Source organism: Arachis hypogaea, chromosome 16 (assembly GCF_003086295.3).
Source record: "Arachis hypogaea cultivar Tifrunner chromosome 16, arahy.Tifrunner.gnm2.J5K5, whole genome shotgun sequence".
Lineage (NCBI taxonomy): Eukaryota > Viridiplantae > Streptophyta > Magnoliopsida > Fabales > Fabaceae > Arachis > Arachis hypogaea.
This window is the reverse complement of record NC_092051.1, coordinates 21,567,579-21,639,667: the sequence shown is the minus strand read 5'-3', so window position 1 is coordinate 21,639,667 and position 72,089 is coordinate 21,567,579. Positions and strand designations below refer to the sequence as shown.

At 36.9% G+C, this 72,089-nt stretch overlaps 3 protein-coding genes, 2 long non-coding RNA genes and 2 pseudogenes across 5 annotated transcripts; 3 read left to right on the top strand and 4 right to left on the bottom strand.

The window, feature by feature from the left end:
* Nucleotides 1–964: 964 nt before the first annotated feature.
* LOC140179709 (uncharacterized) lies at nucleotides 965–2,219 on the bottom strand. Its single transcript, XR_011873518.1, has 2 exons — nucleotides 1,434–2,219; nucleotides 965–1,358 (listed from the first exon to the last, which is right to left on the bottom strand). It is a non-coding gene; the product is annotated as an uncharacterized lncRNA (long non-coding RNA).
* A 21,917-nt stretch (nucleotides 2,220–24,136) lies between these two features.
* LOC112756841 (ATP-dependent DNA helicase Q-like 4A) lies at nucleotides 24,137–30,353 on the top strand (annotated as a pseudogene).
* A 15-nt stretch (nucleotides 30,354–30,368) lies between these two features.
* Nucleotides 30,369–30,856, top strand: LOC140179920 (uncharacterized). Its single transcript, XR_011874016.1, has 2 exons — nucleotides 30,369–30,464; nucleotides 30,641–30,856. It is a non-coding gene; the product is annotated as an uncharacterized lncRNA (long non-coding RNA).
* A 4,236-nt stretch (nucleotides 30,857–35,092) lies between these two features.
* On the top strand, nucleotides 35,093–36,049 carry LOC112758402 (eukaryotic translation initiation factor 1A). Its single transcript, XM_025807072.3, has one exon. The coding sequence runs from the start codon at nucleotides 35,446–35,448 to the stop codon at nucleotides 35,881–35,883; it is 438 nt and encodes a 145-aa protein (XP_025662857.1). The 5' UTR covers nucleotides 35,093–35,445; the 3' UTR covers nucleotides 35,884–36,049.
* Nucleotides 36,050–37,029: 980 nt separating this feature from the next.
* Nucleotides 37,030–39,555, bottom strand: LOC112758401 (uncharacterized protein At5g41620). The gene is made up of 3 exons (XM_025807071.3): nucleotides 38,980–39,555; nucleotides 38,524–38,649; nucleotides 37,030–38,249 (listed from the first exon to the last, which is right to left on the bottom strand). Exons 1-3 carry the CDS (start codon nucleotides 39,283–39,285, stop codon nucleotides 37,164–37,166), a joined length of 1,518 nt encoding a protein of 505 aa, XP_025662856.1. The 5' UTR covers nucleotides 39,286–39,555; the 3' UTR covers nucleotides 37,030–37,163.
* A 12,317-nt stretch (nucleotides 39,556–51,872) lies between these two features.
* Nucleotides 51,873–53,193, bottom strand: LOC112756840 (uncharacterized). Its single transcript, XM_025805454.1, has 3 exons — nucleotides 52,737–53,193; nucleotides 52,553–52,652; nucleotides 51,873–52,341 (listed from the first exon to the last, which is right to left on the bottom strand). The coding sequence occupies exons 1-3, from the start codon at nucleotides 53,191–53,193 to the stop codon at nucleotides 51,873–51,875; spliced, it is 1,026 nt and encodes a 341-aa protein (XP_025661239.1).
* Nucleotides 53,194–59,217: 6,024 nt separating this feature from the next.
* Nucleotides 59,218–60,719, bottom strand: LOC112756839 (uncharacterized; annotated as a pseudogene).
* Between the last annotated feature and the right edge of the window lie 11,370 nt (nucleotides 60,720–72,089).

Sequence of the window (72,089 nt, the reverse complement as noted above, 5' to 3'; positions counted from 1 at the left end):
ATGTTTTGGGAGAAAACCATGGATGCAGTAGAAGAGGAGCTCACACAAGTTCACCCACACTCTAAAGTTGATGAAGAGGTAGCACATATCTCAATAACTGCTGTTTACAGTAACTTCACATGTAGTAATTAGATTTAATTTATTGTAGGCCAACATGAACATATCCGGTTCAACAAGTCATGGTGCTAGAAGGATAGCTGCTAGATCCAACCTTGCAAGGAGAGCACCAAGATCTACCAAAAGTGCTACAACAACTCCTAAAACTCCCTCCAATACTGTTGCTGCTGCTGCTGCATCTACTAGCAGGAAAAGAATCAGAGTAAAGATGCCTATTATGAGGCCCCCATTAGCCCAACCCCATCTGAGGCCCACAGCTATAGCTCCAGCAGCCCAACCCCATGTTAGGCCCAACAACCACTCCAAGGCCCAACCCACCATTTAGGCCCCCACAAATAAGACCCGTTGCACGTGCTTCAAATGCTGCTACTGGTTCAGGAGTTCCAGACTCCACAAGGACTCTAGTTGTGTCAAATGAAACTATGAATGGAGCATCTAAAACAATCACTTCTAGGTTCTCTAAGTTCATGCTAAATCTGTCAGCTTGAAGGAGACTTGGCTGTATAATTAGTTCATCTTTTGGGTTATAAGTTAATGTTTAGTTGCAATGGTTTTTTAACTTTTTGGGTTGTATGTTGATATTTAGTATGAATGGTTATTGCCCTTTGTTGGACAATTTGAGTGTTTTGGTGTCTGGTATTAAGACTGATTAGCCAGTATATAGTATTTTGGTTGGAACAATTTGTGCTAATGCTTAATGTTATGCAGACCAATTATTTTGGTTTTAATCTTGTGCTTTTAGCAAATTTGATTTCTTAAGTCTATTTAAACTTAGTTAACGTCTGAGTTACCTGTTTAGTTAGTTGCACTTCACTCCATTGATGCTTTTGTTAGTGATGCAATCGAATTCAAGACACAGATCCATTTCATTAACAAGTAAGTAAATAGCCACAACAATGTCAACATAACTTCTATGCAACAATAACACATAACATTCATCAATAAACCCTGTCCTGCATGCATCCTTTGTCCTATCTAACCAAATAAATTAAACTCATAATCAAACTCAGTACAAGTCCACCCAGAATGATACGTAGAAGCAATTCAACTCTCTTCATCTGCTCTATCATCATCTTTCGATCTCTGTGTATCGTCTCAGTCTCAACACTGGTAAATTTTCCTTTCAAGACTCCACATACATTGCATACTAGTGAGCCATTCTTAGAGCATTCCTCCACCCCAACTGATTCCTCATTAGTTTTGTCCATCCACTGAAAATAACGACACCCAGTGTTCTTCGTCTGCCCAGCACAAAAGCCATTCATCAAGCTCAATTGTCAATAGGGGGACAAATGAAGCAGAAAATTCATACATACCTTCCACAGAGGGCACCTGAAAAACCATCTTCCTGGGTTTCTCCTCGTCTTCGACTTCAACGCCACCACCTGAAGACGGCAGAAGCATATCCCATCATATGGCTTGCTTACATGTTCTTCGAGCCCTTCAGAGCTACTATTTTTCATAGACTGTGTCCTTCGATTATTATTGGACATGACTCTGCTTCCACCATGCATGGCAATGGTTAGGGTTTTGCTTTCTGGTGAAATTGGGAAAATGTTCTCTCTCAAATCTATATAAGGGAGAAAAGGGATTGAAGCCCTTAACGGATGTCACATTGGAATTCCGTTTGCCACATCACCAAGCTCAGTTTAACGGAGAAGGGTTCTCCTCACCGTTGGGCAGATTTGTAGCATTTTTAAAATTTTCGAAGGTACTACTAGAAATAGAATTTTTTCAGACGAAAATTTCAAACGAAATTTATTCCGTCTGAATGACTTTTTCATTTCGGACAAATTTGAGACAAATGTTGAACAATTTTTAGTGGAGATATTGGAATAATATATTCTGTCCTAAATTGTCTAAATTTTGTCCCAAATTTTGGCGCCAAATTTTTTTTAGATGGCGCCAAAATTTTCATACAGATTAGCAACACATTTTGGACAAAAACTATAATTCGTCCGTATTCCATCTGAATATGCGCATTAACTTCAGACGGATTTGAGACGCATTTTGAAAAATGTTAATTCTATCCCAAATTTGTCTATAATTAGTCTTAAATACTTTTATTATAACTAATCCTTCGAAGTGGACAATATTTTTTCTCACAAATTTGGGACGAAAATAGCATCATTTGTAAAATCAGTTTGAAAGTTCATCAATTTTCAAACAGATTTCAAATATTTATTGAAAACTTTTAAAATTTAGTATAAAAATATTATTTATATTTTAAATTAGTCTATGATTTGTCCCAAATATTTTTACTATTCCAAAATAAAGTTTTTTTTCCTAAAATAATCTTAATTATATATAACTTATAAAAAGGTACCATTTTTGTTTGCACCTTTCAATTCCAAAACCTCTTAATCAAAATATGAAATAATCATCATACCAATTAACATCTTATTTATTATTATACATATTTTTAAAAATTGGATTAATAGGTACATTAGAGCTTATTAATGCAGGTTTTTTTTTAAATAAATAAGTAAATAAAATATATTAATTCCCATAATACGCATGCAGAGAAAGCTTTACGAAAACCCGCAGGGCCATTGTTCGCAAAGCACCCGCGAAATGGATTTAGTCGTCATCTCAGGAGGGGCGCACACGAATTGAAACTTCTGGTGGGGAAAGCCATTGTGTGCTTGGCGCCAACGAAATGGGTACTTTTGGTGGGGCAACCATCAAATTTAGTTGGTTTATTTTTAAAATATATTTTTTAATATTTTAAAAAGGGTATAGTATACTTTTTGTCCCTGAACTTTGGCAAAAGTTTCAAAAATACCCTTAAGTTTTATTTTGTTTCAATTTTGTCCAAGAAATTTTCGATTTGCATCAAATATACCCCAACCGCTAAATTTTCAAAAAATTTAAGACCAATCTAACAATAATGCATGAAAATGATGCTTGATTTGCTTGTGTTAAGGGTTGTTCTTATGAAACTGTTGTTGAATTGGTCTTAAATTTTTTGAAAAATTAGCCGCCAAGGTATATTTGATGCAAATCGAAAACTTTTGGGACAAAATTGAAACAAAATAAAACTTAGGAGTATTTTTGAAACTTTTGTCAAACTTCAGGGACAAAAAGTATACTTTACCCTTTTAAAAAATAAAAAAATTATTTAATTTTTTATTAAGTTAATAATTATTTTTATATAATATCAAATATGAAATAAATTACAATCTTAAAATAATTAATTGAATCATTATAGATCAACCATTAAAATATAAAACTAGTAAATTAATCTATTATTCACCATAACTCTTTTAATTCAGGTAGTACGTACTCAGTACTAAATAAAAAAATTTAACAAATATACTTATCCAATCCTAAATTTTAGAACTAAATTGACTATATTTTTATTAGTTTTTTTATATCATTGTATATTATATTTTATTTTTTTTAGTTAAACTTGGAAGACTCTATCTTTTTATTTTTTTATATATTCTATCTTCTTATTTTTTTTATTCTTTTATTTTTATTATATTTAATATTAAATTTCTTATACAAATTTTTATATACCATCGTATATTTAATTTTGACTTTTTTAGTTACCTCATATTATTTTTTAATTTATTCTTTTAATTATTTACATTATAATAATTCAAAATTTAAATATTTTAAAATTATTATTAAATATAATTTTTTTAAAATATCTATCTTTTAAATATCAATATTCTATTCTATAACTTATTGAATATATTTTTGTTGTAATTTTATCCTTTTTAATTTGATATTAAAAATTAGATATAATTTTAATTTTAAAAAAATTGTTATACACAGTTATTTCAATGCCACTTATTATTTACTTTGCGCCAAAAATTAAAACTTTATCAAAATCGCCTTTTAGGTTCAGGAAATTTTAGTTTTTGAGTGCCTTCTCCCTCGTATCACAGCAACATACCTAGGTTAACTTGCCTTCTCCCGCCTTGTGCATGCAGCAACTCATTGACCAGCGGCAGACCCTTAAATGGAGCTCTGATCCGCGATGGATTAGTCCTTGACCTGTTGGGTTGGGGGATACCGTAGGCAACCAAAAAAAAAACTTGCCAAAAACCAAACCTTTTATCAGAACTGTCTTTTGGTTTCATCGTTTCGTGGTCAGTTCTTCATCTCCTTCTCCCTCCTTCTGCGTGCTCTGCCTCCGGTCTGTGGTTGCCGCTTGTGCTTCGCGCTCCTTCTGCGTGCTCTGCCTCTGTCTGTGCGTTGCCGCTCGTGCTTGGCCGCTCTTGCTCTGCCTCCTGTCTCTGGTCTCATACATCCACCACTCCAGCCTCTAATCTCACACCTCAGACCACCTCCACCATCGTCAATCGCAATCCCAGGTACCAGCCTTCACTTCTGAACAACCGCTCCGCCTCCTGCATGTGTTTGCCTCCGCCGGTCTCAGAACCCGCGCCCCTGCCAGCCTCAGACACTGCCCCTTTGCTAGATTGTTCGTGCCTCCTCTTCTCTTTGTGCATCCTCTGCAAGGTTCTAATTTTTGTGAACAGTATTTATTACTCAGCTTTGTTCTTTTTCCCTGTCTTTGCTTCAAGAACCCTAATCATCACCTCAGGTTCTCTCTTTGCTCTGCTTTCCAGTCTATTTTCTTTAATTAATTAGTTAGTTAAAATTTTCATATTGTTAGTGGATTTAAGTGGTTAAGATAGGTTAGGATTAGTTTATTAGATCTTTGTTAACTTGTAAATGTTGGATTATGGCTTTTATGAGTTGAATGCTGCTAAAAATTACTTGATTATGCTAAATTTCTGAATTGCACACCACATGTTTGATTGAATGCCTATGTGATGCTTTGTATTCGATTTATATGTTGTAGCTACTTAAAGATCAAATGGCTTGAACACTAATAAATTTCCTGAAATTTGCTGTAGTAGAAATCTAAGAATAATGGCTTAAAACCCCTTATATTTTCCGGTGTCATCACTCATCACCGAATCTCAATAACATAAGACCCATGAGGTTTCACTAGTAAAGAGCAAATCTCAATTTAGATGAGTGAATTATAAGTAACAAATTTATTTCCAGCAAAATATTATTATTCTCCCTTTTGACTAATAGTGAGTCTTAAACTTATTAATATGATGGAATTTGTTTTTCTATTAATATTTAATAGTAGATTACTAGATTTAGTTTGAGGTTTAAGAAATTTTATGTATTTATTATTAAGGCTTTTATTGTCTAATCTGCTGAATAAGTTCTGATGCTGCTACAAATTTTTCATAAGAACTTTTAACTTGAAATTCACATGTCTTTGACAAACATGGCTAATAGTTTCAATCTGTGTCACTGTTCTAAATCCTTCTTTGATTTGTGCTTGTATTATGTCCCTAACATTTTGAATTAATCAACATGATTATAGATAGAAAGAAAGAAAGAAATACTAACCATTACTAAGAAAAAAATTTGATTAATATTTTTCTCGTGCTAATTAACTTTTTAGAATGGAAATTTTGAATTACAAGTGGTTTATAAAGTCTTTCATTAATAGCCAATAGGACACAAATGCAGCAAATACAATTTTTCAATCTAAGTGGACCAGCAGCTCAATGCAAAAGTGGTGCTTGTGCTCAATTTCTATTTTTTATTAGGAAGAATAGAATGAGGATAATCGATTTTGATAAGTTATCTGCTTAATAATTAACTTCAATTTTAATAAAGTCATGTTGGTTACTTTACTAGTTGTGATTACATTTTGTTTTGCCAATTCTAATATTATGTTCTAAAACTGATCACATAATAAATAATTTGAATTTGGTTGGCTTTTCTCCAAAAATTTGAGGAGTTCAGAACTTAAGAATTTTTTCATGTTTACCAATACAAGCTAACAAAAACAGAGCGCTTGTTTTTCTTACCTAGGTTCAAAGTCCTTCAAAAATACAATTTTCAATGAGTCATTTAATCTATTTATTTGTGAATATAATTATATTGATTTGCTCTTAAAATTTGTTACTTATAATTCACTCATCTAATTCACTCAATCTATTCTCATATCTTTTGCTTATCTTTCAGTCCTCTTTTTAAAAATTTAATCAGTGACCTTTCTGCTTCAAACAAGACATTCCTTAGGGTGTGTATGCTTGTAAGTAAGATTTAAGAGAAGAGAGGGAAGAAGGCTTATACTTCCCCCAACAATTTCCATCTAATTACTTTTAGAGTTCACTCAAACTGGAGATTTCATAACCCAACATCAGTCTATTTTAAACTCCCAAATAAGTGCCATGTTAATTCCTAGTATAATTCATCTTACCCTTAACCTTACCTCTCCTTTCCTCATAACTCCCAAACACACTTCATGTCTTAATAATAACAGAGAAAAAGAATCATGCAATTTGTACTTACACTTATGAGAAAGTCATTGTATGTGAGGCTAGTTTGTTCTTCTTCTTTTGTCGTTTTCAAAAATAATTTTCACTATATGTTAGTATTTGTTCATGGCATATTTAGTTGTGATTAAAATTAATTGGTTTTGTAGAGCGAATTTAAAAAGCGAAAGACAGAACTTTCTCAAGTAGCTTTATCCTTGGATAATGAGGGAAATGTTGAGGCATCTAAGGAAGGCCTAGATATACCAGATGATTATACTATTTGGAATGAAGTTGTGACAAAGGAGAAAAAGAAAGCTGCTTTTGGTTTAGGTTCTTTTGGTTTAGATCTCTATTCAAAGTTGGATTCCAGAAATTGCTCAGAGACATCCAAAGACAATCTAAATATTGAGCAAGAACTTCACATATGGAAAGAAAAGGCAAAGGAGCAAGAAATGATCAATGAAGAGCAAAAGGTTAAGTTGAATAATGCTGAGCATAAGTTAAAGGATCAAGGACGTCAACTAAAAGTTCAACAGAAAAGAATTGGTTCTACTGAAAAGACACTTCATGCTTTGTATAAAAAGTTGAATCTCCCACTTCCTTCAACCATGTCTGTTCTTGCGGATGATGAGCTTGGGACAGGCTCTAGTGATGATGAGGATGATAGCATGAGTGATTGATGTCTGAAGTATATGTTTTTTCTGATTTAGATTAAGGAATTTTTAGGTGAATTAGTTAGTACATTTTATTTTATTCATGATATTTGACCATTTTAAAGGCTTTTTTTATTTGTTTTAGTTTAATTATTTTTTTATTTTAGTTTGATTACATTTATTTACAAGTATTTTAATAATAAATATTTTATTAATCTTTTATGGTAATTGGCTTTTTCATGACTTTATTATGTGTTTATAATTTCGATGACGTAATATGAAAAAATAATTATGATGGTCTTAATATAGAAAGCAAATCGAATACAATTTATTTTATAAAATATTTATATATTAAATAGCAAATTATTTTGTATAAAAATTATTTGAAATATTATATTAAATTTGTAGAAAATTTGTGCGAAAATAATTTTTTGTTTTGTATGAAATTTGTTTCAAATACGTAAATTCATGTAAATTAAATTTGTCTAAAATTTAATTGAAAAGAAATATTTGATTTGTCTAAAATTTGTTCGAAAAAAATTTGTTATATTTGACTAAATTCGTTAGAAATTTGTTTGAAATAAAGTATAATTTTTGTTTGAAATTTGTTTGAAATACGTTGTCTTTATGTTGGCTAATCTGTATGAAATTCGTCTAAAATACATCATAATAGTTAGAAATCTAGCAGATAACTACTAAAAATGGGGCTTTTTCGGACGAATTTTGAGACGAAATTGAAATAAATTTCGAACAAATTAGAGACAAATTTTTTTTCCAAACAAAATTGGGATGAATTTTTTTTGTCCCAAAATGCCTTGTTGCTAATTTACATTTTGTCTGAAATTTCGTCCGAAATTTTTTTCAGACGATTTTGTGACAAATTTTGAATAGGCATTTATCGGCTAGATTTCTAACTATTATGATGTATTTTAGACGAATTTCAGACAGATTAGCCAACATAAAGACAACTTATTTCAGACAAATTCTAAACAAAAAATATACTTTATTTCAGACAAATTTCTAACGAATTTAGTCAAATATAACAAATTTTTTTCGAACAAATTTTAACAAATCAAATATTTCTTTTCAATTAAATTTCAGAAAAAATTAATTTACATGAATTTACGTATTTGAAACAAATTTCATACAAAACAAAAAATTATTTTCGCACAAATTTTCTACAAATTTAATATAATATTTCAAATAATTTTCATACAAAATAATTTGCTATTTAATATATAAATATTTTATAAAATAAATTGTATTCGATTTGCTTTCTATATTAAGATCATCATAATCATTTTTTCATATTACATCATCGAAATTATAAACACATAATAAAGTCATGAAAAACCCAATTACCATAAAAAGATTAAAAAATATTTATTATTAAAATACTTGTAAATAAATGTAATCAAACTAAAATAAAAAAAATAATTAAACTAAAACAAATAAAAAAAGCCTTTAAAATGGTCAAATATCATGAATAAAATAAAATGTACTAACTAATTCACCTAAAAATTCCTTAATCTAAATCAGCAAAAACATATACTTCAAACATCAATCACTCATGTTATCATCCTCATCATCACTAGAGCCTGTCCCAAGCTCATCATCCGCAAGAACAGACATGGTTGAAGGAAGTGGGAGATTTAACTTTTTATACAAAGCATGAAGTGTCTTTTCAGTAGAACCAATTCTTTTCTGTTGAGCTTTTAATTGACGTCCTTCATCCTTTAACTTATGCTCAGCATCATTCAACTTAACCTTTTGCTCTTCATTGATCATTTCTTGTTCTTTTGCCTTTTCTTTCCACATGTGAAGTTCTTGCTCAATATTTAGATTGTCTTTGGATGTCTCTGAGCAATTTCTGGAATCCAACTTTGAATAGAAATCTAAACCAAAAGAACCTAAACCAAAAGCAGCTTTCTTTTTCTCCTTTGTTACAACTTCATTCCAAATAGTGTAATCATCTGGTATATCTAGGCCTTCCTTAGATGCCTCAACATCTCCCTCATTATCCAAGGATAAAGCTACTTGAGAAAGTTTTGTCTTTCGCTTTTTAAATTCGCCCTACAAAACTAATTAATTTTAATCACAACTAAATATTCCATGAACAAATACTAACATATAGTGAAAATTGTTTTTGAAAACGACAAAAGAAGAAGAACAAACTAGCATCACATACAATGACTTTCTTAGAAGTGTAAGTACAAATTGCATGATTCTTTTTCTCTGTTATTATTAAGACATGAAGTGTGTTTGGGAGTTATGAGGAAAGGAGAGGTAAGGTTAAGGGTAAGATGAATTATACTAGGGATTAACATGGTACTTGTTTGGGAGTTTAAAATAGACTGATGTTGGGTTATGAAATCTCCACTTTGAGTGAACTCTAAAAGTAATTAGATGGAAATTGTTGGGGGAAGTATAAACCTTCTTCCCTCTCTTCTCTTAAATCTTACTTACAAGCATACACACCCTAAGAAATGTCTTGTCTGAAGCAGAAAGGCCACTGATTGAATTTTTAAAAAGAGAACTGAAAGATTAGCAAAAGATATGAGACTAGATTGAGTGAATTATAATTAACAAATTTTAAGAGCAAATCAATAAAATTATATTCACAAATAAATAGATTGAATGACTCATTGAAAATTGTATTTTTGAAGGACTTTGAACCTAGGTAAGAAAAACAAGCGCTTTGTTTTTGTTAGCTTGTATTAGTAAACATGAAAAAATTCTTAAGTTCTGAACTCCTCAAATTTTTGGAGAAAAACAAAATGTAATCACAACTAGTAAAGTAACCAACATGACTTTATTAAAATTGAAGTTAATCATTAAGCAGATAACTTATCAAAATCGGTTATCCTCATTCCATTCTTCCTAATAAAAATTAGAAATTGAGCACAAGCACCACTTTTTCATTGAGCTGCTGGTCCACTTAGATTGAAAAATTGTATTTGCTGCATTTGTGTCCTATTGGCTATTAATAAAAGACTTTATAAACCACTTGTAATTCAAAATTTCCATTCTAAAAAGCTAATTAGCACGAGAAAATATTGATCAAATTTTTTTCTTAGCAATGGTTAGTATTTCTTTCTTTCTTTCTTTCTATAATCATGTTGATTAATTCAAAATGTTAGGGACATAATACAAGCACAAATCAAAGAAGGATTTAGAACAGTGACACAGATTGAAACTATTAGCCATGTTTGTCAAAGACATGTGAATTTCAAGTTAAAAGTTCTTATGAAAAATTTGTAGCAGCATCAAAACTTGTTCAGCAGATTGGCCAATAAAAGCCTTAATAATAAATACATAACATTTCTTAAACCTCAACTAAATCTAGTAATCTACTATTAAATATTAATAGAAAAACAAATTTCATCATATTAATAAGTTTAAGACTCACTATTAGTCAAAAAGGAGAATAATAATATTTTGCTGGGAATAAATTTGTTACTTATAATTCACTCATCTAAATTGAGATTTGCTCTTTACTAGTGAAACCTCATGGGTCTTATGTTATTGAGATTCGGTGTTGAGTGATGACACCGGAAAATACGAGGGGTTTTAAGCCATTATTCTTAGATTTCTACTACAGCAAATTTCAGGAAATTTATTAGTATTCAAACCATTTAATCTTTAAGTAGCTACAACATATAAATCGAATACAAAGCATCACATAGGTATTCAATCAAACATGTGGTATGCAATTCAGAAATTTAGCATAATTAAGCAATTTTCAGCAGCATTCAACTTATAAAAGCCATAATCCAATATTTACAAGTTAACAAAGATCTAATAAACTAATCCTAACCTATCTTAACCACTTAAATTCACTAACAACATGAAAATTCTATCTAACTAACTAATTAAAGAAAATAGACTGGAAAGCAGAGCAAAGAGAGAACCTGAGGTGATGACTAGGGTTCTTGAAGCAAAGACAAGGAAAAAGAACAAAGCTGAGTAACAAATACTGTTCACAAAAATTAGAACCTTGCAGAGGACGCACAAAGAGAAGAGGAGGCACGAACAATCTAGCAAAGGGGTAGTGTCTGAGGCTGGCAGGGGCGCGGGTTCTAAGACCGGCGGAGGCGAACACATGCAGGAGGTAGGCGGAGCGATTGTTCAGAAGTGAAGGCTGGTACCTGGGATTGCGATTGACGATGATGGAGGTGGTCTGAGGTGCGAGATTGGAGGCTGGAGTGGTGGATGTCTGAGACCAGAGACAGGAGGCAGAGCAAGAGCGGCCAAGCACGAGTAGCAACGCATAGACAGAGGCAGAGCACGCAGAAGGAGCGCGAAGCACAAGCGGCAACCACAGACTGGAGGCAGAGCACGCAGAAGGAGGGAGAAAGAGATGAAGAACTGACCACGAAACGGTGAAATCAAAAGACAGTTTTGATAAAAGGTTTGGTTTTTGACAAGTTAATCTAGGTATGTTGCTGTGATACGAGGGAGAAGGCACTCAAAAACTAAAATTTTCTGAACCTAAAAGGCGATTTTGATAAAGTTTTGATTTTTGGCGCAAAGTAAATAATGAGTGGCACTGAAATAACTGTGTATAGCAAATTTTTTAAAATTAAAATTATATCTAATTTTTAATATCAAATTAAAAAGGATAAAATTACAACAAAAATATATTCAATAAGTTATAGAATAGAATATTAATATTTAAAAGATAGATATTTTAAAAAAATTATATTTAATAATAATTTTAAAATATTTAAATTTTGAATTATTATAATGTAAATAATTAAAAGAATAAATTAAAAAATAATATGAGGTAACTAAAAAAATCAAAATTAAATATAAGATGGTATATAAAAATCTGTATAAGAAATTTAATATTAAATAAAATATAATAAAAATAAAAGAATAAAAAAAATAAGAAGATAGAATATATAAAAAAAAATAAAAAGATAGAGTCTTCCAAGTTTAACTAAAAAAAAATATATAATATAATATATAATGATATAAAAAAAACTAATAAAAATATAGTCAATTTAGTTCTAAAATTTAGGATTGGATAAGTATATTTGTTAAATTTTTTTATTTAGTACTGAGTACGTACTACCTGAATTAAAAGAGTTATGGTGAATAATGGATTAATTTACTAGTCTTATATTTTAATGTTGATCTATAATGATTTAATTAATTATTTTAAGATTGTAATTTATTTCATATTTGATATTATATAAAAATAATTATTAACTTAATAAAAATTAAATAATTTTTTATTTTTTAAAATATCAAAAAATATATTTTAAAAATAAACCAACTAAATTTGATGGTAGCCCACCAAAAGTACCCATTTCGTTGGCGCCAAGCACACAATGGCTTTCCCCACCAGAAGTTTCAATTCGTGTGCGCCCCTCCTGAGATGACGACTAAATCCATTTTGCGGGTGCTTTGCCAACAATGCCCTGCGCGTTTTCGTAAAGCTTTCTCTGCATGCGTATTATGGGAATTAATATATTGTATCTACTTATTTATTTAAAAAAAGCCTGCATAAATAAGTTCTAACGTACCTGTTAATCCAATTTTTAAAAATATGTATAATAATAAATAAGATGTTAATTGGTATGATGATTATTTCATATTTTGATTAAGAGGTTTTGGAATTGAAAGGTGCAAACGAAAATTGTACCTTTTTATAAGTTATATATAATTAAGGTTATTTTAGAAAAAAGAAACTTTATTTTGGAATAGTAAAAATATTTGGGACAAATCATAGACTAATTTAAAATATAAATAGTATTTTGATACTAAATTTTAAAAGTTTTCAATAAATATTTGAAATCTGTTTGAAAATTGATGAATTTTCAAACTGATTTTACAAATGATGCTATTTTCGTCCCAAATTTGTGAGAAAAAATTTTGTCCACTTTGAAGGGTTAGTTATAGTAAAAGCACTTAAGACTAATTATAGACAAATTTGGGATAGAATTAATATTTTTCAAAATGCGTCCCAAATCCGTCTGAAGTTATTGAGCATATTCAGATGGAATACGGACGAATTATAGTTTTTGTCCCAAATGTGTTACTAATCTGTATGAAAATTTTGGTGCCATCTAAAAAAAATTTGGCGCCAAAATTTGGGACAAAATTTAGACAAATTTAGGACAGAATATATTATTCCAATATCTCCACTATAAATTGTTCAACATTTGTCTCAAATTTGTCCGAAATGAAAAAGTCATTCAGACGGAATAAATTTCGTTTGAAATTTTCGTCCGAAAAAACCCTATTTCTAGTTGTTCGATAGGTCGGGTACCGGACTGATCGGGTTAATATCCTGATCAACAAAAGGGGAGGTCGTCTGGTCGTACGTCTCCAGGTTGGAGTAGGCGAGGTCCCGAGCTCTTCAGATGTGAAAGGGGGGTGTCACCTGCAAAGACACTCCGACGCGCAAGTCAATGAAGTGTGCAGGCGAAAAAGGGGGTAGAGTCATGTAACGTACTTTGGGGGAAGGGTAAAAACCTTCCCCTTATATACTGTATCAGAGGTGGGCTCTGCAAGGACAGGCCCACTTTCTCTGAGGCGTTCTCCTCACAGCTGTAGGTGAGCTGTCGGGGACACGCGTTCGGGTCAGCTGTGGATCGCCTTACCCTCGACCGTTAGGGTCGAGTGGCGCTTGGGTCGGGCCAACCCGTAGAGGGTTTGGGCCAGGCCGCAACAGTGCCCCCCACGCGCCAGTAATAGTCGTGAGAGCTATCAGTGGCGTGTTATTTCCTGTTCCATGCGTCGTCGTCAGGTCGGCCACCCGTGGGAAAGACGTGCCCCCTACGCGCGTGTCTCTTGGTTGTTGGGGCAATCGTTCATCGCTTCGTTCATCGTGCTGAGCATTAAATGCTCATAATGGGTTGCAAAACCCTGTACGCAAAGACTATTTTGCCCCCAAGTCTTTCGCGCCTCCTGAGTGGCAATTTTAAACAGTTTGTTTCAATTTTTCCTTTTTCCACTCTCGCTCCTGCCATCTCATTCTTCCTCACCCAGAAAATCCCAGAGCATCCCAGAGCTTCATCCTAGCATCTCCGTGCATTTTTCCTTCTTCCCTCTCCATTTTCACAACCGTTTCAGGTAACCTTTGGTCCTCTCTCTTTTCTGCTTCGTTGTTGTACGCTTATTGTTTGTATTTGCTTTGCGTTCTTGCTGTCTTGTTTGATTTTTGTTGCTAGATGACTTTTTAGTGCTAAGTAGATGTGTTAGGGGAGGGGTACCATTCCATGGTAGGTTTTTAGATGGCTTGCGTGATAGGTATAGCTTTAGCCATGCTTGATCTTAACTGTTGAATAGGATGGACATAGTTTCTGGGTTTTTCCCGGACTCCCGACCTCATAGACTAATGGAGTGGTACCCCACTGTAGGTATGCCTCGCGTCGTCTCCCGGGCTTCTGTTTCCGCCGCGAACTATGACCCCTACGCTTGGGTGACCTCAGATGTGAAGGACTCGCCGAATCAGATGGATCTGGAGGAGTTGATGGAGTTTCGGCAAGCCAGGTATCTGTGCGGGGGGACAGACGAGGAGGCCAATTACGAGACCTTCGTTCCTGCCCCTAATGAGCGGTTGTATGAGATTAATTTTCGCTCTCCCCGGGTTGCCGACTGGATTTGGTTTTACAAAGTCATGTTTACCCAGGTTGGCGTTCGCATACCGTTTTCCGATTTTCAGATGTCGCTTCTTAATCGAATATCCGTGTCGCCGTCGCAGCTCCATCCGAACAGTTGGGCTTCTATCCGCTGTTTCGAGATGGTTTGTGAATATCTCGAGCTGCCGGTGTCGGTGGATGCCTTCCTCTTCTTCTTCAACCTTACCAACCCCTCCAGACAAGGGAAGGCAAGGAAATGGTTCTTGTCCTTCCGGTCTGCCCAAGGTAGGAGGGTATTCGGCCTGTTCGAGGACTCCTATCATGGGTTCAAAGACAAATTCTTCAAAGTTCGCCCCGTTAAAGGTCGCCATCCCTTTTGGTTGTCGTTAGAGGGGGAACGCCTCATCCCGACGTATTGGAGCTTCGGAGCGGGGTCTAATTCTTTCATTAAGGTGACCTACAAGGGAATGTCCCCTGTAAATAAGAGGATTGCCGATGTGTTATTTGCTCTTTTTGGAAAGAACCCCGTGAAACCCCACCTCCTTATGGGTGAACGGGAGTCCGCCAGGAGTTATATTTGTGAGCTTTTTTGTCTTGTACTTTTGCATTGTTTGTTATTTAGTTTGCTCTTCCCGACTTCACGGCTAACGTATTTGTTTCTCTTGTAATGGAGATGTCTGCTTCGGTAACCGGGCTCGAAAATTTAGTCAAGACCTTCTTGGAGGATAGTGATGAGGAGAAGGCTGACGAGAAGGATACCGGGAAGCCGGAAGGCCCTTCCAGGGAGAAGGAGAATCAAGCTGTACCTTCCCCCCGGGACGTTGAGATGTCTAACAAGAATTCTGCCGGGAAGCAGGCTTCTCCCGTTCCCGATGAGACGGCCGGTATTGGGCAGTTGTCCTCTACTCATCGGGAGTATGACGATTTTAAGCTTGTCCCTACTCCCAAGAGACAAAGGGCATCCTCCAGCCCGGAAGGAGCTCTCACCGTGATGGAGAGGAACTTCGATGCTGGGGCCTTTATTGATAGTCAGCTGATTCCCGGTACGGAGGATCACTTCCTTAGTACCAAGCTCGCGGGGCAGGCAAGGTGGATGTACCGCACCCTTCTCCGCGGAGCGGTGATAGCCCGGAAGGCTGAGTTTGAGTTGTCGGGCATGCAGGCGTTGTGAAGGAAGCTCGATACTGCTGCCCAGGCCAATAACGAATTCAAGGTCCAGGTTGAAAAGCTTCAGGAACAACTGGCCATGGCGGAGAGGGGGCGCAAGGATGCCGAGGAGAAGGCTGCGTCCTTTGAGGAAAAAATGAATGCCTCCGACGCCACCGTCTCCCGTCTAACCGAGCGGGAGATGACTCTAGAGAGCTAGCTTAACGCCGCGCAAGGTCGGGTGGTCGCTGTGGAGAAGGAGCGTGACGCGGCCGTCTCGTCGGCTGAGGCTGCGCGAGCCGAGGCGGAAGAGTTGAAAAGGAAATATAAGGCGGTCATGGAGCAGAGAAAGAACGCGATCTTTATGACCGAAGAGGCTCTCAAGGCCCAGGTGAAGATCGTGGTCCCAGAATTCGATACGTCGGCTATTGGAGTCTTCAAAACAATCCAGGATGGCAAAATTGTCGACATGCCTCGGAAGTGAACTCTTGTAACTTGCGCTTTTTATGTTTCCTTGTAGAATACTTGTTGAAACGTTAACTTTTGTACTTTAGTGGTCGCCTGGTCAGCTTTATGATTATCGCCTTTATCTTGTTTGGTAGCATTTTATTTCGTTACCATTTTTTCGGCGTGGACTTATCGCTTGTGTCCGTTTTGCCGTTTGTGTTGGTAACTTGGTTGAAACCGTCTTGGTCTTATTATCGCGGCCGTTTGTTATGGCTATGATTCGGTTGGCTCCCGGGGTGATCAGTCCCGGGTTGCTGTTGAAGAACGCGATGGTGTGGGATACATATTGGAGAATAATAGATAGGAGAATTTAGACAAGTAAAAAGTAGTCATTAGCTAGACAGTTCTATGAACACGGTAGGCATTTAATGAAAGTAAATCATTGAAAATTAACATTTGGTAAAATTAAACACCTATTTATCTCGCCGGGCCGTTTTGGCTAGTGTGCCCAAGCTACGAGTAGAATCTTCTTAGGTTACCTGCATTCCATGTTCTCGGGATTTCTTTGCCGTCGAGTCTTTCCAGCTTGTAGGTGCCTTTGCCAAGCACTTCTTTGACTCTGTAGGGGCCTTCTCAGTTTGCTGCCAGCTTTCCTTCTCCCGGGGACGGTGGTCCGATGTCGTTTTGTCGCAGGACGAGGTCTATTTCCTCAAATTCCCTTCTGAGGACATTGGTGTTGTATCGTAGGGCTATCCTCTGTTTCAGCGCTACCTCTGACAAGTGGGCCATCTCTCTGATCTCGTCTACCAGGTCTTTGTCCACTGCTTCTTCTACTCCTGCAAGGAGTAGCCGCGGACTTGGCTCTCTGATCTCCACGGGTATCATTGCTTCGACCCCGTATGTTAAGCGGAAGGGGGTTTCCCCAGTGGAGCTTTGCTCGGTTGTTCGATAGGACCAGAGAACCGAGGCAAGCTCGTCGGCCCACGCGCTTTTTTTGCTATCTAAACGCTTTTTAAGACCCAGTAAGATGATCTTATTTGCAGATTCTACTTGCCCGTTTGTTTGGGGGTGTTCAACTGAGGAGAACTTCTGTTTTATCCCCAAGCCGGTGAGAAACTCTGCAAACTTCTTGTCAGTGAATTGCGTCCCGTTATCCGAGATGACGATCTCCGGGATGCCGAAATGGGTTATCACCTGCCTCCACATGTACTTCCTACAATTGGATGAGGATATGCTGGCGAGCGATTCAGCCTCTATCCATTTGGTGTAGTAGTCGATGGCTACTATGAGATATTTGACCTGCCCCAGGCCAACTGGGAAGGGTCCCAAGAGGTCAACTCCCCACTGTGCGAAAGGTCGAGTGGGCGTTAGTAAACTCAGCTCGGAGGCTGGCAGTCTGTGGAAGTTGGCGTTTTGTTGACACTTTGCACATTTCCTTACAAACTCCTTGGAGTCATTCATCATTGTCGGCCAGTAGTATCCAGCTCGGATGAGTTTCCTTGCTAGGGCCTTACCCCCGATATAGTGGCCGCAGCACCCCTCATGGACTTCTCTGAGAACGTAGTCTGTCTGGTCGGGGTGTAGACACTTCAGCAAAGGTTGGCTGAGTCCCTTTTTGAATAGCTGATCCTGTATGATCGTATATTTGGCGGCCTCCCTTCTTACCGCTTTGGCTTCCTTTTCGTCCTGGGGGGGTTTGCCGTTTCGCAAGAAGTCAGCGATGGAGTCCATCCAAGAAGGGGCTAATTTGGTCAGGTGGAGGGCAACTGCTGGCTCTTTCGTGATGCCTTGGATGAGGGAGCGATTGCCGGTTCCGGGTTTTGTGCTCGCCAGCTTGGATAGGAGGTCTGCCCGTGTGTTCCTCTCCCTTGGAACGTGTTGGACCGTGACCTCTTCAAATTGTTTGATTGTTTGCTCAACTCTTTGACCCTCTCTAAGTATTTCTGTAGTAATGAGTCTCTGGCTTGGTAGCTTCCATTCACTTGCGAAGTACGACTTGCGAGTCACTGCATACTTCCAATCTCTTGGCCCTGACTTCCTGAGCTAGAACCAAACCCCCTAGGAGGGCTTCGTATTCTGCTTGGTTGTTCGATACGGGAATCTCAAACTTAACTGATTGTTCATAGATGACTCCGGCCGGACTTTCTAAAATGATCCCGGCGCCCCCCAGACGTCTGGTTGGAGGCTCCGTCTACATGGAGCTTCCACCGTGTGTCCGTGTCCTCGGTTGGATTCCCAGTTACTTCCACCAGGAAGTCTGCCATTGCTTGCGCCTTAATCGCGTGTCGGGGCTTGTAGCCTAGGTCGTATTGGGATAGTTCGATGGCCCAGGTCATCATTCTTCCCGCTAGATCGGGCTTTTGGAGCACCTGACAAATCCCCTGGTCCATTCTCACGCCACCTGGTGACTCTGGAAGTATTGTCGCAATCGGCGGGAGGAGACCAGAAGTGCCAGTGCCAGCTTCTCCAACTTGCTGTATCTGAGTTCTGCCCCTTGCAGTGCTCTACTCACAAAGTAGATCGGTTGCTGGGCCTTCCCTTATTCCCGTACCAACACCCCTGCGAGCGCCCTCTCTGTGATGGCTAGGTATAGATAGAGTGGCTCTCCGGCTTTCGGCTTCCCGAGCACTGGGGGTGCTGCTAGAATCTCTTTGAAGTGGTTGAAGGCTTCTTCGCACGCGGAGGTCCACTCAAATGCTACTCCCTTCTTCATCAAAGCGAAAAAGGGTAGGGCCTTTGCTGCCGACCACCGAGGAATCGGGACAACGCTGTGAGCCTTCCCGTCAGTCACTGAACGTCTTTGATGCAGCCCGGACTCCTCATCTGGAGTATTGCTTGGCACTTTTCAGGGTTGGCCTCCACTCCCCTCTGGGTTATCATGAATCCCAGGAACTTTTCGGCCTCCATGGCAAAGGCGCACTTAAGCGGGTTGAGCCTCATGCCATGTTGTCGGAGGGACGCGAACACGTTCTCCAGGTCGCTTATGAGATCATCAGGGTGGGTGGTTTTTGCGAGGATATCATCCACGTAAACTTCCACCGTCTTACCGATGAGGTTGCTGAATATTTTGTTCATCAGTCTCTGGTACGTTGCCCCCGTGTTCTTTAGGCCAAACGGCATCACTCTGTAGCAGTAGGTCCCCCTGGCGTTATGAACGCCGTTTTATCCTCGTCTGGCCGGTGCATTGGTATCTGATTGTAGCCGGAGTAGGCATCCATGAAACTTAGATACCGGTATCCCGCAGCCGCGTCGACGAGTGCGTCGATATTGGGAAGGGGGTAGCAGTCCTTAGGGCATGCTTTATTGAGATCGGAGTAGTCCACACACATTCTCCATTTCCCATTGTGCTTTTTTACCAGGACCACGTTTGATAGCCAGGTCGAATAGTCCAGCTCCCGGATGAATCCCACTTCGAGGAGGCCGGCCGTCTGTCTGGCCACTTCCTCTGCTCTTTCCTGAGACATTTTTCTCCTTCTTTGGGCCACTGGTTTGGCTTCCGGTCTGACGGCTAGGTGGTGCGACATGAGACTGGAGTTTATGCCCGGCATGTCGGCGGGTGTCCAGGCAAACAAATTGCCATTAGCTCTGATGATTTCCATCAAAGGTTCTTCTTTTAACTCATGGGGGAGGTTCCTATTCACGAACGTGAATTTTTCCTCAGAGTTCCCGACCCTAAACTTCTCCAGGTCCCCTTCGGGTTCGGGTCTCGGTTTGTCGTCGACTCTGGCGTCCAGGTCGGCGAGAAATATTCCCGATGCTTCTTTAGACTTTTTCCTTAACGAGAGACTGGCGTTGTCGCAAGCGACTGCCGTTTCCAGGTCTCCTCTCACAGATCCTACTGACCCTTCTTCAGTTATGAACTTCATTACTAACATCCTCGTGTTGATGACTCCTCCTAGGTCGTTGATTGTCTTTCTCCCCAGGATGATGTTGTAGGCCGTGGAGTCCCGTAGGATCACAAATTCGGCCATTACCGTTCTCCTCCATTGTCCTTGTTCCAGTGAGATCGGCAGGGTGATTATGCCATCTGGCTTGATGAAATGGTCGCCAAGCCCTACGACACCGTGCTGGTGCGTCTGTAGGTCGGCGTCCCTTAGGCCCAATGCATTGAACACATTGTGGAACATGATGTTCGAATCCGCCCCCGTATCTACAAGGATTCGCTTGACGAGACCGGTTCCTACTCTGGCCGTTATGACCATGGGAGGACTCTCTCCGATCTCGTCGAACCACTGATCTTCCGAGCCAAACGAAATTGGTGGGAGCTTCCTAGTGCTTCGCGTAGAGGGTGTGGAGACCGCCAGGACTTTGGCGTCTTTCTTGTGTGCCGACTTTGACCTAGGTGCTACATTCCTAGCTGTTACCACATTCACTATGGTAAGGCCCTGGTCGTCGTCCTCCGGTTCTTGGCGTCGCTTCGGTGCCCGAGTCCTATCCTCACCGTCGTGGTCGCGATTCCGTCGCCTCGGCTCCCTTATGAGGTGGGAAAATGCGGCTAGCTTTCCATCCCTGATGGCCTGCTCCAGTACGTCCTTTAGATCGAAACAGTCTTGGGTTTTATGCCCATAGCCCTTGTGATAGTCACAGTAGAGGCTTCGGTTTCCCCCTGTTCGTTCCTTCAGTGGTCGGGGCTTCGACAAGATCCCCTTTTCGGCAATTTGTTGATAAACTTCCATGATCGGCGCGGTGAGGGGGGTGTAGTTGGTGAACTTCCCGACACGAGGAAAAGGTCTGGGAGCCTTGCTCGGGCCGCCGTCTCTGGCGTGTTCCTTTTGTCCTTCTCCGCTTCCGCGGTGCCGGTCTTGGTTGTGAGAGGGCTGCCGTTTGTTGGCAGCCACGACTCGGCTCACTTCTTCGTCGTTGATGTACTCCTTGGCCACACATTGGATTTCCTGCATACTCCACAGTCCACACTGGTTTCGTGGTAAGGTGCTTTCTGAAGTCCTCGTTCAAGAGTCCGTTCGTCAGGCACAAACTCGCGACTGAGTCCGTCAGCCCGTCGATTTCCAGGCACTCATCGTTGAATCTGTCTAAGTATTTCCTAGTCGACTCGTCGGGTCGCTGGGTCACCCCGAGCAGGTTGATTGGGTGCTTCGCCTTTGCAATCCTGGTCGTGAATTGGGCTAAGAAGGCGTGGCTGATGTCTGTGAAGCCGATCACCGAGCCCTGCGGGAGGTTATTGAACCACCGTATTGCAGGCCCCGCCAGGGTGACCGGGAAGGCGCGGCACCTTACCTCGTCTCCCACTCCCTCAAGGTTCATTCTGGCCTCAAAGGCCGTGAGGTGTTCCAGCGGGTCTTGCGTTCCGTCGTACCTCATGTCCGTTGGCTTGTCAAAGTGTTTTGGCAGCTGGACCTCGAGTATGGAACGATGAAATGGGGTCGCCCCCATTATCACGGGTCCCCGTGTTCTCCTCGTTCTTCCTTCGTCGTCCTCCTGGCGAGCGTCTTCGGTTCCCCGACCTGTAGTGTGCCGCCCTTCTTGTCTGGCATAGATGACAGGGTCATGGCGTCTTCTAGCGCGTCCTCTTTCCCCAGCGCTCTCTGATTCGGCCTGGGGGCTGGGAGTGCGTCTGGAGTGGCTCCTAGAGTGAGAACGGGAGTGGCTTTGCTCTGGGTTGTGCTGGTCGTGTTCCCTGTCTGCCAGCCGGCGTTCTAGGTCTTGCATCCTGTGGCGCAGTTCTTGCATTATTCTGGCGTGGTTGTCGCCAGTTCCCCCGAAGGGGCGTCCTTCGCGAGATTGTGTTAGGTGTCTTGGAGGAGATCTTGTGCGCTGCTGGGAAGTAGTCACGGTAGCGTCCCCTCCGGGCTCGGCCTCGCGGCCTGTTCCACTTTGGACCAGTACGAAGTCCATGGACCGTCCCCACAGACGGCGCCAATGTTCGATAGGTCGGGTACCGGATTGATCGGGTTAATATTCTGATCAACAAAAGGGGAGGTCATCTGGTCGTATGTCTCCGGGTTGGAGTAGGCAAGGTCCCAAGCTCTTCAGATGTGAAAGGGGGGGTGTCACCTGCAAAGACACTCCGACGCGCAAGTCAATGAAGTGTGCAGGCGAAAAAGGGGGTAGAGTCATGTAACGTACCTTGGGGGAAGGGTAAAAACCTTCCCCTTATATACTGTGTCAGAGGTGGTCCCTGCAAGGACAGTCCCACTTTCTCTGAGGCGTTCTCCTCACAGCTGTAGGTGAGCTGTCGGGGACACGCGTCCGGGTCGGCTGTGGAGCGCCTTACCCTCGACCGTTAGGGTCGGGTGGCGCTTGGGTCGGGCCAACCCGTAGAGGGTTTGGGCCAGGCCGCAACACTAGTAGTATATAATTATCGTTAACAAATATTAGGGTTATTATTGTCAGTGTTTTACAAATTTGGGGGCATAATTGGTAATTTACTCGTAAGTATACATGAATATTGTCATTTGTCATGTATATTTTACTCTCTTTTTTTTTATCTTCAAATATTTAAATTGCATTTTTACCTAAATGTGTGTAGGTGAGTTAAAACTCATTTTGACTTCTGAAATTTTAACTCAACCTCAATTATTGAATTACTCACATTTGTCTCGAAGTGATCTCTGTTAACAGAATGGCATATTAAGTTGACAAAGTATATTTCTACGTGGGTTTTAAATTGTTATAGAAGATACATGATGTGGCCAAATTTCAGATAATCCAAATGAACCTCCGAAAAAGAGAGTTAAAATCCTAAATTACAGTATCATTTTCGACCTTGTTAAAAAGATGATGGATTCACGCAGCCAAGTTTCAGGAACCTCTGCGAGCGTATTCCCTGTAAAAAAAACTGATGAACTTGATAAAATTACAACAACTCGCTGTACAAAAAAAATAACATATAAGAATTATTTGTGCAGAGAACTAACCAAGAAAGAAATAGAAACTGATTTTTCTTATGTAAACATAGAAGGAAGAAAGTGTAAGACACAAGTTTATGAGAGACAAGAGTATTTTTTGCTATATAAACAGAGACATTTATACTGCAATGATGCAGCTGTTCAACTAATACATAACTAACACATTAATAGAAATTTTAACTTTGACGGGTCATAATTTGACTTCCAAACTCCCAAATCTTGTGAAACTTGTTTTGAACAAAAATTGGATCCGTCGAGTTTGCAACGTTCAAAAAACAATTTTTAACGAAAGCGTTATGCGCATTTGAAGTTTGGGTTTAAAAATAGAATTTTGCAGAAAACCATAAATTCTGGTATGTGAGCCCACGCACACTATCGTATGCACGCACAGGCCAGAGTATGTGGTCAAACTCGTAAATACGCATGAGGGTGTGTGTACGCACTCTCTGGAAGTTTTGCAAGTTGTGTGTACGCACACTAATGTGCGTACTAGGTGCGTACGCACACGCTGAGAAAGTTGTCTGGTGCGTGTGTATGCACAGTATGATGCGTATGCACGATACCCTCTTTTGCACTAAAACTCTATTTTTAATTGTTTGACTTTTCCAACAAGTTTGTAAACCTTCGTAACCACTGTTTTATTGAAAAATCACAATTTTTGAATTATTGACTATTCCTCTGGCTTTCCAAACCCCTATAACACCTGTTTAAGGAACGATAGCTAGTGTTTAGACTTTGGGACAAGTGAGAGTGTACTAGTAAAATAAAAAAGGTAGTTTTGTTTTGTATTTAGAGACGGTGACTTAGGATTATAGAGTACTGTGGGTAGATTAACTAGAGTGATTCTGTGGAGTGTACTGAGTAAATTAAAGAAAACATGTTGGAGTATAGTGGAGATAAGTTTGAAGAACTATATTCTATTATAAATACAATGTTGGGTGCGATTTCATTATAAATGTGATTATTTTATCTCTAGAACTATTTTTCGAAAGTGTAACCCCAGAGAGATGGCGGAAGGTGAGGATCCCCTTCCTTGTTCCTCCTGCTATTGTAAAATTGCTTCTAGCGAGATGGTGGGAGGTTAGGATCCCCTCATTTGTTCCTCCTGGACATATGAGAACGTACCTCCTAGGTACACGCAAGGGTGTGGTTCACCCCACTTGCTCCAACTTGGTTAGTTAAGGCTCTCCGAGTAGATGCAAGAGTGTGGTTCGCCCCACTTGCTCCAGGTTGAGATGGTTTGAGCTTCTTGAGCAAATGCAAGGGTATGGTTTGTCCCACTTGCTCCAAGTTAAGATGATTTTAAGCTTCTTGGATAGATACAGTGGTTGCCCCATTTGCTCCAAGTTAGTATTTATGATTGATCTTAGTCTCTCTAAACAAACACGGTGACTCACCCCACTAGTTTCAGGTTGAGATTTGAGATTCCCTTTGACCCAGATGTGCGATGGATGATTGAATATTTATATACATGCATATGCTTTGAGCTTCACGCCGCTAGGACTGTCCAAGGTTTGCTACTGGACATGTCGGATTTGGCTAGATAACCGGCAGATGATATCATCGGCCATAGGACAGACATGCATCATGTGCATTTGTATGATTTGTTTGAGTATGCATACTTTGTTTTGCCTAATTGTTTATATATGTCTATATGTTACATGACTTAAATGTTGTTTTTGTTTCTTTAATTGTGTATTCTTTGTATGTGTTTGACCTTGAGAGATCCCTCAAATAGTGGAGGTGTGATGAGGGTTGTTCCACATGATGATTTGGAGGCTTGAAGGAGACAGAAGGTGAAGCCTTAGATTAGAATTAGAATTCTCTTAGATAGATTACCGATATTTCTGGATTAGAATAATTTTTAAGATTAATCTGAGTGTCGGAGTTCTAAGAATGTCTCTTACTTTTTCGGGACCTTATATATTATCTATGTGGGCACCTTTACCATGCTGAGAACCTCTGATTCTCATTCTATACATATTCTACTATTTTTCAGATGTAGGTCAAGAGCACCTCACTGAGCATTCTGTAGACCTTCTGGAAGCGAAGAACTATACTCTTAGTGCTTAGTATTTTGTTTCTAGTTGTATATATGTATATTTAGTCTCCGCCCTGTATAATTGTGTAAGTCCCTCCTAGAGATTGACAATGGAAAAACAAGTATTTATATTGTAGTTTGGGTTATACTTTTGGTGTGTGTGTGTGTGTGTTTATACTTTGGCCAGCCTTAGCTTCGCAAGTCGAGTCTGGAATTTGATATTTGTATATTTTGGAAGTCTGATATTTATATATAGTTTATCCTTCTTTTCGGTCCTGTTTATCTGTTTTATGTTTACCCGGACGAGTGTGATGCGATTTTCTATTACACTTTTGTTTAGTTTCTTCTTCAAGGCTCCTAGTCATAATTTTATTCAACTATATTTATATACGTCTTTTTCTTTAGAGGTCGTAATACCTCTCTACCTCTGTTATACAACTTAAACATAAAGCTCTGTGTGGTACACTACAAAAAAAAAGAGTTTAAAATGGAATTTATATTATGACAGCTTTAAAGAACTGCCATAATATTCAGATATTATGGCATTTTATGATGTTGTCATAATTAATTTTTCTAAAATGGTATTTTTTGGTGATTTTGGCGGTTTTCAACTGCCATTATCAAAGCTAGTATTTAAAAAAAAAAGGCCAAAAGCCCAAAACCAAGAAAAACCCTAACACTTATCTTATCTGGTGTGGTGAAAGTGAAACTCGAAAAAGTGAAGCTGCTCCAGCCATCTTCTCAACGGCACTCTCCAGCGACTGCTCCAACGACTGCTTCGATGACGATCTTCTTAGCGGCATTCTCCGACGATCTTCTCAGCAACATTCTCCAAAACGAAGGTATGACTTCTTGTGTTCTTCGATGATCTCCTCCGATGACATCTCCTCCAGCGGCGATCTCTTTCTGCATTCGCCTCCTGTGACGATCTTCTCCGCGACATCTCCTCCAGCGACGATCTTCTCCGGCAACACCTCCTCCAGCGGCAATCTCCTTCGGCAACATCTCTTCCAGTCGCGATCTTTTCCGGCGATGCCTCCTCCAGCTTCCTCCTTGCCATCTTCTATGTCTTCTCCACTAAAATCCTCAGTGCCTCCCTTTCGTCCTAGATCGGCAGGTCAATTTTCTATCTTTTTATATTCTAGGGTTCAAAAGTGCGATTCTCTGCTTTTTGATACTATGATGAGTCTCTTCTTTAATACGAATATAGTTAAATTGAACAAGAAGTACATTATTTAGATTTTCTTTATTTAAGAAAAATAAATGTATTCTCGTTGCGTGTGAATGAATACTTATGTTGTGTTTGATAAATGTGATGTAAATTTTGATAATGACAGTGTTTGATGATGGAAACCAAGCGCAGAAGAATAGCTTCATATATGTGAGTGCTATTTCTTCTTTTTCCAGCTTCAGTTTGTAAATTATAGCTTAAATCTTTCAAATTACTGCATGATTAGTTATACTCTGCTTTTGCTTTTGCTCGATAGGTAGGAATTTTGTTTTTCTTTTATTTCAAAATTAATTCAGTATCATTTTAAAAATTGATTACGTATTTTAAACAATAATTCAAAAGATAAGGTAAAATCACATGAGTATTGAGTGTTTGATCCTAATATATCGAATTTGACTTGCTTTTCTATGGTTGATTCTGATTTTGGGTGATTTTTTTCTTTTTGGTTATTATTATTATTATTATTATTATTATTATTATTATTATTATTATTATTATTAGAAGCTTGATTGCCACACTGTTAATCTGCTCCCATTGAAGCTGCAGTTTTAAATTTTTGTAGATATTGTTAAAATTAGACATTAAATTTCATGTTTTAAAAGTTTGATAAATAGGAGTAGTTTTGTTGGAGATAAAAATGAGAGGGATAGTTACTATACTGAATGTATTTATGGACTTGAGAAAAGATTTAATACAATTAATAGATACCAAAAGATAGTTATTGAACCCAATTCTCTTTCTTATATGTAATATCTTTAGAGAACTTAATTCCAAATATTGTAATTATAAGTTATTGTATGTAACACCAGAAAAGATTGCCAAGTGAGTGCCATTATGCTCTCCCACCCTCTTAAATTTATTTATTTTTTCTTGATAAGCAAATATTGCTTTTTAATTGAAAGTATGAATCCTTACTCATTTTGAATGTTGCAGGTATTCTGTCCTTCCCAAGACCAAAAAGTGTTTGGAAGATGTTGACAAATTCATTAGGGAAAACCATTTTGATGAGTGTGGCATTATATATTACCTTTCTCGAATGGACTGTGAAAAGGTTGCTGAAAAGTTGCAGGTTGGTCATCTGACTGCACCTGTATTGTTGCTTCTCTTCCATTTTTCTTCTGTCATGCTTATTGTTTGTTTATTATTCTTTCTGGATGATGATGGTATGGCTACATGATAAACCATAATTGGACTCTTGTTTTATATTTTCTATAAACAAAGTAAAACTAGAAGTCAACATCTAGTTGAATTGTTTGCAAATACACTATCTAGTTATGTTCATTGTCCAGGAGTTTGGACATAAGTCTGCATTTTATCATGGTAACATGGATCCTGCTCAACGTGCCTTTGTTCAAAAGCAGTGGAGTAAAGATGAGATCAATATAATTTGTGCTACTGTGGCATTTGGAATGGGTAAATGTATGCTTTTCAGATACTATTTATTGCATTGATTTGCTTGAGTAGAATCATAATTTAAATTTAAAATTCCAGGTATTAACAAGCCTGATGTTCGCTTCTTAATCCATCATTCCCTTCCAAAATCTATTGAAGGTTATCATCAGGTATAGCAGATAGCGCAGACAACTAAAATATTATTTTGGCATAGTTTCTGAACTTCTGTTTCTGTTTACTAACATGTTCAATTAAAATATTATTTTGGCATAGTTTCTGAACATTTGTTTCTGTTTGCTAACATGTCTTCTTACTTTTCATTATCTTTCAAGGAATGTGGACGAGCTGGTAGAGATGGTCTACGTTCTTCCTGTATATTATATTACAGCTACAGTGATTATGTTAGTATCAGATAATTGAATAGTAAATTGTATGGAATTGGAAGATCATTCAAAATTTATATTAGTGGCAAGTTATTTGAAATAAGTAATAATTGATATCCAGATCTCCCCATTTTGTTGGTGTTTTCACTGCTGATATCTAGCTGTATATAATTTTTTATAGATTCAAGTTAAGCATATGATAAGTCAAGGAGCAATAGAGCAAAGTTCAATGACATATGGATACAGTCACTCAAATATGACAAATTCAGGATGGATATTGGAAACAAACACTGAAAACCTTTTGCGAATGGTAATTCTTTCTTAAATGGGATAACAAAGGGCTGGTTGAAGTTTCTATATTGGCTGTTGCTATATTGTCACCCTTTTTATTGTTGATTTTACAATATGTTTTCCTTCAACTGTCTCAGGTCAGTTATTGTGAAAATGACGTTGATTGTAGGCGTCTTCTGCAGCTTGCTCATTTTGGGGAGAAGTTTGATTCTTCAACATGTCAGAAAACATGTGATAATTGTTTGAAGAACACAAGTTTTATTGAGAAAGATGTCACTGAGATTGCAAAGCAATTGGTTTGAAAGCATCTTCTTTCTATAAAATTTACTGTTTTCATCCTTCCAGTTTAAGGAATTATGTTAGTTTCAAACTTCCAATATTTGAGATAGAGACTTTAGTTCACTATTTCTCAGTTCGTTTGATTGCCTCTTTTTAGGTTGAACTGGTTAAGCTAACTGGGTAGAAGGTCTCATCATCACATATATTAGAAGTCTATCGTGGATCCTTAAGACAGTTGGTATGCCACTGAGATAACTTGTTTTATTTCTCCTCTCTTCACTGTTACAAATATTTTCTTGCCCTATTTAGCCATTAAATATGTCCTCTAGTTATGTACTTTTAATGTTAAAATCAGGTCAAGAAACACCGTCATGATACTTTGAGCCTTCATGGTGCTGGGAAGCATCTAGCTAAGGGTGAGGCTTCTTCCCGAGTATTGTATCATCTTGTTGTAGAGGATTTTCTTGTGGAGGAGGTTAAAAAAAGTGATTTTATGGATCAGTATCATCAATATTGAAGGTATTGAAAGAAATAGTCTATGTTTGAATCCTGCAATTTATTTTCAAAAGTTTCTTATGTGCTTGTTGTGCTTCTATAGCTGTTGTTGCAACCTTCATAGTTAGACTTTAAATAATAGTAAGCTGTCTAACGGGTTGAATTGTTTTGCAGGTAAATGACCCCAAGGTCCGCAACCTGTTGCTGGGGGGCCAGAGGATTAAACTGAGGTTTGTCGATCTCATGAAGCTATTTCTTGATTGAATCTGTCAGTCAGAATTTTAGGGGTCCAATTCTGTTAGCGCTCAGATATTGTTAGATTGATACGTCAAAGTTACTTTGAATTCTTGTCTCAACCTTCTCTAGCCTCATTTTTAACATCTACAACACACTCTTTCTCAGTATTATATTCCTACTTAATAGCAGCCTGAAATGTTGTAGGTTCCCATCGTCCATAAAAGCATCAAAATTAGCGAAGTACGAGTTCATTCCAGCTAAAGGATCTTTGACATCTGAAAAACAAAATAGTCATCAAATTGATACTCCTGCTCAGCCCCAAACTCAAGTTGACATGGTATATAATGGGTTTCTTTACGGTTCTTTTTGTTCAATTTTCTAATATGTCTTGAATTGTCTTTGATAGAACTTTATTTCAGAATCTTTCAGCAAAGTTATACTCAGCACTGCGGTTGCTGCGGGCAACTATTCTTGGTGAATCTGGAGACAATGTCTTGGCTCACCACGTATTCTGGTTAGTTACACAAGTTCTCTGTATAGAGCTCATTTAATCTTGTGCAGTAATGGATTATGAATAGTTTAATTCAATTGAAATTGTCTTTGAATGCTAAGCATCTGATGAGCTGCTGTTTCTGTTATATAGTAATTCTCTGTTGCAGCTGATGAGCAAGAAAGTACCAAGAACAAAGGAAGAACTCATTGAACTCAATGGTGTGAGCAAATAAGTTCATTCTACGAATTAATCAAATGTACTGGAAACCATTGAAAATACTATTAACACAGATGTTTCTGTTTAGCACAGGGCCAAGGTAAGCAATTATAGTGATCAGATACTGGAAACTATTGAAAATACTATTAATGAGTATTACAAGTTGAATAAAAACAACAATGGCAGTGTTGATTCTGCAAAAAAGGAGACGAGATGCAAATGGAGGCCTAGATAGAAATCTTGAGGATGATGATGAGTTGACTAAAAAAATCAAAATGTGCATACAAGAATAATTTTCTTACCTTTAGAATATATATATATATAATGAATAAATTTTTTAATATCTAGTCCCTCTTGTGAGACTGTTGGTTTAGTTTTTAATTCTTTAAAATGCTGGTAGTTTGCTATTTATTTGAGCAACTATTTATTTCAACGTTCAATTTTCTTTTGCAGGTAATATTTATTTACACGGACATGAACAATGAAAATGTTGGAATGATCTGTAGCAAATTTGTTGAGCATCTCTAGGAAAACTCCCAATGTAATAGAACTAACAATATTTCTTAGTTTGATACTTTGTATAGGAGTTATTATTTTTTATTTGTAATACTAAAAAATCATATATTATGTTTAATACTTTGAGTTATATAATATTTTGTCTATGGATTATGATTTTGTTATTGTGAAATTTTAATAAAAAAAATCATTTATTTAGCAAGATAAAAATAATAGTAAAAACTGTATTTTTAAAAGATAAAAAAATCATTTTTATCCGGTAAAAACGGCAGTTAAAAAATGCCATTTTAAACGAAAAGGATGCCATTAAACCCTGGTAAAAATGGCGTTTAGAAATGGCATTTTAAACGAAAAGGATGCCATTAAATACAGGTAAAAACGGCGGTTATAAACGCCATTTTTAACGAGAAGGATGCCATTAAACCCAGGTAAAAACGACAGTTACAAACCGCCATTTTAAACAAGGAGGATGCCATTAAACCCAGGTAAAAATGGCGGTTACAAACCGCCATTTTAAACAACAACAAAATCGCCGTTTTATTTGGTTAAAATAGCGGTTAAAAATCGCAATTTTAACCGCCAAAAAACCGCCGTAATAACCAGAATGGCACCCAGAATTCCGGCGTTTCTTGGAAGCGCCATTTTCGACAATAATGGCAGTTATAACCGCTGTAATTACCTTAAAAAACTGCCATTTTAACCTTTTTTTTTGTAGTGGTAGAGTGTTACAGATTGAACGAAAATGAGTTTTATTGAAATGATATGAATTAAAGAGTTACGATTTAAGGATTTTAATGAATTTTAAAGAAATGAGAATTGGTTGTCGCTCCCTTAAATTTTAGAGACTCTGCCGTAGAATTTAATTTAATAAATCTTGATTTAAGGTAATTTAATCTAATTTAATAACTTATTTTGGCTTGGATTGATTTTAAGAAAAGAATTATGTTTTCGGACCTTGGGGAAAGGCTTTGAAAGTTTTTAGTAATTTTCAAAAGCAATTGAATTCAAATGTTTAAGCTTGAGATAGATTATTGAAGTTAATTTGAGACTTTTGATTTGGCGAAAAATATGAATTTTTGAAAGAGATATACAGGGTACTCAACCCTGTGAGGTGTATATGGCACTCACCCGCGAGTATACAGGCAATTTTGCCTGCGAGGTGCACAGGGCACTCAACCCTGCGAGATGCACAGGGCGCTCAATCCTGCGAAGGTCTCTCTGATGACGAGGTGTACAAGGCACTCACCCTGCGAGTATACGGGAAGTTCTGCCTGCGAGGCATACAAGACACTCACCCGCGAGACATATAGTGTATATATATGTGAGAAACCTCAGAGGAAAAATGTCCGGGTTAGTTACCGAATGTGTCTGGTTCTGGCAATGTAACTAACGCGTGAGCTCACGACCAATAGGACAGGCATGCATCATACTGCATTTGTTTGCTATTGTTTGGGTGTGTTTAAATATTTTAGTTTGCTTATCTGATGAATCCTATTTAACTGTTAATTATGGTACTTGTTGTAACTATTTTCTGATTGTGTTTGTCTTGTATTGTTTGTTCCTATGACTGATTCTGTTTTGAGATCGAGTGGAGATTTATTTGTATGTTGGGCCAAAGGTCGAAATTTATCCATATGTTGGGTCGGAGGTTGAGAGTCGTTTATAAGTTGGGCCGGAGGCCGTAACTTGATTATGTATTGGGATATTATTTGAGCTTTGAAATCCTTATATTAAAGAAGAGAACTTTGAATTTTGGATAATTAATTGTTGTGGTTTTGAAAAGGTTCATAAGATGAATGATGATATTTGCTTTTGAAATTCATTCTTCTTTTATACGTATCCTCTTATGACAATTCTTAAACCCTCTACTGAGAACCTACGAGAACGATGTTCTCACCCCTTTACAGACTTCTCTTTTCAGGACGGACGAGGAAATTGATGACGTTTTTGCTAAGTCCTTAGCCGTGTTGTTTTTATTTGTATATATATTAGTCAAAATTTTTCTCTCACATTTGTCATTATAATTGTGTAAGAGGGATATGAGTTGTATGTTTTGTATGTATATAATATTTATATGTTATTTGTATAAGAATTTTTACAAGAATTTTTGTATATATATATGTTTGTTTTCAAGTAAAAAGAATTTTCGGTTTCTCAAAGAAAACAACGATCCGGTATTCAAGTTAAAAACTCTTATTAAGTATATAAAAGTCGTCGTCCTTACTATTAGAGTGGTGCATGCAAAAGTGTGACATTCTAATAGTAAAGATGTTACGTAGTGCAATGATAATATTAACTTAAGGCCACATGATTTATTGAATTTGATAGGTTAGGGCAAATTTGAAAAATTTTAGTTAACAGTATATTTAAAAAATATTATATTTTAAACATTCCAACAATCATAGAATATTCATCGACACGTATATCCGACAACATTTTGCAATAAAACATAGAAGAAAAAATAAAAAGAAAGAGTAAAGTAATATTTTTTTGTGGATTTTTTATTTTGATATTGAAGAATGAATAAAATTTTACGTTAATGTTACAAAAATGGGATTTTACAATGTTCTGAGGACGCTATTCTGTGTAAGCACAATACGCAGAATACGTATTGCATTGACAATACGCAGTCTGTGTATTATAATTTAATATTAAAATAATACAATATGCCGTTTATATATTATAATTTAATATTAAAATAATACAATACACAGTTTGTGTATTGTCTTTATAAATTAAAAAAAAATTCATTTGACAATCCGCATTTTACGAATTCTACAGCTCTTAGAATTTTTGTAAAACACTGTAGCTTCTAATATTAAAAGATTACACCAATTTTTATCCAATATCTAAAAAGATAAACTTTTTTTTGTCTCTCTATCTCTTTTTTCTTTATGTTAAAGTTTAGAGTAAAAGATAGTAATCGAGAAAAGATAATAAGTTTGGTAAGAGTCTTCAAGTAGTTTTATTATTCTTTTTAATTAGCAGATAAACAAAATTAAAAGCTAAAATAATTATATTTTTAAATCATTTAGTTGTTCATCTCTTTATACATTAAGTACGCTCTCATACATCCTTGTTAAATTAGTGTTAAGACACTGCAAGAAAATCAACAAAATGCTTGTGCACCTTCAAGAAATACTTTTAATCATAATTGTTGTTTTATTTCCATTTTTATGTTTTGGGAGAACATAGATAAAATAATTATTTTTTAAAAAAAAATATTCAAACTATTATATTTTAGTGATGAATTAAATTTTAATATTTCTTTTATTAAAAATAATAGAATAGATGTGTTGTTTAATTTTTTTTAGTTATGAGTATTACAAGGATTTTTTAAGCAAATAACAATATATTATTTCATAAGTTTTAAAATAAAATAGGAATTTCAGCAACAAATATCCTTTTAGGAAAAATTATTCTAAAGGACTGTTAGAAAGATTTAATTATTAAAAAGGACCTTAAATACCAAAATTATTAAGAAGGACTAAATTTTTTTATAATATTTAAGAAGAAGAACTAAATCTTTTTATAAAGAGATAAATATATCTTTAACTATTTTTTATAATCTTTAATATATATTGTTTGATTCTCAAAGTTATATAGATGTGTATGAATATTCACTTGGAATTAATTAGTTAATTAATTTAAAAAAATTACTCTAAAAGATCGTTAGGGAGATTTAATTATTAAAATATTAATTTTTAACTATTTATTTATTTATTTTTTATAATTTTTATATTAATAATTTTTATTTTTTCTAAAATTTTAGTAATTTTTATTATTTATTTATTTTTTATTTTTATGATCTTTTGTCTTTTTTTTCGTTAGCTAAAGATCACAAAAATAAAAATAAATTAATAATTAATAAAATTACTAAAATTTTAAGAAAAATAAAATTTATCAACATAAAAATTATAAAAAATAAATTAAAAAATTAAAAATATATTTATCTCTTTATAAAAAGATTTAGTTCGTTTTTTTAAATATTATAAAAAAACTTGGTCATTCTTAATAATTTTAGTATTAAAAGTCATTTTTAATAATTAAATCTTCCTAACGATCTTTTAGAATAATTTTTCCTATCTTTTATTTGATCGTTGTACATATCTTTTGTTAATATAGTATAAATTAGAGAATAACAATATTTATTCTTTAACATTAAACTTTTAAGAAATTTATTCATTTTACATTAAAGATAATAAATTTAAATCATCTAAAACAAAAAATTAATAAAATAATAAAATAAAAAATTAATTATAACTAAATTTATAATTTTTTAAATATATATCCTACTATTTTAATTTAAAAATAATTAATTTATCATTTTACTACTTTATCCTTTTTTTTCCCGTTAAAGAATAGAGAATCACCTAATCACGTTGAAAAAAGTTAGTATCTTATTTTAATTTTTAAATTAAAGAATCAACGTTTTTTTTAAAAAAAAATAAAAGATAGATTGCCTTATCTTTTTTATCTTGGTGCCCAGGAATAAAAGAAACCGACCTCACCTATGGAGTTAGCCGCCTTGAAGGAGTTATATAAAGGGCAGCAGCTGCATCACAGTTCCTCCAACGCAAACTCAATTACCGAGCAAGAGAGAAAAGAGGGAAAAGCTACCAATCCTAGGGTTTTAAATTACCGCAGAATTTTTTAGCAAGCTTCAAATAGACAAAGAACCCGATTGATTGAAACCTAATCTGCAACTGTAAGAGAGGGAAAGAAAGAAGAAGAAGAAGAAGATGCCGAAGAACAAGGGAAAGGGAGGGAAGAACAGGAAGAGGGGGAAGAACGAAGCGGACGACGATAAGAGAGAGCTGGTTTTCAAGGAGGACGGACAGGAATACGCGCAGGTCCTCCGTATGCTCGGTAACGGCCGCTGTGAAGCAATGTGCATCGACGGCATCAAGAGGCTCTGTCATATCAGAGGCAAGATGCACAAAAAGGTGTGGATCGCCACCGGTGACATCATCCTCGTCGGCCTCCGCGACTTCCAGAACGACAAGGCTGACGTTATCCTCAAGTACATGGCTGACGAGGCCAGACTTCTCAAGGCCTATGGCGAGCTCCCTGACACCACACGCCTCAACGAGACCGTCGGTGGTGGCCTCGAGGACGACGATGACCAGATTGGCGACGACTACGTCGAGTTCGAGGATGAGGATATCGATAAAATCTAATTCCTAGTTATCTTTTTGTCAGTCTTGTATTTTCGGTTTCATTGTTTTTCCAAGAGAGTTATTAACATTTTTCTGATGACGAGTTTACGGTGCTTACTGGATTGAGATGTTTATTTTTTTCGTCTTTCTATGGTTTCATCTTTTAAAGGATTTTAAGATATGGTCATCTATCCTTGTTATCTAGCTTGTGTATTTGTTAAATATAGATGCTAAACATAGGTTAACATAATTTGGTGATATAATTTCATAAATGACAATAAGCTAAGTAAAACTAGAGCACCTTTGAAAGAATGATGGTTTTACATTGAAAAAGAAGGCACTATGGAATGGTAATTACCCTTGAGGCATTGGAGGTTATGTATTTGGCATGTTTTCAATGGCATCTTGTGTGTCGCTTCCTTTTGAAATTGTCATCCAAAAGTAGTCATCATGTCGTCGTCTTTTAAGACATCAATTGGCACCGAAACTTGATTAGTGAAACCTGTTGCTTGCTGTCTGTTACAAACTAGACAAAGAAACCTAGTTGTTATGACGTTAATTAAATCAATTAGTTCGCCTAAGTAGATTATGGTTAGCTGATAAATCAACGTACCTAATGCATAGATACACGAAGCTAATGGTTCGGTGGCGCTCCCTTCACTCCAATACCAAAAAGATTAAAGGCAATTGACCTTATCACCAAATTCATGCAAACCTCTGACTTCTCTTGTGCATGGCACCCCAACAGAAGGAGGCAGAGGTATCCATGAAGTAGCCGCTAAGGTCTGTTATCACCTCCTTTCGGACTTGGAGCGAAGAGAGCTCCAACACAAACACCACAACTACCCAGTGGCTATTCTCAATGGAACTGCGGTTATGGGCTTCTCACTTGGAGCTTGACTTTATATAATAAATTAAGAATTGTCAAACGTTGAATCCATTTTCAACATTATTGCCGGCTTTGATCCTTTCCTTTTAACATATCCGATGCAGATAGACTCAATTGCGAATATTATATTTTATTTAGTGACGTGTGCTTGTGCGTACGGTGCAAGCATCTCCGTTTAATTGGCAGATTTAATTAATAATTAACAATTAAATCCACACAATGTTGACAAATTTGGAGTCAACTTTGCACCGGAAAGCAAAGTTGGCATTGCTGATCAATTGCTCAAATGAGTATATCATATTGTCGAATTGTTTTAATTCTAGAAAGAAGGTTATGATTTATAACAAATACTCTGTACATTCCTAAAAGCTTTAAAATCTATTGTTTTCTGAAAAAGCATTGTATGTAAAGTTCACATTGAAGGTTTGTGGGGCTGTAATCTTGCTTCAAGCAGTTTTGCCATCAGCGAGTTCTCATTAACTCCCTTTGGCAATTTGGAAGAAGAACAAGACTCAGACATGTCACTCAGCTTAGGCCTACAATTCCCTGTAACCACTGAACCCTCCCCGAAAATGTTCTCTGTCTCTGGATAAACCTTATCACCTTCTGATGATATAGAACTGCTCCCAACATGCTTTTCAATCGTTTCCTTTTGAGCTTGTGTTGCCAATTCACATTCTTCTGACTGAACCTGTTTCCTCATTGCTGCATTATCCAGTGAATGCAGGCATGGGTGAATCTCTTTTGGGGTGTGGCTACTGCATCTGCCTGAATCAACCGACCTTTTCGCTTGAAGAAATGTTTCAATATCAACACCTAACTTGTCAACAACAGAATCTCTTCCTCCTGATTGGACTTGCTTCGTTTGCCTGCGCTCATCAAGCCAAGCCTCTGAAATATGAAGCATTAGCCTATCAAGGTTATTTTCACCTTTAACCTGACCCGTCTCAGCGCCATTATTCTGTGTTAGAGAACGTGCTTCTCGTTCATAGTCTCTTATTCCTTTGGCAAAGTCGTCACACAGATTCTCCAATAGGATCCGACCTTTTTGCTCTCTTTCAAGATCTCTGAGACAACTTGACAGTGAAGACTTCATCTCCGAAAGCTCCCTTGTGAGCTTTCGACAAACGCTTTCCGAATGCTGTCTCAACCTCCTTTCTTCTTCTATCTCTTCATTCATTGATTGAACTGTAGCTTTAACTTTTTCATGTTCATTGTTCTTCCTCACAAGCTTGTCCTCTTCTATTTGCCTCATTAGGATCTCCATTTCCTGCTTACTCATTCGCTTTTCTTGTAGTAACTCTCTGACCTGTACCTGAGAAAGATCTAGCTCCATTTTCAAGGCTTTTATCACTGACATACTCGATGCATTCTGTTCTTCAAGGCTCGAGATGCGGCTCAGTACTTTGAGTAACTCTCTTGATGTTTTAGGGTCGCCACATTTACCCCTTAACTCCGCAGAACTTGTTGGATTTACTGAAAGATTGTACGGTGCCACCTATTTTAAGCAAACAAAAAAAATTCAAACTTAATATATACCATAATGATAATGGCTTATAAATTGAGGATTGAAGTTAGCTCAAATCAACAAAGTCAGTTATAAATCTATTTCTCTTTTTAACATATAATGTTCCCTATAACTCAAGTAAACCACTAATGAGATACCACTGATATAAAAGAGAACAGAACATGTAGAATATAAAGGAAAAATTAAACACAGATATATAATACTTACTTCCAATGTAAAATTAAACATAGATAATAATACTTACTTTCACGGAGTTACAGTAACTTGCAGGGGACACTGGCTGAGGAGCACAACCCTTACTTTCAACTGATCTACGGTGCTTGAGAGGTGATGCTTGGACATGTCTTTTCGAATTACGTTCTAATTTGGGCTTCATTGAGGAACATAAGAATAATACAATTACTTGTCTAAAAATGCATCAACAAATTCCACTAAAGCTGATTGAATTATAAATTTACGAATTCAGTTCACCCAGTCAATTGTTATAAATAACCAAAACTAAGTTTCCAATTTCAAAAGTGAAACTAAAATTTCCAATTATAGTTATAAGAAAAGAATGACACAAAAGGATGCGAAGAAACTAGCATACTCACTAAGCAGCAAATCATGCACCAAGAGTAGAAAAAGAAACTAGCAAACTCCCTAAGAATCAAAACATGCACAAGACTAGAAAAAGAAACTCGCGTAGTCGGGATTATACCTGGTGATAGGGGCTATCAGGAGGGTCAGCAAAGTGTTTAGGAAGCTTAAGAAGTGTGTTGCCCTTGCGGCGGCAGCGGGGAAGTAGTGCCATGTGGTAGGGCTGAGTCTCCCAGAGTTGTGCACAGAGCTCTCTGGCAGAGAGTGACGATGATGTGGGGCAGTTGAGGAATTCTTGAATGTTGATTCTGGAGTGGTGAGATGGAAGCTGAAGCCTCCATAAGGGTGGAGGAGTAGAAGAACCACCCCTTTTGTCCACAAACACCATTATTCCTTCTTCCCTTTTCTCCTCTCTACCTCTTTCCATCTCTCTCTTTCTCTCTCTCTCTCTCTCTCAACTAATTTTGTTTTGGCTTTTGGTGTGTACTTGTTTTGAAATACTTCACAGTGCACCAAGAAAGCAGCATGAACAAGTTAAGTAAGCTTGAGTGAGGGAGTAAGTTACAAAGGCAGCTTCTATTGTTTGAGTGCAGGCAGCCACCTCAGCACGTGCCCTCAATGTTGGGGCCGGCCCCCCATCCCAACACCTTAATTTTGTCTCCCTTTTGTCTTGTTTCCTCCTGCCTAAAATAATTGTTTCTCACTTTCATTTGTAATTGACAATTTGTAGACTAAATTCCCACGGTGGATTTTTAGATTCACTAATTTTTCAGATTTAAAATTTACTGTACAGCTCCTCGAAATCTAATTCTATGCATTATATTGATTTCTAAATGTTTTTCAACTTTAAATCAACCAATAAAATAGTAAATTAGTTCTGACTTATCACGTTAAACACATAATTAAATAACATCTTTTTATTTTAGTCCTTAAATAAGATAAAAGAAGGTAGTTTTAGAGAATAAAAAAAAATATAATGATTTGTATATCATATAATTTTTTTTTTGTTTTTGTCTTATTTAAATGTCAAAACGAAACGACGCTGTTTAGCCATATGTCCAGCATGATAAGTTAGAGTGAATTCAACACTTAGTTCGCTAATTTTGTATTAGAAAGGGTCTAGAGACTAATATGGTGTCCAAAAAAAATCTCAAAGACCAGTATAAATAATTTTAAATTTGAGGGACTAAAATGATAAAAATTATGAATATGAGAAACTACTTTAAAAATTTAGTCACAACTTATAATTCTCTGCTATTATATATATAATGGTATATAATGGTGGGTTCTGTTATGATTATGGATGTAATACCTATGGTGGCCACATAATCAAAAGTTAGCCTGTAGTCTAGATTTGTTTGTAGTTAGCGAATATTGAATTTAGTTTTAAAATAATCTAAGGTAAATGATTCATGAATAGTGTAGGATTATGTTAATAATTTTTATTGTAATTCATGACTAAAAAAGATGAATTTTAAAATTGGGAATGACAGACATAGACAGTGTCATGGTTGATTTTTTTATGTGTTTAGCTACAGTGATGGCAGAAATAAATGTGATTCGATATGTAGTTCTTTACGTTGGTTTTTTATGAGGAGGTATATTTCGGTTCTATTTTTTTCGTTGTGGAACCTAAAGTAATTTGCGTGGTACTATCTTAAAGTGGTATCATTTTGTTTGTCAATTTCAATCCTAACAGATATAATGTAAAGTCGGTCTAATTATGATTCGTAACATTTTGTATTGAATATTTAGATGCAACAATAATAGCGTACCAACTAAATACAGTTTTGGCCCACCGCAGACCACACATAGTTTAGGACGACACAACTTCTTCAACTCCAAAATAAAACCCTCTCCCTTCCTCAACAAGCTTTTTTCAATAGGAGTTTTCGTGAAAAAAAAAATTAAAAGATTCTGTCTTTATTGAATATAATTTCTATCAATCACATACATATGTAATGCTATCCCTGATAATTAGCTATAAGACATTCTATTATTAGACTTGGTAATACAAGATATTTACATAAAGTTCATCAAATCACTTAATAATTTCAAGGAATTTATTTTCTAATATGCAGCCATGACAAATAGAATTTGATCTCCAATAGATTTGATTTATATTAGATATCATTAATGGATAAGCACACAATTTTATTTTTTTTTTAGAAAGGGTAAAATATTATTCTGGTCCCAACGTTTGGACCATATTTTAATTTGATTCCTAATGTTTTAAATGTTTTATTTTAGTTCCGAAAAGTTTCAAATGGGTTCAATGTTGTCTCGCAGTTAAATTTGACATGAACAATTAGCATATTTAAGAGCTAATATAACGTTCGATTTCGTATTTAAATAAAATCCACCTACCAATGATCACTAATGTAAAAAAATTTTCGTCAATTATTCGAGTCAAATTTAACGATAGGACAATATTGAATCTATTTAAAACTTTTTAGGACTAAAAGAAGACGTTTGAAACATTATGGACTAAATTATGATTTAGCTTAAATGTTAAGGATCAAAATAATACTTTACTATTTCAGAAATAATTTCAATGTACAATTATAATAATAATCTTGAATTAATTAAAAGGACTTAAACTATTAAACCCTTTGCGTCTTAAAAGTAGCTCATTAATAAAACTAAACATGTCTTTTACACGACCAAACTTTGATAGAAAGCATCATGTGTCAGCTCTCTCTCTCTCTCTCTCTCTCTCTCTCTCTCTCTCTCTCTATTAGGACATAAAAGTATATTTTTTCTAAGACTAAAATTGTAAAAAAAATAAGACAAATCATTTTCAAATCTCAAATCATTTTCCAAACTTAAATTATTTCCAATGTCAACTTAGTTTTAATATCCAATCATTTTCAATATTAAACCATTTTCGAATATCAATTCACTTCCAATATCAAATTAACTCCAAAAATCAAGAAAACTAATTCAACAAAGTCAACGAACAAATCAGAATACCTAACCTTCTCAAATAGTCAATAAATCAACCAGGCAAATAATTACATTCATCTAAAGCAACTCAATTCAATTTATAAAACTTGCACAAATCACAAAAATATATTTTTCGTATCCAGTTATAATAATTATTGTAAATAAACTGAGTTTAAGAAAAAATTCTACCTCGAATAATCGAAATTTGAAAACTATAAAACGCGTCAAAAACTCTTTTTCTACCGGCCCACCATAGCTACAATTTTCCGCTATTACATCTATAATAATTTGCAGAACCAAATGTTATAGTGTAACATTTCATATATATATATATATAGCAAAGGTTCTGCTATGGTTATGGATGTGATGCCTATGGTGGCCACATGGTTAAAAGTTAGACTGTGGTCTAAATTTGCTTATAGTTAAGGTTCTGCTATGGTTATGGATGTGATGCCTTTGGTGGCCACATGGTCAAAAGTTAGATTGTGGTCTAAATTTGCTTATAGTTAATGAATATTAAGCTTAGTTTTAAAATAATCTAAGGTAAATGATTTATGAATAGTACAGGGTTATATTGATAATTTTCATTATAATTCATGACTAGAAGAGATGAATATTAAAATTAGAGATGACAAACATAGGCGGTGTCATGGATAATTTTTTTGATGTGTTTGACTATGATGATGGTTAGGGGTGTGCAAAAAAACTGGTTTCACTAAACTGAATTGAAACTGAACTGAAACTGTTTTAAATAAACCAATTTTTTTAAATAAAAAACTAAACTGAAACCATAGTTTTTATGAAAAATCAGTTTATTAAAAACCAGTTTTTATGGTTCAGTTTAGTTTTAAACCAAATTAAAACTGGTTTTATTTAAACTCTAAAATTAATTTTACATACTCTTTCTTTCTCTTTCTTCCTTCTCTCTCTCTCCCCTTTCTCTCTCTCTCTCTCTCTCTCTCTCTCTCTCTCCTCTCCCTCTCTCTCTCTCACCCCCTTCCTTTTTCTCCCTCTCCCTCTTTTTCCTCTCTCTCTCCCCCTCTACCTCTCCTTCCCCTTCCTTCTTCTCTCTCCTCCCCTCTCCCCCCTTTTTTTCTCTCTCTCCCTCCCCTCTTTCTTCCTCTCTCTCTTCTTCTCCTCTTTCTCCCCTCATCTCTCCCTTCTCTCTCTCTCTCTCTCTCTCTCTCTTCCCCTTTCTTCCTTCTCTCCCTTCTCTATCTCTCTCTCTCTTTCTCTCTCTCCCCCTCCTCTTTGTCTCCCTCTTTTTCTCTCTCCTCTTCTCCTTCTCTCTCTCTCTCTCTCTCTCCTTTTTCTCCTCTCCCTCTCCCTTCCTTTCCCTCTCTCTTCCTCTCTTCTCTTCCTCCTCTCTCCCCTCCCCTCTTTCTTCTCTCTCTCTCTTTCCCCCTCCTCTTTCTCCCTCTCCCTCCATTCCCCCTCTCTCTCCCCCTCTTATCTCTTTCTCTCTCTCCCCCTCTCCCTCCCCCTTCCTTCTTCTCTCTCTTCCTCTCTCTCTCTCTCTCCCTTTTTTTCTCTCCCTCCTCTCCCTCCTCTCTCTTTCTCTCTCCTCCTCCCCTCTTTCTTCCTCTCTCTCTCTCTCCTTCTCCTCTTTCTCCCCCTCCTCTCTCTCTCTCTCTCTCTCTCTCTCTCCCTCCCTTCCCCTTCTCTCTCTCTCTTTCTCTTTTCCCTCTTTCCCTTTTGTTTCTCTCCTCTCCGCCCTCTCTCCACCTCCCCTCTCTCTTCCTCTTTCTCTCTCTCTCTCTCATTTTTTCTCTTTTTTCTTTCTCTCTCCTATTCTTCTCTCTCTCCTTTCCTTCTTTCTTTCTCCTTTTCTCTCTCTTTTTCTCATTTATCTCTCTCTTTATTCTCTTTCTCTCCTTCCTTTTCTCTTTCTATTTCTCTCTCATCCTTTTTTCACTCTATATCCCTCTCTCTTTCTCTTCCTCTTTTCCAAAATAAGAGAGAGAAGGAGGAGAGAGAGAGAGAAGAGAGAGAAGAGGAGAGAGAGAAGAGAGGGAAAAAAGAGCGCAAGAAAGAGAGAAGGAGGAAGAGAGAGAGGAGAAAAATTGAGAGAGACAGAGAGAAAGAGAGAGGGAGAAAGAGAGAGAGAGAGAGAGAGAGAGAGAAATGGGAGAGAGAGGGAGTGAGAGACAGAGAGAGAGGGATATGGAGAGAGAGAAATGAGAGAAAGGGATAGAGAGGAGAAAAGGAGAGAGAAAGAAAGGGAAAGGGAAGAAAGAAGGGCAGGGGAGAGAGAGAGAGAGAGAGAGAGAGAGAGAGAGAGAGAAGGGAGAGAGAGATGGAGATGGAGATAGGGAGAGAGAGGGGAAGAGAGAGAAAAGAAAAGGTGGAGAGAGAGGGGAAGACAAAGAAAGGGAGGGGGAGAAAGAAGGGGAGTTAGAGAGAAGAGGAAGAGAGTGGAGGGAGAGAGAGAGAGAGAGAGAGGAGGGAGAGAAGGAGAGAGGGAGAAAAGGGAGAGAGAAAGAGAGAGGGAGAGAGAAGAGGGAGAGATGGAGAGAGAGAGAGAGAGGAAGACAAAGAGAGGGGAGGGGAGAAAGAGGGGAAGGAGGAGAGAGAGGGAAAAGGAAAATAGAGAGGAGGGAGAGAGAGAAAGGAGGAGAGAGAGGGAGAGAAAGAAAGAGAGAAAGGAGAGAGAAGGAGAGAAGAAGAGAGAGAAAAAAGAGAGAAAGGAGAGAGAGGGAGGGAAGAAGAGAGAGAGAGAGAGAGCGAAAGAGGGAAATGAGAGAGAGAGAGAGAGAAAGAGAGAGGAAGAGAGAGGGGGAGGGAGGGAGAGAGAGGAAGAGAGAGAGAGAGGGGGAGGAGGGAGGGGGAGAGAGAGGGAGAGAGAGGGAGAGGAGAGAGAGTGAGAGGGGAGAGAGAGAGTGGGGAGAGAGAGAGAAAGAAAGATGGAGAGTGTGAAAACTAGTTTTAGCCTATAAACCAGTTTAAACTGGTTTTTTTAATTAAAACCAGTTTTATTTTTATGAACTGGTTTAAACTGGTGCACTGTATTATAAACTGGTTTAGAACTAGTTTCATATGTGACAAAGCAGTTTGGTTTAGTTTCTAAACCATTTAAAATGGTTTAGTGCAGTTTCAGTTCAGTTTATAGAAAAACTGAACCATGCACACCCCTAATGATGGTGGAGGTAAATGTGATTCGATATGTAGTTCTTCACATTGGCTTTTGATGGGGAGGTATATTTCGGCCCTATTTTTTTCGATGTAAAATCCTAAGTAATTTGCGTGGCACTATCTCAAAATGGTATCGTCTTTCTTGTCAATTTCAATCTCAACAAATACAATGTAAGGTTAGTCTTATTATGATTCGTGGCATTTTGTGTTGGATATTTAAGTGCAGTAATAATAGCATACCAATTAAATAAAGGTTTGGCCCATCGCAGACCACACATAGCTTACGACGACACAACTTCTTCAACTTTGAAATAAAACCTGCCCTCTTCCTCAACAAGCTTTTTCCAATGGAAACTTTCGTGAAAAAAGATTTTAAAATGTTCCATCTTTATTGAATATAATTTCTATCAATCACATACATGATGCTATCCCTGATAATTAGCTATAGAATTTTTTATTATTGGACTTGATAATACAAGATATTGACATAAAGTTCATCAAATCACTTAATAATTTCGAGGAATTTATTTCTTAATATGTAGCCATGACAGATAGAATTTGATCTGCAATAGATTTGATTTATATCAGATCTCATTAATGGATAAGCACACAATTTTATTTTTTAAAAATAATTTTGATGTACAATTACAATAATAACCTCGAATTAATTATAAGGACTTAAGCTATTAAACTCTTTGCGTCTTAAAAGTTGCTCATTAATAAAACTAAACATGTCTTTCACACAGTCAAACTTTGATAAAAAATATCACGCCTTTTCTACATACTTCAATAATATAGACATCCATAGCCATGACTCTCAAAATCACGGCAGACGTCACCTCTCTCTCTCTTCTCTCTTCTCTCTTCTCTCTCTTAATTAGGACATAAAAGTATATCTTTTCTAAGATTAACATTATAAAAAAATAATAAGACAAAAAAAACCCTAAATTTAAGAAATAAAAATTTAAATTTGTCGTTTTACTTCACATCATTGCGGGCTGTTTTTTATTTAAATAAATATCAAAAAACGATTTATTTCCATAATACGACACAGCTAATTTTTTTTTATTTGCACAACTCTATTTCACAATCCCATCAACAAAATAAATTTGCGCTACATCTCAAGACAGATGCCTACAAAATGGTCATTTCAGGTCTAGCACACGCGAAGGGGGCATATCTAAGAAGCCAAACGCAAAATGGCACGCTTTTTATTTTTAATATGGAGGAGAGGTTGGTGTGTTGAAACGTTATGGAGAGCACAGGAGCTTTACCTGCATGTGGTGTTAGGGGAGCACAACTCGGACCGAGGGAGTTGGAGACAAGAACACGGACAGTCCGATTAGAGGGAGCAACTCGGACCGTCTGATTTGTGATAGGCCAGACACGTGGCGCGCATTCGTTGCTCCCCAGGACGGTGCCCCTTATACCAACATGCTTCCTCACACCTAACTCACTCCATCCGATCTCTTTCATACAACCCCACCAGCAATCCCTTTTCTCTCTTCTTCTTCTTCTTCAGCTTCCATAACTCCATTTTTCTTCATGCAAGCTTGAAGCAAAAATTTACAATGCCTAAGAAACAAAAATATAAAGATGTTGATCGTTCTAAACTTCATATTATATATTATCTCAGCCATCCTGATTATGTAAGTTTAGTTTTTAATTTTTTTTTTATATTTCAGATTTATTATTATTGTTAAAAATTTAGGAATATATATTTAAATGAAATAAATATTATATGTTATAGAGTTAATATTATTTTTGTTAGGAAGTGAATTTAGGAACATATAGGTTAAAATTGTGATTATCATTAGAACTTAGGAATTTATAGTTGAGTCTATATATGTGTATATGAATAGTTGTAGTTGATTAGTGAACTTTTTAATTAATAATAATATTTAAATTGATGTAATCTCATAAATTAGTAAAAATAATATATGTTTAAAATTTTTTGTAATAATTTTAGAAATTATAATTAATTATTATGTTTAAGTTGGATAACTTTTGAAAATGGTTTGAGAAATTTTGAGTAAATTAGGCAGAATTTTTTTAATAAATTTTTATTTGTTGTTATATTTTTAATTGAAATAAATATGTTAGTGTAGTTGAGGGCATTGTTATTAAAACCGGATCGGATCGGACCGGCCGGTTCAAGAAAAGAACCGGTGAATCATACCAAAAATTGATCCGATCCGATGATGTCACTGCATTAGTCAATGAAGCGGTCAAAGTCGATAAGACCGGTTCGACCGAACCGTCTGAGTTTCAAAATTTTTTCAAAATGTGGAAGATGGGGTTCGAACCCCCCTTTTCAAGGAGAAAAATGATATATATATATATATATATATATATATATATCAGCAAATAACTTACTTTTTAAGAAAAAACTACCATTTGTACCCATGAATTTTGCGAACGTTGACAAAAGTACCCATCAAACAAGAAAGTTAACGTTGTACCCATGAAAGATGGGTTTCGTGTGACAATAGTACCCAAACCGTGATTTTTTGTTGACTTTTTAATAAAATTATCAAATTACCCCTTCTATCTTCTTCCCCAAATTCCAAATTTCACAACCTTCATCATTCGTCTTCCTCCTCTGCTGCTGCCAGCCACCTTGTGGAACAACTACTATCCAACCTGAAAGGGGCAACCTGCAACAACGGCCGCATCTTGAGGCCCTCCCGCAACAACCTCTCTCTCAGAGGAACCATCTCTCCCTTCCTCTCCAACTGCACCTACCTCCAATCACTCGACCTCTCCTCCAACGCCCTCACCGGACCCATCCCTCCCGACATCCAGTCCCTCGTCAACCTCGCCGTCCTCAACCTCTCTTCTAACCAACTCCAGGGCCAGATCCCGCCACAGCTCACAATGTGCGCCTACCTCAACGTCATTGACCTCCATGATAACCTCCTCACTGGTCCCATTCCCCAGCAATTGGGCCTCCTCGTCAGGCTCTCCACCTTCGATGTATCTAATAACAGGCTTTCCGAACCCATACCGCCTTCTTTGTCCAACCGGACCGGCACTCTTCCCCGCTTCAACGCTACCTCCTTCTTGGGGAACAAGGATCTCTACAGCTACCCTCTTCCGCCCATCAAGACTAGGGGCTTGTCTGTTTTGGCCATTGTTGGGATCGGGCTCGGGAGTGGCCTTGCCAGCCTCGTCCTTAGGTTCACTGGGGTTTGCATATGGTTGAAAGTCACGGAGCACAAGATGGCTCTGGATGAAGGCAAAATCAGTCAGTTCATGCCTGGTGGCTGGCAGCAGCAGAGGAGGAAGACGAAGGATGAGGGTTGTGAAATTTGGAATTTGGGGAAGAAGATAGAAGGGGTAATTTGGAAATTTTATTAAAAAGTCAACGAAAAATCACGGTTTGGGTACTATTGTTACACGGAACCCATCTTTCATGGGTACAACGTTAGTTTTCTTGTTTGATGGGTACTTTTGTCAGCGTTTGCAAAATTCATGGGTACCAATGGTAGTTTTTCCTTATTTAATTTAGTTAAGTTTTTGTTATAAACCCATTCATTCTTAAATTAATTATGTTTTTAGTTAACAATAATTATAGAGTCACTTATTTCTTTTAGAGTAAGGTATCGTTTTTATCCTTAACATTTGTGGTAAGTCCTATTTGTGTCCCTAACGTTTAAATCGTCCTATTTGTATCCTTAACGTTTATAAAAGTGACTCAATATTATCCTACTATCAATTATATTAACAAATCAGATTATATTTTTCAATTATTCTCACTTGGATGTATTCATTCTCAATTAGGTCTCACTTGGATGTGTTCGATTTTAATATTATACCCACTATTTGTGTTTAGATTCAATTATATCCTTAGAAAAGTGAATTATGTAAATGTTGTAGGAATTAGTTTCAATATTTGATGAGCTATTTTTCAGAGTAAATCATCGATTCTATCCCAGACATTTGTATTCTAACTTCAAGAAGAGATTTTTAAAACTCAAACTAAAGCGCTCATGATGTGTAATTGATGGCAGGATAACATTGAATCACTTTTACAAACGTTAGAGATACAAATAGGACGATTTAAACGTTAGGGACACAAATAGGATTTACCCCAAACGTTGGGACAAAAATAATACTTTACTCTTTTTTTATAATTATATAGTGTCTGTGAATATTATTTTTTAATAAATATTTTTTTTGTTTGAATGGGATTTAGTAAAATTATATATCATAGCTTTGCGATTTGAATTATTATGTCTTGTTTAGATAATTGTGGAAATTATTTAAATTATATATCATAGATAGTTATTATCATTTAGTAGTAAATTAGTCATTGTTAATGATTTGACTAATAATCTGCTATATTTTTGTAGAGTTTACTGTATCTGACATGTGATCACCCACTCCCTCTGGATCGATACAATGATAGGGTTGAGGAGCATTTACAGTTTACTGGTTTCTTTCATATTTCTCAAATTAGAGTAGTTCAAGGTCAAAAAGCACTGGTAAATGCACTAGTCAAAAGGTGGCACCCAGACACATATACCTTTCACCTTCTTGTTGGTGAATGTGCTGTGACACTGGAAGATGTTGCTGTTATCCTTGGTCTTCCAACAGACGGTCTTCCAGTCACAGGGATGACTATGAGTAGTTTTGAAGCCTTAGAGGCGGAGTGTTTGCAGCAATTTGGGATTGCACCAAGGAAGTCGGACCGTAGAGCAAGCTGCATAAAAATAATCTGACTTCGAGATCTAAAAGAAAGATTATAGTTGGTTGACAAAACCAGCATGCAGAGGTATGTGAAGTGCCACATTATGTTATTATTTGGTATAGTCTTGTTTGGTGACAAGTCTAGGACATCTGTGCACTGGAAGTTCTTGCCTTTGCTTCGTGATTTTGGTAGTATCGGACAGTACAGTTGGGGATTTGCATGCTTGGAACACCTGTACAGGTCATTATGCAGGGCATCTCGTTTCGACTGCAAGGAAATCGATGGTCCGCTAACACTTCTGCTAACCTGGGCTTGGATCTGTCTCCCATATCTAGCTCCGGTTCCTCGGGAACCCCGGAGTTTTTCGCTTGCAAATAGGTATCATTATGTTACAGTTAAAATCCTATATTCAACTGTAGAAAGGAATTGTGTTAATGAATTAAGTCATATTAGGTGGCATAATTGGGAGTGTGGAGACCGACACTTTAGGTATCTTACACTTGAGCAGTTTAGGAAAGCCTTGGATGATCTCCAGGAAGGCCAGGTGTGTAGTTATTAAAGAAGTATTTGATGGTTGATTTAGTGTTATTGTTATCTGGGTTGTAATAATGCGTTTTCGTTATTTTCCGCAGTTTGTGTGGCTTGCTTATGCTGTTGATCACATTGAACTAGATATAATTCCTCCAGATATCTACATGCACTTGGTTGTGTGGAGCGCTACGGTGCCATTAGTGTCTTTTGAAATCATTGAGTGGCATGCAATCGATAGGTTTAGGAGACAGTTTGGTTTCGTGCAGGGAGTCCCTCATCAGGAACGGAATCTTGATAAGGCACACGGAATGGTCCTGACTGGTCCTAAGAATATTGACTGGACCACGGCCACGACTCAATCATTTTGGGTGATACAGTGGACAAACAGGTATAACCACATTCAAACTGAGCTTCCCATGCCTCCACAGCATCCCTTGGATATTTACATGTACAGGTACCGTGCAAGATATGGCAACCACTTGAACCTGTCGGATCGTGTGGGTCAAGAGAATGTTGAGGGTAATCAAGTCATGGATGATGACAATGAAGAACAGGAGCAACAGTCACCGCCACCTCCACCTCCACCTCCACCTCCACCTCCACCTACACAAGAACAACCGCAATTTTCAAACCCATATGTACCACAAACACAGTTTACTACATCATATCCAATACATCAGCAATATTGAGGTACTCCACAGCTTGACTCAGGAGATGTAGCATCTTTTAGCCAGTTACATGGATTCATGGCTGCAGAAGCAGGCCAATCACAGTATGGCCAGCAGCGTGATATCATGGCTGGTAGGTATTCCTTGGACGCTTTGCATCCATACCGCACTTCCTCGGTTAGTACTGGAGGGTTGGTATCTGGGGACTCTAGTAGGAGTGACGGTGGTAGATGAATTCTTAATAGTCAAAATCCTCGTCGTGTTTCAATGGGTCTAATTGAAGAAAATGCTAGGACAGCTGAGCTAGAGACGGATGAGTATCTAGTTGATACCCCGGATGACGATGAGGATGAGGATGAAGATGAAGACATGGACGAAGATGAAGAATTTGATAATGATGCTTCTGGTGAGCATGATGGTGCATGTCCTATTACTGCTTTAATCTTTAGCCAATTTATTATATTATATTCATATATGGTTCATTTGCTTATATTATATACTTGCTGGGTCATTTGATTATATTATATTCATATTTGGTTGATTTGCTTATATTACATACTTGCTGGGTCATATCATTTGTGTTGATTTGATTATATTAGAAACTGGTTCAGTCAACTAAATAAGTTGTACACAGGTGAGGCACGAACTCCAGCTGAAATAAGGAAAGGCTACAATCTCTGGGTTGATCTGCCACGTCGTAGCGCTAATCGATACACTCCATCCGTGTTCAAAAGGATCTCCAAGAAATGCAAGGATCTTGTGGACGACATGAAGTGTGCAAGGAGAAAGTAGTTTTTGTGTAGTTAGTATTATTACTGTGTAGTTCATCGAACATTTTTCCATGTATCGTTTAAATGTTCTATGTATTGTCACAATTCATATCATGGAGTAGTTTTCTATCGAACATGGCATATGGTGGTTCAAATAACATACTTTATAGTAGTTTGATATTAGTTACAATGCTTCAAATAAAATAGAGTACATAGAATTAACACGAAATACATAAATCTACTGAGCATTATTGCCGGCACTTGCACCACCTGCCTAACGACATCTACTATGGCTGTGTCCCTCAGCCCCACATTGCCTACATATCCTAGGACGACGTAACATTCGCGTGTCCATCTCGTTCAAGAAGCACGTCATCCTTGGACGACCTTTGGTTACTCGTCTCAGGTACGGATTCGGAACGAATCGAGGCCCGTTGTAAGCAGGCCATGTAGTAGGATTCTCCAGTGGCCTAAACCTGGCTCGGTAAACCCGTCGAACTTGGTCAATCTTATACACCTCATGAACATAAACTTGCCAATCTAGTCGTTGATTTGCACAACACGCAAACACATGTCTACAAGAAATTCGGTCCACCTGGAACTCACCGCAGTCACATCGTTGTCGACGGAGGTCGACGGCAAACTCCACTCCACTTGCCATCTCACGCACTTCAAAGACCTCATTCTGCCTGTCGAAGCAATTCACCTGGATGTTTCCTGAAGCAAGTTGATTTGCATGCAACCTGGAGGTCACAAGCTCAAAAAAAACATGGCCAGCAGTAATCCGAGCCTCCGCCTCAGCTCTTTTTCGAGTGAACAACTCGTTGAGCCTGTAGAAAGTTGCTTTCACAAGTGGGGAGATTGCGTGCACCCTTCAAGACTGAGTTGATGCATTCCACGAGGTTCGTAGTCATGTGACCCCATCGGTAACCACCGTCGAATGCCAATGCCTACTGTTCGCGGGGGATTCGGTTTAGCCAGGTTGTGTAAGCCTCGCCCCGTTCTCGTAAAGGTTGGTAACACAATTCGTACTCGCGGACCGTCCTCGAATATCCTGTGCAATAAGAAAGGACAAATTACAAAATAAACCATTAATAGTACCCTATTAATAATGAAACTCAAATTACAACAAGGTTACCTATATTGACGACAAGCTTCTGTAGGTATGGTGCCTTAAACTTTCTCAAAAAATTCGACTCTATATGCCTGATGCAAAACATGTGGAAAGCTCTGGGAGGCGACCAAGCTCCGTTACTGCGAGCCACAACTGCATTGATGGATTTGTGTTGGTCAGAGATCAGTCCCACACTATCCCGCATCACTACATGCTGTCGCAGGTTACTCAGAAAAAAGTGCCACGCATCAGAAATCTCTCCCTCCACAATAGCAAATGCAATTTGGACGATATCGTTGTTTCCATCCTGTGAAACTGCAACCAACAGACAACCCTTGTACTTTCTGTACAAGTGAGTCCCATCTACTTGGACAACTGGTTTACAATGTCTGAATGCTCTAATACAGGGGTAATAACTCCAGAAGACTCGATGTAACACCCGGATATCCGTAACCAAGTCATCGCCTTGATATGCAGGCATAGTCTCAAAATGGACAACTGCTGATGGCTCCTTATGACACATGGCCTCAAACCATATAGGCAAAGCTTCGTACGATACTTTCCAACCTCCAAATATTTTTTCAACTGACTTTTACTTAGCCAACCATGCTTTTCGATAGTTGACGGTGTAATTGAACTTCGACTGTACTTCCACAATAACTGATTTCACCTTTATCGAGGGATCAACCTCAACCAACTGCTTTATTGCTTCTGCAATTGTGTTCGAATCCAGCTTCGAATGATCCTGAGAAATGATTGCTCTGGTGCAAGTGTGACTACCATTATACCTCCTTATAACCCAACAGTACTTTCTGCTGATCATGCTAACCCTGATAAGCCAATCACAACCTGACCCATACTGCGTACACTTGGCATAAAATGTCAGCGGCTCCGACTCATACACCCGGTAGTCTACACCTCTTCGGATAGTATAATCTTTTATCTCCCTAATAACAGCTTCCCTAGAACTGAATTTCATACCTACGGAAAATTCACAATCTGCGACAACAGAAATTTCTGCCACGACGACAGTCGTAGCATAAATATTTAATACACAAATATTTAATAAGTGCAATTAAAATTAAATCAATCCACAATACAGCAATCTTAGTATAATTAATAAACACTAATTAAAAGCATAAGCACATAAATAAATACTAAATAGTAAATACTAATTATTATTTAACTTCATCAATAACTAACTGCAAATAATGTTATTAACTAAACAAACATACAATCAAATGCTAACTTGCGTATATTATCTCATATCACGTAACTATTTGTTCACATCGATCAATACAAATTATTATAAAATTCTAATCCTTCGTATATATCTATAGTCAAATACGTACCTGCATTCATATACTCCAAAAATTTCGGAGCGTGCATGGCTTCCAAGTCCAAAACTCGCACGAAAGACGGCTCCTCAAACGGGTGTTCGTTTGCGAGTGCATTTGCCACGTCAGCTACATTTAGTGCCACAGTGCCGTCACCTTGGTCTTCGTCTCCATCAGGACCAACAACTTCATAATTGCTTTCAAACTTTTTCTCACTATCGTTGTTGTAATCTTTCTGTTCAATATTTCGATCGACTTCAGACAGTTCGAATTCAACATACACCTCAATGAATGATATCTGACCGCGACTTTCAATATACATTGAAAACATCTCTTGCATGCTCGCTTCATCTGTTACATATTTCGTTTGAAATTGAACGAATCCACCAAATACAGGTATGGGATACCTGTATAAAATACATGATATTCTTCTAGACAACCCAGATTCTATCTTCTCACAAATCACACCTTTTAGTTCTTCGAATGAGATTGTGAATGGAATAACAATATCTAACGGATTTTCACAAATAAATTTCACTCCTTCAACAGTTTCTAACAAAATCTGACCGAAATAATATACTTTCAGTAAGAATCTATCATCCATTTTTCTCATTCATATGAATAAACTTCAAACTCTCATTATTTTTTTTCGTCTGAAAGAAGAGAAAGATAGACCGAGTTCCTGAAGGAAGAAGACGATGAATTGAAGGAGAAACACTCTTATCAGTACAATACGAGCTACCCACATTTATATAATAGTTAAAAAACATATTAAACTCAAATCGGGCCCACCGATTACGCTTCACATATTCAAAAAAATATTTTTTTATACCAACTCGGTGGGTCCATTTTCATTTTATAAAAAAATGAATTCTAATCGGAGGGTCCGTTTTCTTTTTACAAAAAAAAAAAAACTAATTGGACGGTCCGATTAGTTAACCGTAAAATTCAAATTTTCTCTCCCTCATAACTCGGACCATCCGATTTGGTAACCCAATTTTTTTTAACAGAATTTGGATGGTCCGATTTCTTGCACCATATTTTAGCCAAAAGCTGTCCCACATCCATGTATAGCACCCCCATCATCCATATCAATGCATAACACACACACGCATGACATATCTAAATTAATCAACCCAAAACGGTATCTTTGGTGCATTATTTACAACAATACTACTATTATTAAGGTCCAATTTGGGTAAATAGCTTAATTAAGTTTCTTTTAAAAAATAGTTTAAACAATAAATATTTATATTAAAAGTAATTTATAAATAAGTTATTTTATATTTGATTTTTTAGTTCTAAAAGTGATTATTTAAAAAAATATGATAAAAAAAATTTTATTATAAAAAAATTATTTTTTTAACTTTTTCATAAGTACTCTTTTTTTGTAACTTCTCTGTAAGCACTTAAATAACTTTTTAAAAAGTTACAATTTAATTTTAAAAATTATAACAGACATTAATATTATTACTTTTTATAAATCAAAAGTTTAAAAAAATAACTTTTGAAACTTCTGAAACGGACCCTAAATATAATACTACTGCTAGTCCTTTTTTTTGGGTTTTGGTGAAGACAAGATAATAATAATAATAATAATAATAATAATAATAATAATAATAATAATAACACGTTTATTAACAATACAAATAAGATGAATAATAATAATAATAATAATTTAATTAAATTTTAGATTTGTACATTTTAATTAAATTCCATTAAAAGATTATGGTATCAATTTTAAAGTTCGTAACTGTGTATCGCAACTATCTTAAACCACAATCTTATTTATTTATTAGCACCACAACCTCTCTTCTCTTCTCAAAACTTTTAAAATTTAAAATTTAAATTTTAAATAAAAAATAATAATTTCAGGATCTTATAATTTGACTATATTAAAAAATAAATTTAAATTAATACCATACAAATTATAATTATTTTATAATAAATTAAATAAAAAATCAAAATTAAAATAATACGATTCAAATTGTAACAAATTATTTCGATCAAAATCAAAATCAAAATCAAAATCATTTTTTGCTATTTATTTAAATAAAAAAGCCATTGTGGGCTAACCTAATTACCTAAGAGCTACGGGTTATAGAAGCTATAATAAGAGCATGAGACCGAAGCAGAGTATCCTTGAATTTGTTGAAGGACACACACACACATATATATGTTATGCACTTAATTATGACTAATTATCTGATTAAGTGAAAGGTTAAAGATTTGAAGGGGGATTAAGCATGCGAATTCATGGGATGGCGCATTGCAAATAGCACTGAGTAATTTTGCAATTGCATGGTAAAATCTAACACAAAAAAACAAAACAAAACAAAACAAAAGCAAAGGGTCCACAAATTGATACGAGGACTTTGCAGATACATAATGATATCATAAAAAAATCCAAGTGAACTTGTGGTCCATCTTTCTTTTCACCTCATCTAATACCTTGGATTGTACATACATTCCTTGGATTATTATTTTTCAGGACACACATTAGGTATTGCCTAGAAAATTCACTTCTTGGTATCAATTCTATGACATACTAGTCTAGAAGTGGTTCGTTTAAAAGTAAAAGCATATTCAACAATAAAAAACATGGTCAAAAATTATTATTTTGGGAAAATGTAAGTATGTAACTGTAACTATGACTGTGTGCGACTCCCTTTCACATACTTTAACATCTTCCAACATCATTAAGGGATGCTGTGACAAGTTCATAACATTCTTAATAGGGTATGCTAGCTAAATACATAGACTACATTTTTCATTGGGAGAGATTTTGCGCCCTTATGCGTAGACCTTGAACGAGGTTTCCTTTTTCTGTCTTCCAATAAAAAACACTGCCATGTGCTTCGATCCTTCCCTATGCTCACCATCACAACTTGCTTGGTTCATCAAGTATCACATAATCAATCACCAACCGTGTAAGTGTGTTATTTAAAGTTCACCTAGGAACACGTGAAATCAAAAAAGAGAACACATACTTATTCGTTATTGGACCAGCTTGTGTGTTTGCTTTACCCTAAAATTGAGCGTGGTCTAAAAGCCTTGTTTTTCAAGTCGGCAATTAATAAGGTGTGCGTTGCCCTATATTTTTTTTTTTTTGGCTATAAGTAATGGATAATTAAAGTTGTTATACAATTTGTTTCTCTTTGTTTTAGACTTTTAGCAAACCAAGTATTACTGAGTAACTAGGTTGCCAATGGGGAAAGTAAGGGATGTGAAATGTGAATTGAAGAATGCTTATGGCTACTGATAATAACATCTTTCAACTTGAAGAATGCTTATGGCTACTTCCTTTGATTAACCACGAATTAATGTAGTTACCGCCGCAGCATATGCTCTTTTGAAAGATGCTTATAAAAATTGACAACGGGCATTGAGTAACATCAGTGAAGTGCATTCGTTTTTTTCACATTTCTTCTGTTCCTTGCAAAGTTGACAATACTTCGTGCATGGATCTCGGTGGAAAAAAGCTATAAAAAAGCCATCTACATGAAACTTCCACTGTGTTCTGAGCAATGTCTAAGCGTTACTTCTGAAGATGGTTTTTAAATGGAGTAGCACATGCCATGGTTCACAATTACTCAGGTTTTCAGTTTACAACAATAGGGTAATGCAGATACAACCTTAAACTTCTGTCAAAAAAAGAAAAAAGATACAACCTTAAACTACTAAGTGTGTGTTTGGATTTACGTTGAGAAAACTGGAATTTGAATAGAAGTGATTTTGTAAAATTGATTTTAGGTAGAAGTGAGTTTGTGCTAACATGATTTATTAGTAAATATTGTTTGGATAATATTAGTTAAAATCACTTCTAAATAAATAATTAATTAACTACTAAAAAAATATAATATTAAATTATAATATTATTTTTTTAAGTATATTTAATTTTTTTATATTTTTTTAGTATTTTTTATATAATATTTTTTTATAGTACTCTATTTTAGTATATTATAATTTTTTATTATTATAATAAAAATTAATATTTATTTATAAAATTAAAAATAACATAAAAATTGACAACTTTTTAAATTTTTTTATAGTAAAATTAATATTTATTTATTAAATTAAAAATATTTAAAATAACATATTTTAGTACTCTCTCTTAATAATTTTATTTTTATTATTATTTTAGGTTCTAATTTCTTACAAGTTATATTTTTATTATTATTTATAATTAATTTTTTATTTAATTTATCATTTTTAATTAGAACAATAATACATATTATAAAAAATTAAAATAATAAACAGTGCACAAAAATTAGAATAATTGTTTTAATATTCTCAGTATTTATTTAGAAAAAATTATGGAAAAACCAATAATAACTAGCAACAAACTTAAACGTACGTTGAGTAAACGCAGAAGCTATAATTTCTTGCTTCTAGTGAACGAGCTTTTGGGATGCAGAATCACGTTGGTGTTCAAAGAAGAAAAATGGCCAAACATCAAAGAACAACGTTCAAAGCATTGAAACGCACTTTTATCCTCTTCAACGTGTTTCACAAACACACCCTAACTCAATACATAACCTAAGTTGACTACCTTAGACAATATGTAACATGAAAAAAACTATAACCAATACTGTTTAAAGTGATGCCCCAGTTGACATTGGTAATGAACCATCTCCTACATCTTGGATCAGTGCCATCACTGCACCACTCTCCACTGATAACAGAATATTAAATAAAAATGAAGAGTTTCATATATAATGTACCGTGCTAATAAATTACAAAGTCCTAATGTATAAACTTGAGCTTGAAGGCAATCAGACTCAGACCTGCAATCACAGAAGGAAAAATATATTTCAACTCTATTATTAGTTTTTCGGAGTTTCTTTAGCAGAAAACAAAACAGTAACAAGACAGATATAAAAAGCAAGCTACAGTTCAATCTCATTAGTTTCACTAAATTCAGTCGTAATTGCCACAATATTATCCCCATTGGTTTAACACTAACGTAGTTTAAATAATTTTCATCTTATTATTATGCAACAATTCAAGAGAAGGAAGTATTGCAGGACTCAACAAATTAACTCATCATTCATTCGTGTGCTAAAGTTTTCCACCTGAACTCAACTATGGACTAGATGAAACCATACAGTTTAACCTTTACACCCAGATGCTTAGTTGAGCACAGAATGATAAGACAATACCTGAAGAATAACAAATCAAATGCTTTTCTCTGCAAGACCATTCAATTTGGTAGAGCTTGCTTCTCGCCAGATTGCTTTCACTTCATCTGTTCGGAACCCCTGGGTGAACGTAGAGTCCTCTAGTGGTGTCGATGCACCATAAGCAAATTCAAGGAGACCAGTATAAGCTATCATTGCACCATTGTCGATGCAATATCTGTCATCGGTGGCAAACAGCCTCCCACCCCGTTCAGAGCACATTGTTCTCATCATCTCCTGCAAACGCTCCTTGCAGCCCACACCACCAACTATAAGGACATCTTTCGAGTCACAATGAGCCATAGCCCGCTCTGTTATCTCCACAAGCATAGCAAACAGAGTCACCTGCAATGTTAACATTCTTAGAAATCCAAACTCGCAAATTCATAATTTTATAAAGATAACAGCTTACCGAAGAGAAAGGGAGCAGCAAACAAATATACCTGCAGAGAGTAGCACAAGTCTGCAGGTGTGCACTTGTTATTCTTCAGCTTTTCAACTGCAGTCGCTTCGATGTAACTAAGTATTCCACTAAAGATACATCCATTCCTTTGACAACATAAGGAATGTCTATAAATTTCTCTCCTTTCTTAGTAAGCTAAAAGGCAAGAAAACCATATAAAGCAAGTTGAACAGATTGAACCATGAGAACACTAAACCCTAAATCCTAAATTCTAAACCATGAGATCACAATCCAGTTAAGCACAACTATAATACTACATTTGTACTCCTCTATGCATATTGTATACTTATCTGGATGAAAGATTGCTACATTAAAGTTCTTAAATGTGTGACTAATTGATTCATAAAATTTCCAATGTTTACATAAGCCTTTAAGTAAAAATTGCTACTTTCAACTAACAAAACGATTAAGGAAAATTGCCAACAATGAATTCATAAAAAACCTGCTCAATGTTGTAACCAGGACTGGGATCATTGGAAAGCGTCAAAACCCTAGCGAAGCGATCCAAGCAGTTACCAACAGCAATATCAATGGTCTCACCAAAGATTCTGTAACGACCCTCACTGTATGCAATGACCTGAGTGTTACCGCCACTAACATAAAGCACAACAGGGTCAACGGCACCGGTGACAACCCTACCCATCTCAATATGAGCGACACAGTGGTTGACAGCAACAATGGGCTTCTTCCAAAGCTGAGAGAGGACGCGAACGACGACAGCAGAGACCTGAAGGGGAGCACCCATTCCAGGGCCCTTGGTGTAGCAGATGCAGTCGATGTCATCGGGAGTGACGTTGGCGGTTTCCAAAGCGGATCTGACGAGTGGAAGAACGTGGTGAAGGTGGTGCTGAGCGGTTTCTCTTGGGAGAAAGCCTTGACCGGGAGGGGTTATGTATGTGTGGCGTGGGTTGGAGAGGATGATGCCGTCAAGTGTGACAACACCGACTCCGATTTTGTTGGCTGAACCCTTGAATCCCAACGCTATCATTCTCTTCTTTTCACTTCCTTGAGTTCCTTCCATTCCCATTTCCGCCGCCACCACTCAGCGAGGCAAGTAATCACTAGCCAGGATAACAAACTGCCCCACCTTCCCATGTTTCTGGAATTGAAATGTACTGGACGAATGGAGGCTTTCTTTTTTTCCTTTTTCTGTTTTCCGGTTTTTTTTTTTTTTTGTCGTTTGTTTTTGTTAGTAAGGTTTGACTTTTTGGATTTAGGACTCTTTTGGTGTAGTTAGGCTAGAGTTGAACCAAAAAAAAAAAAGAAAAAAACAAACAAAATACACATTTTCACCATTAAATATATATCTTCTGTATGTAATAACTTATTAGCCAACTGGAGCTCACAAACTGGAGCTCAGATCTATGATAAATTAGTCTTTAATCTGTCAAGTTATAAATTCCATAGAAAAAAAAATAATTCTATGAACCAACTTAATAGTTAATTTATTAGTCTGTTTAAACAAGTAGAGTTAAACCCCAAAGTGGTCCTTAAGATTCACGGTTTGCACCAATTTAGTCCCTGGCTTACCAATGGCACCATTTATGTCCCCGACTCTGTTAAAATTGCACCAAGGTCGTCCCTAGCCACATCTCCAGGCAAATAACTGCCGCTGCCAGTGACCTGGCGCTGAGAAGCCACGCTGGCGTGGATAACGGCAAGCTGAGGTGGCAATTGAAACTGTTTGACCTAATTTGGTCCCTATACCTAGTTTTATTCCTAATTTCTAGCATGGCATCGTTACCCCTCTTCATCTTCTTCTCTCTGCCCAGCAATGTTCTTCATTGTCTTCGTTGTTCCTACTCGTTGAACTGAAACGAAAACCATGATTGGGTGTGCGAGCCAGGGTCAAGGAAGCTCTACACGATCGACGACGAGAACGCGGAGTCGGACTAGACCGTCGCGGGTACCAGAGCGATGTGGGTGCGGCTACCGGCCGGTGCTTCGTTGGTCTGGAACAACTACCAACCCAGATAAGCCCTTCTTCGGTTGTCCAAATTACAATGTGAGTTTTTGGTAAGAAAAATTGATTAGTGATTTTCTGTTCTTTCCTTCTTATGATATCTCATATTCAGACTAGGGGCAAAACATTGTGTGGATTTTTTCTCTGGGCTGATGATGTAGAAGAAGAAGAGGAACATGAAGGAAGAGTGGATGCAACTGCAGTTGACAATGAGCAAGTGAGAGTGAATTCAGCTTGGAGGATTGGAAAATTGGAAGCTGAAATAAGGACCCAAAAATCTATGATACAATTCTTAGGCATAGTGGTGTTTTTCACTGTAGTTGCTGTATTGATTATGACTTTGAAGTTCTGACAATGTTGTATGTAATGTGTTCATGGATGAATGAAAGTAAGAGGTGGTTTTTTATCTTGAGATATATGCCCTATTTTTGATTGACTGGTTATCATAAAGAGAAATAATTACAGATCATCTGACATCATAATAGCATAATGCATAATGCATAATTACAAAAGTAGTAAAGATAAACATATTTGAGTAGCAAACATCAACCTGTTTGAGTTGCAAACATTAAAGGAATAAAAGAAGTGCCACAGCATAGTTAGCAAGGCTGGCAATACAAAAGTTATGACAATTGTCCTAAACAAAACAACTATCTATTAGCTGCCTTTAACAAAACAACAAAGTACTGTCTTAAACATCCTGATGTCAAAGTCATGAATTGTTCTTTTTCCTTGGTGCTTTGAAACCGGGAGTTGGAACGAACTTCATAAAATTGTGCAATCTGGAAGATGTAGCCACATTGGCTCCTTACATTGGATCCACACCAATGGATTGAGGTGGTGGTGAGCTCCTCCTTTTGGTGGGCAACTTCTGTGGCCTTGATGGTGCAGGTGCAACAGGTCCTGCTATGTCCTACAGCAGATAAACAATTCAACACATGAGCCCAGATAACAAAAAAATTATACTTTTGTTGTGTTGTAACGTGGATAAGTGTATTACCTGTGATCCTTCGTAGTTTGGTTGTGATATGTCAATCTTCATAGCAGGAGGTTTATCAGCTGGTGCAGCAGCAGTTTGAGGTTGAGGGCCAGCCTCAGAAGCAGAAGCAGCAGCATTTGATTTGGCTTTATCTGCAGCAGCCTTTGCAGCTGCAACAACAGCAGCTACTTCATCCAGTCTCTTCTTTGAGCACCCACTCTTAGTATGCCCTTTTACCCCACAATACCTACATGTGAATGGCTTCAAATGCCTTTTCAAACTTCCACTTGGTTTAGCTTTCTTATTACCACTGTTGCCCTCATCAGCATTTTTTCTCCTTTTCTTTGTCAAAGCTCCAGGCCTCCTCCTAATGTTAGGGGCCTGTGGTTGAGTGTACAAGGATTTCTCCCACAATGATTGACCAGGAAGAGGGTTAATGTGATGGACATAAGTCTTGTTGTATGCCTCCGTAGTACACAGTTGGTAACAAAAGTCTTCCGGCCTCTTGTTTACCCTTGCAAGGGCAGCACAGGCATGAACACATGGAATGCCTACAGTTAGTAACACAAATGCAGAGTAAGACAATCACAGTTTTTAATGTACACAAATGTTAATGATTAAGTTAAAGAGTTTGATAAAGGTCACCGGTCAGCATCCAGAATTGGCAAGTGCATAGTCTTTTTCCAAGATCCACCACCATGTTTGTTGGATGGCCATGAACCTCAAATTTTTCATAGTCTTCATCACCGGTCCAGATAGGCATCCAGTTCTTTGTTCTTTTCTGATTTTAACTAGGCGACTTTGAATTACAGGTGGGAGTATGCCAACATGATTTGCCAGTTTTACCTTATTCTTCACAATAGTTCTCATCACAAACATTCTCACCTCCTCAAGTAATGTGATGATGGGTTTGCTTCTAGCCTCTTTGATTCTTGCGTTGAAAACCTCACAGGCGTTGTTGCAAATGTTGTCCAGTTTTGGCCTATCGCTGAATTAGGACTTTGTCCATGACTCTCTAGGCCATTTGTTGAGATATGCCCAAGCCTCCTCGTTCACCCTCTTAATCTTGTTCAGATTATCGATGAAATCCTGGAATGTTGTTGATCTGGCACATTCCCAAAGTAGTCCCCTCAACTCAAGGTCCTTCCATTATTTGTTGAAGTTCTTCCAGAGGTGCCAAATGCAAAAACGGTGGTGAACTCTTGGCATCACCTCCTGGACAGCTTGAATTAAACCATGTAGGACATTGTTACACTACGTTTCAGAAACAAAAACTGATGTAAACACTTTTATCGTGCCACAGAACAGTCCCTGAGTTTACATTAATGACCCTAATATAGTCCCTGACTTTCGCATTTTAATACAATTTAGTCCCTTCAGTTAGGTGTAAAATGCACGATTTGTCCCTTGTGCTATTCGGATCTAACTAACAGTGCATATCAACAACCAACATCATGCATACAAAATCCAGAGGACATATATAACATACAAATTTAACAAACATTATTCCATCCAATTCATTTACATCCAGAGAATCAAAGATTATTAAAAGCACATGAAAGTTAGGATTACCTTCTGTATATCAGAAATAAAGCACCATCCGTTAGTTTTGTAGTCTCCAAGATCAGCATAAAGCAGCTCCAGGAACCATCTCCTAGTGTCTGTATTCTCTATTTCAATTATAGCCCATGCAATCACGTAAATGTGATGATTGGCATCTTGTGCCACAGCAGCTAAGATCTGACCTCCAAATTGTGTCTTCAGAAATGTCCCATCAAGCCCAATCAAGGGGTGACAACCTGCCTTGAATCCCATCTTGCAACCATACATACAAACATACATTTTATCAAATATGATGTCTCCATTTGGTTGAGGTTCGACACATATCTGCACCGTAGATCCAGGATTCGTCTTCAGTAAAGTTTCAGCATAGTCCCTTAGTTTCGCATATTGTGCCTTCTCATCCCTGTACACTACATTTCTTGCATCTGCCAGTGCCCTTGCAATGGAATTTCTATTCAGAATAAGGTCACACTTTGTCCTGAAGTACACAGCAGCCTCGCATTGCTAGAAATTGGGGTATTTTCTTACCTTTTTTACTAATTTACTAGCAACCCAAGTCCTATTAGCAGCCTTGTTGGTGTTCTCCCTCGCACAAGTATGATCGTCGTTGAAAGTCTTGATTTGCCAACATGAGTCATCACAGTCCCTTGAGGCATACACAACCCAGGCACACTCTTTCACCTTGCACACAGCCCTGCATATAATATTGTCATTTTTTTTAACTTAATTCTCCTCCCCTCTTGGATAGTATACTCTCTTACAGCTTCTCTGAACTCATACTTGGTGTTGAATTTCATACCCACTTGTAGATGTAGTTCACCGAATCTTGCCCCATTTCTAAATATTGGAAATTCATCTGACTCTTCATCAGATTGTAGCTCATCCTCAGAATTAGGAGGAGTCTTCATCTCCTCTGAGTGCCAAGAATTAGCACCATCAGATTCTGCACCTGGGTCAAGTGCTTCATACACATCAACAATCCCTGGAGTTCCCACAAACCCCAGGTCCACCTCTCCATCTGACACATCTTCAACCAATGCATCATCTGGTTGCATTATGTTCTCTTTTGTCTTAGCAGCAGCATATGTAGCTCTCTTGATGTCCTTTACTTTCTTATTTCTTGGTTTGGACATACTTGCATTATCTTCACTGCTAGAGCTATCTTCTTGAATTGGCTTAAAGGAACTATCCTCTGAACTATCATCATCACTGGAATCATCATTTACAGTTAAGTCAACATGAAGAGCTCCCTTGCCCTTATTAGCAGACCTTCTATATGTTCCAGCAGCCTGAGATCTTGTAATTCTCCTATGTAAAAACTGAGGTTTATACTTTATTTTTGATTTGCCTTTATCTTTGGCTGTGGAGCATGCCTTCGTAGTCTCTCTCAGCTTTGTTTTCAGGCTTGGGTTGGGCTTTTGATTGGGCTTTTTAGTCAATTTGGGCTTGGAGATGGATGTTGGGTTGGGCTTTGACTTAGGCTTGGGCTTTGTATTAGAATTGGGCTTCAGATTGGGTTTCTCATGAGCCCTAGCAGGCATTGGATTTGGGGTTGTGTTATCATCAATGGGGTTTGGAATAGTGACAGGGTTGGTTTCAGGGGGGTTGGAATAGGATTGTTTATGGGGCTTGGGTTTGCATTTGGGATAGGATTCGGTTTTGTAGTTGGGTTCGACGTGTTACCATTAGCTTCGGGACCCTCACTTGTGTTCTTCTTGCTCACTAAGTCTCCCTCACAAGTATCATCAAGCCATACTACAACCTCCTTCCCTACAATCACCTCTGGTGTGGACACCCCATGCTCAAAGTACACATCAACAACTCCATCATTATTCTGTGCAGCAAAACACATCTCTCTTAATTCACCATCAGATGTAAGAGCCATCAGTCCACCATCTAAGCTCCTCCCAGGAGGCAGCCACCAACACTGAAGTATGTTGTCATACCCAAGCTCCTTGTAAAAACAAACATTGAAATTCAACCACTTATAAAATACCAGAAACACCCATCAACCAACCCAACTAAGATTGCATTCAAAACAGAGCATAGAAAAAAATTTTCCACTACCCACAAAAACCCTAACAGATAATAAAAAACTTTCAACTTTCATCAACCAAAATCAAATTTTCAACAAACACAGACATTGATGCTATTCTTTTTGTTGAAAAGCATTATTTTTTCGAGTTCAAAAGTACCTTCGTGTGCTCGCGATGAACTGCTTCTCCTTCCTTCACCAACAACGACCGCACAACACTATCACAGTGGCAGCGAACTCCACGGAACCAAACGTTTTCAACCTTCAAATCCTATACCGTGGCCAGAACTCAGGATTTCATGGTGCATTGTTTTGGTTTTCAGAAGACGAAGAGGAAGATGAAGTGATCACAGAACTTGGGTTATTTGGGTTTTGTTTCAAAATATACATGAAACAACGCCGTTCCATCCATTCACATTTTTAGCGCCAAAACTGACACTCCAGCGTGGCACCCAGTGTGGCTTCTCAGTTCCAGGTCACTGCCGGCGGCAGTTAATTTGTCCGGAGATGTGGCTAGGGATAACCTTGGTGCAATTTTAACAAAGTCGGGGACATAAATGGTGCAATTGGTAAGTCAGGGACTAAATTGGTGCAAACCGTGAATCTCAGGGACCACTTTGGGGTTTAACTTTAAACAAGTATCCTGAAAAATAAAAAAATATATATACAATTCTATGTCTCATATTTTATAATAAACATTATTTTGATATAAATATTTTATTAACAATCAGCACAATTTTTTGTTGTTTTGTTATTACAAATAATTTAAATACATAATTATTGATAACAACTATATTTTTATAATAATATTAGAAATATTTGTTGCATGAATAATGATATTGTTAAATATAAGCCTAACATTTTAAAAAAGTAAAATATAAACAAAATAAAAATATGTGAGTTTTAAACTTTTAGTTATTCTTTAATTATCTTTTCAATTTTTGAATAAAATTTTAAATTTTTATCTATTTTAGGTTTTCAAAAAATAATATATTTTAAATTTTAAATTTTTATTAGTTTAAATATTAAAAGATAATTAAAAAATTGAATTAAAACTTTCCGTTGTTATTCTAAACAAAATAACACTGACATTTTGCAAATTAAAGTAACAAAATATGACTTCCTACTTCCTAACTTGTGTGGAGCATAGTGTCACAGTAAATTTTAGGATGTTACACTTAACGATATTTGTATAATATTCTAGAGTGTTTGAGAATATTCTGGATAGTTCTGGAATATTCTAGAATGTCTCAGAAGGTCTTGAAAATCCTAAAAAGTTCTAGAAGACTTTGAAAGGTCGTAGAGAATTCTAAAAGAGTGTAAAAATATGTAGAAGTATGAAGAGTGATTTAGAAGAATCTCAAAGAGTTTAGATAAATGTGATAGGATAGATATTTCTAATGAAAATCCTGGATACTTGATCTAGACTGCTGATTAGATTTAATCCTAACCGTCCAATTAGGAGGTGGATGACTATAAATAGAGGTTGGGTGTTTAATGTTGCGTGTGTAAATCATTTGTAACAAATACTGGAGTAGTGAAGTATTCTTTCCACCAAAGCTTTATTTCTCATGTGTTGTGTAAAAACCTATTTTTCAGTAAATAGACTTTTTAGACTATTTTAAAATTTATCTAGCAAAATTCCGAACCGCGACCCAATAAGAAATAGTGAGGCAGGCACAATAGTAAAAAAAATAAAAATTAAATAGAAAAAAAGAAATTAATGAAGTCAAATTTGATTTTATGAGGGTAATTAATCCCTCTAAGTCAAATTTGACTAGTAGATAGTAAATATTAGCTTACTATTAGTTTATTTTTCTCATTAGAGATTTTTTTAGCCGAAAAAATAATTTTAGTGATGATTTTGTGCTCACCGAAAAAGACTCTAATAACCGAAACCTCAGAATCTGTGGTAAAAATAATTTTTACCTAGTTAATTGTGTCTCAAGATTTATATTAGCATGATTTATTTCTTTAAGAATAAATCTTAGCCATTAATTATTTTACCACACGGTAAAAGTTACCCCGAACTAAATTTCTTACTAATATTCCTCAAACGACTCCTAGAGATCCTGAATCCTCTTACTTGCCATCTAAGTAACTCGTCCCTCCCTTTCAGCTTCTGAGCCGAGATTATCTCAGCCTCTCACCCCTCTCCACTGTGTTTTTTTTTAACCACGAGTAATTGACCGCGGTTAACTGTAGATAAACACGTCATTATGCTGCTGATTATTCTCCCTCAAACTCACACCCCTTCTCTCTCAATCCATCCTCTTTTCTTATGATTTTTCTTCAACCTTTTACCATCATAAATTCAACAAGACTCTGAACTTTTATTTAAAAGAAGGGTTAAGTACTGAAATCGTCCCTAAGGTCTGGGATGAAAATCAAAATCGTCCCCGACCTTTTTTTGTTATTAAAATCATCCTCAACGTTACAAAACGTTATAAAATCGTCCTTTTTTATTTTTTTGGACCAAATTACCCTTAACTATTAATAAAAATAATATTAAAAAAAATAAAACCCCACCCCACCCACATCCAGCATCTCTTCGTCTCTCCCTCCACCCCAAACCCCACCCCACCCACACCCAGCATCTCTTCGTCTCTCACTCGCCTCCTAGCATTCCTTCTCAAGCCACTAAGGCAGCCACGCGTGATAGCAAAAATTGTGGGTGGAATATTGATTGGTCCATCATCTCTAGGACGCAGCTCTGCCTTTCTGAACGCTGTGTTCCCATCCAAGAGCCTAACGGTCTTGGCACTTTGGCCAACATTGGCTTACTTTTCTTCATGTTCTTGATAGGACTGGAACTCGACCCCAAGTCCCTCCTTAGCAAAACAGGAAAGAAAGCTCTTGCCATTGCCCTTGCCGGGATCACATTCCCCTTCGTCTTGGGAATCGGGACATCTTTTGCACTTCAAGCAACAATCTCGCAGGGAGTCGATAAAGCACATTTCTTTGTGTTCATGGGAGTCGCTCTCTCCATCACCGCCTTCCCCGTCCTGGCACGCATCTTGGCTGAGTTGAGGCTGCTTACCACTGAGGTTGGACGGATGGCCATGTCAGCAGCGGCTGTTAATGACGTGCGATTGCGCTCTCTGGCTCTGACTCTTCTCCACTTATCTCCGTTTGGGTCCTCTTGTCTGGATGCGGCTTTGTAATCTATTGCGCACTTGTTCTTCCTCCCATCTTCAGATGGATGTCTCGACGCTGCTCTGAAGGCGAAGCCATCAATGAGTCCTACGTCTGTGCCACGTTGGCAATGGTCTTGGCAGCTGGTTTTGTCACCGACACCATTGGAATCCATGCTCTGTTTGGGGCATTTGTTGTTGGAGTGGTTCTTTCCAAGGAAGGCCCTTTTGCGGCTGCTCTTGTTGAGAAGGTTGAGGATCTTGTCTCTGGGGGTGGGTTTGGAGTGGAGGGAGAGACGAAGAGATGCTGGGTGTGGGTGGGGTGGGGTTTTATTTTTTTAATATTATTTTTATTAATAATTAAGGGTAATTTGGTCCAAAAAAATAGAAAAGGACGATTTTATAACGTTTTGTAACGTTGAGGATGATTTTAATAACAAAAAAAGGTTGGAGACGATTTTGATTTTCACCCCAGACCTTAGGGACGATTTCAGTACTTAACCCTTAAAAGAACATTAGTCACAAATTTCACACACCCTTATGCATTTTTACCACCCTTTTTGACTGAATTATAAAGTGAGAGAGAGAGAGAGAGAGAGAGAAGAAGAAGAAGAAGAAGAAGAAGAAGAAGAAGAAGAAGAAAAAATGTTGCACCTTCTCTCTGCGTTTCAGCCTTGTTTTTAGTAGTTTTCCATTGTTCTTCATATGTTCTTCAAGAGTCCAAGGCATACAAGCACAATTTCTTGTCCGTTTTCACTAATTCTCATAATTTTACCAAAAATTTAGCAATGTGAGTTCTTGTTCCTTCTCTATTTTTTTTATTTTTTCAGGAATGATCATGGTGAATTCTTGCTCTCTTATGTGTCTAGAAAATCTCTTTTGAAGCCCATATAGAGAAGAAACTTTCGGCTAAAGAAAAAACTGCACCATACCTAAATGTGCTCCAGCCTTTGTGAGAGTATTTTTTGGTATTTGAGAGGTTTAGTGACTGAATTAAATGAGAGATACATGTTAAGAATAGTTAGAATATGTTTGTTTTTGATTCCGTATTCATATAAGCCACTTTATGCTGATTTTGTGCTTAATTTTGTGATCTGTGAATTCGGTGGTGCTTCTCTATTTTTGACTTTTTATTTAAGTGATATATGAAGCTTATTTATTTCTGAAAATTGTATGAAAATACTGAAATTATTTAAAGCACTTGGGATCTTTAAACGTCATTAAAAGTGGGTCAAAATGAAAAATTGCACCCTTGAAAATTCAGCCATCAAAAGTCCTGGAAAGTGACGTATTAGAGGGTTAGAAAGAAGATAGAAAACTAAATTTAATCCTGTGAAATAAGTGTATAAAAGTAAAAAGGGTGTTATGCAAGGGTTTAATAAGGGAGAGATAACATATTTGACTCTGTTACAAGAGAAGTCAAGATCCGAAGGAGAAGATGTTCCCCTGAAATCCAGAAAATCTTTAAAGAAAATAAAGATGCGATACTTCCTGAGTTGCTCAAACAACTACCACATAGGAGGAAAGTAGATCACAAGATTAAACTAGAGTTAGGAACAAAGCCACCAGCCTCAGCATCATACAAATGGACCGCCAAAACTTGAGGAATTGAAGAAGCAATTCAATTATCTAGTGGATATTGGATTCATCCGTCCATTAAAGGCACCCGATGGCCAATCTTGTTCTAAAAGAAGCATGATGGTTCGTTGAAACTATGCATCGAATATTAAGCACTTAACAAGGTAACCATCAAGAACAAATATTCTATTCCACTGATAGCTGATCTGTTTGATAAACTTGGTAGGGAAAGTGGTTCTCAAATTTGGATTTGCAATCAGGATATCACCAAGTGAGGATTGCTAATGGTGATGAGTCTAAGATCACGTGTGTCACAAGATATGGATCGTATGAGTAGTTGGTGATGTCTTTTGACTTAACTAATGCTCCTGTGATTTTTGTACCTTGATGAATGAGATCTTTTGCCAATACCTTGATCGGTTTGTAGTTATCTACTTGGATGATATTGTTGTCTATAGCAATACCTTGGAGGAACATGTAGAACACTTATGAATCATATTCAAAATCTTGCGAGGGAATAACCTATATGTGAAGAAAGAAAAATGTTCATTTGCAAAGGATGACGTCTACTTCTTGGGGCACATCATAAAAGATGGAACTCTTTGCATGAATAAAGGGAAGGTGAAGACTATCAAAGAGTGGGAGCCACCAAAAAAGGTATCTGAATTGTTGTCATTTCTTGAGTTGGCTAACTACTATCGGAAGTTTATCAAGGGATATTCAAAAGGCCTTTGATGAGTTAAAGGCTGTTATCACATAAAGACCAGTACTAGCATTGCCTGACTACTCAAAGGTGTTTAAAGTTCATACTGATACTTTTGACTATGCTTTTGGAGGGGTTTTGATACAAGAAGGACATCCTATTGCCTTTGAGAACCGCAAGTTGAATGATATAGAGAGGTGATACATTGTCCAAGAGAAGAAAATGACTGTGGTGGTGCATTGTTTGAGGACTTGTCGTTATTAGTTGCGTGGTTCACACTTCATCGTCAAGATAGATAATATGGCTACAAGCTATTTCTAAATTCAGAAGAAGTTAAGCCCCAAACAAGTTAGGTGGCAAGATTTCTTAGCTGAGTTTGATTTCGAGTTTGAGTACGAGCCAGAAAAAACTAATGTAGTAGTAAATGCACTAAGATGAAAGG

Excerpts from the sequence above, each read along its gene's own strand:
- LOC112758402 (XM_025807072.3), top strand. The coding sequence starts at position 35,446 with ATGCCGAAGAACAAGGGAAAGGGAGGGAAGAACAGGAAGAGGGGGAAG.
- LOC112758401 (XM_025807071.3), bottom strand. The coding sequence starts at position 39,285 with ATGGAAAGAGGTAGAGAGGAGAAAAGGGAAGAAGGAATAATGGTGTTT. Across the intron at positions 38,650-38,979 it reads CTGATAGCCCCTATCACCAG|CCCAAATTAGAACGTAATTC; the intron begins GTATAATCCCGA and ends TCCTCAATGAAG. Across the intron at positions 38,250-38,523 it reads GTTACTGTAACTCCGTGAAA|GTGGCACCGTACAATCTTTC; the intron begins GTAAGTATTATT and ends TGCTTAAAATAG.
- LOC112756840 (XM_025805454.1), bottom strand. The coding sequence starts at position 53,193 with ATGCCTGCATATCAAGGCGATGACTTGGTTACGGATATCCGGGTGTTA. Across the intron at positions 52,653-52,736 it reads GAAGCTTGTCGTCAATATAG|GATATTCGAGGACGGTCCGC; the intron begins GTAACCTTGTTG and ends CTTATTGCACAG. Across the intron at positions 52,342-52,552 it reads AACCGAATCCCCCGCGAACA|GTTGCATGCAAATCAACTTG; the intron begins GTAGGCATTGGC and ends TGTGACCTCCAG.